Genomic DNA, 66,302 nt, shown 5'->3' with positions numbered 1-66,302 from the left:
AGCCAAGGTGGAAAATACAAAGAAGCAGACAAAATGGGAAGACAAAGAAACAGACTGCAAATGAAAGAACAAGAGAATTCTCCAGAAGAACTAGATGAAATAGAGGCAAGCAATTTATTAGATAGAGAGTTTAAAGTAATGATTATAAGGCTACACAACAGCATGAAAAAAAGATATACAACCATAAAAAAGTACTAGTTAAAAATAAAGAATGCAATATCTAAAATAAATAATACACTGGAAGGAGTAAAAAGTAGGTTAGATGAAGCAGAGAATCAAATCAGCAACTTGGAAGACAAGGTAGAAATTAAGCACCCAGACAGAGCAGCAAAAAGAAAGAATTTTAAAAACTGAGGAAAGCTCAAGAAACATTTTGAACAACAAGAAGCATAAAAACATCCGCATCATTGGAATACCAGAAGGAGAAGAGAGTGAGCAAGGGATAGAGAACTTATTTGATGAAATAATGACCAAAAACTTCCCTAATCTGGTGAAGGAAACAGACACACAAGTCCAGGAAACTCAGAGAATCCCAAACAAGTTGGACCCAAAGAGGCCTACATCAAGACACATCATAATTAAAATGACAAGGCTTAAAGACAAGGAGAAAATCCTAAAAGCCACAAGAGAAAAGTAGATGGTTACCAACAAGGAAGCACCAATTAGACTGTCATTAGATTACTCAGCAGCATTTTAGGCCAGAAGGGAGTGGGATCAAATATTCAAGGTAATGAAAAGCAAGGACCTACAACCAAGGCTACTTTACCCAGCAAGTCTATCATTTAAAATTGAAGAAGAAATAAGGAGCTTCCCAGACAAGGAAAAGCTGAAGGAGTTTATTACCACCAAACCAGTACTGTAACAAATGTTAAAAGGCTTGCTTGAAGAAGAATAAGAAGAATGAGAATGAGGAGGAGGAGGAAGAGGCAGAGGAGGAAAAAGAGGAGGAGGACAAGAAGAAGAAAGGGAATGAAAGAAAAAAACAGAGGAAAACAGTCTAATAATAAAATGTCACTACATACATATCTATCAATAATCACCTTAAATGTAAACAGCTTAAATATTTCAACCAAAATATGTAGGGTAGCTGAATGGATTAAAAAAACAAGACCCATATATATGATGCTTCCAAGAGATCCATCTCAGATTGAAAGATACACATAGACTAAAAGTAAAGGGATGGAAAAAGATATTTCATGCAAATGGAAAAGAAAAAAAAGTTGGGGTAGCAGTACTTATATCTGACAAAATAGACTTTAAAACAAAGGCTAGAGTAAGAGACAAAGGACACTACATAATGATAAAGAGAACAATCCAACAATAGGCTATAATCCCAGTAAACATCTATGCACCCAGCATAGGAGCACCTAAATATGTGAAGCAAATCTTGATGGACATAAAAGGATAGATCCACAGAAATACAGGCATAGTAGGGGATTTTAACATCCCGTTGACTTTAATGGATACAGCTTTCAGACAGAAAATCACCGAGGAGACAGCAGACTTAAACAACACACTATATCAAATTGATTTAATAGATATATTCAGAGCATTTTTACCCAAAGCAGCAATATATACACACTTTTCAAGTGCACATGGAATGTTTTCTAGGATAGGCCATGTGTTAGGACACAAAACAAGTCTCAATAAATTTAAGAAGATATGAAATCATATCAAACATCAATGACCTCTGACCTCAATGCTATGAAACTAGAAATCAATCAAAAGAAGGACACAGAAAAACATGCAAGATGGAAATTAAATAACATGTTATTAAACAATGAATGGGTCAACAAGAGCAAGGAAGAGGTCAAAAGATACCTTGAAAAAAATGAAAATGAGAACCAAACAATCCAAAATCTGTGGGACACTGGAAAAGAAATCCTAAGAGGGATATTCATAGCTTTACAAGCCTATCAAAAAAAAATCACTCAAATAAATAATCTAACTTCACACTTAAAGGAACTTGAACAAGAACAACAAACAAAGGCCAAAGTGAGTAAAAGGAAGCAAATAATAAAGATTGGAGCAGAAATAAATGAAATAGAGTCTAAAAAAGATACAAAAGATCAGTGACTCTAAGAGCTGGTTCTTCGAAAAGATAAACAAGATCAACAAACCTTTAATCAGACTCATCAAGAAAAAAAGAGAAGGGACCCAAATAAATAAAACCAGAAATTAAAAAGGATAAATAACAACTGACACCAAAGAATTACAAAGGATTGTAAGAAAATATTATGAACAACTATTTGCTAACAAACTGGACAAAATAGATAAATTCCTAGAAACATACATCTTCCAAAACTAAATCAGGAAGTTTCAGAGAATCTGAATACACAGATTACTGCTAGTGAAATTGAAGCAGTGATCAAAAAGTCCCAAAAAACAAAAGTCCTGAACTGGATTTACCAAACATTCCAAGAAAAACTAACACCTCCCCTTCTCAAACTATTTCATAAAATTCAAGAAGAGGGAAGGCTCCCAAACTCATTTTACAAGGCCAGCATTATCCAAATTCCAAAACCAGATAAAGACACTACAAAGAAAGAAAATTATAGGCCAATATCCCTGATGATCACATAGTTAAAATCCTCAACAAAATATTAACAAATCAAATATAGCAATGCATCAGAAAGATCCTACACCATGATCAAGTGGGATTTATTCCAGGAATGAAAGATTGGTACAACATTCACAAATCAATAAATGTAATTCACCACATAAACAAAATGAAGGATAAAAACCACATGATTGTATCAATAGATGCAGAAAAACCATATGATAAAATGAAGCATTAATTTATGATAAATCCTCTCAGCAAAGTGGGATTGGAGGGAACATATCTAAACATAATAAAGGCCATATATGACAAACCTACCACAAGCATCATACTGAACGGGCAAAAACTACAAGTGTTCCCCTTAAGATCAGGAATAAGGCAGGGATGTCCACTTTCACTTCTCTTGTGCAACGTAGTACTGGAAGTCCTAGCCACAGAAATCAGACAAGAAGAAATAAAAGGCCTCCAAATTGGAAAGGAAGAAGTGAAACTGTCATTATTTGCAGGTGATATGTTACTGTACATAGAAAACCCCAAAGATTCCACCAAGAAACTACTAGAACTGATAACTGAATTCAGCAAAGTAGCAGGATACAAAATTAATGTCCAGATATCAGTAGCATTTTATTTGCTAATAACTAACAGAAATGGAAATTAAGAAAATCTCATTCACAATTGCTACAAAAAGAATAAAATGCTTAGGAATAAACCTAACCAAGGATGTAAAAGACTTGCGCTTGAAAAATTATGACACTGAAGGAAGAAATAGAAGATACAAATAAGTGGAAGCACATACCATGTTCATGGATAGGAAGACTTAACATCATTAAAATGTCCATATTACCTAAGTAGATTCAACACAATTGCTGTCAAGACTCCAATGACATATTTCACATAACTAAACTAGACTAATATTTCAAAACTTATATGGAACCACAAAAGGCCCTGCATAGAAACAGCAGTCCTGAAAAAGAAGAACAAAGTTGGAGGAATCATGCTACCTAATATGAAACTATACTATAAGGCCATAGTAATCAAAACATCATGGCTCGCATAAAAACAGACACATAGGTCAATGGAACAGAATAGAGAGCCCAGAAATAAATCCACACCTTTATAGTTAATTAACATTTGACAGAGGAAGCAAGCACGTATAATAGGCTAGAGATAGTTTATTCAATAAATGGTGTTGGGAAAATTGGACAGATTCATGCAGAAAAATGAAATTAGACCACCTTCTCACACCACACACAAGAATAAATTCAAAATGAAGCAAAGACTTAAATATTAGACTTGAAACCATAAAGACTGTAGAAGAAAACATAGGCAGCAAAATGTCAGACATTGCTCATAGCAATATTTTATTGAATATATCTACCCAGGCAAGAGAAACAAAAGAAAAGATAAACAAATGGGACTATATCAAACTAAAAAGTTTTTACACAGCAAACGAAATCATCAATAAAATAGGAAGACTACCCCCAGAATGGGAGAACATATTTGCTGATACACCTGATAAGGGGTTAATATCCAAAATTTATAAAGAACTTACAGAACTCAACACCAAAAAAAAAAAAAAAAAAAAATAGCCAAATAACCCAGTTCTAAAATAGGCAAAGGACCTGAATAGACACTTCTCCAAAGAGGACATACAGATGGCCAATAGACATATAAAAAGATGCTCAACATCACTAATCAGAGGTCCAAATTAAAACCACAATGAGATACCATCTCACACCTGTCAGAATGGCTCTCAATAAATCAACAAACAATAAGTGCTGGCAAGGATGTGGAGAAAGGGGAACCCTTTTGCACTGTTGGTGGGAATACAGATTGGTGTAGCCACTGTGGAAAGCAGTATGGAGATATCTCAAAAAAATTAAAAATGGAATTACCTTTTGACCCAGCAATCCCACTTCTACAATTGTCCGAAGGAACCCAAAACACTAATTTGAAAGAACATGAGCACCCCTATGTTCATTGCAGCATTATTTACAATCGCCAAGAAATGGAAGCAGCCCAAGTGTTCATCAGTAAATGAGTAGATAAAACAACTAATGGGACATTTACACAATGGAATACTACTCAATTGTAAAAAAGAAGAAAATTTTACCTTTTGTGACAGTATGGATGGACCTGGAGAACATTATGCTAAGTGAAATCAGCCAGTCAGAGAAAGACAAATACCGTATGACTTCACTAATATGTGGAATCTAATGAACAAACTGAACTAATAAGGAAAATTGGAACAGACTTGTAGATAGGGGATAGGATGACAGTTCTTTGGGGGTGGGGAGGAGAGGATGTGAAGGGACTGAACAAAAAGGAAAAAGGACTCACAGACAGGGACAACGGCATGGTGATTGCTGAGGGGAGGGAGTATAAGGGGACTAAATGGTAAGGGAAAAATACAATAAAGATTAAATATGTTAAAATAAAGTCTATTTTGTCTAATATAATTATTGCTATCCTAACTTCTTTTCATATCCATTTGCATGAAATATCTTTTTCTTCTTTTTATTTTAAAGATTTTATTTATTTATTTTTAGAGAAAGGGGAAAGGAGGGAGAAAGAGAGGGAGAGAAACATCAACATGAGAGAGAAACATCGATCTCTTGCAGGCCCCTTACCGGGGGCACAGCCCACAACTCAGGCATGTACCCTGACCATGAACCGAACCAGCAACCTTCTTGTCCACAGGCTGGTACTTGATCCACTGAGGAACACCAGCCAGGGTGAAATATCGTTTTCTATCCCTTTACTTTCAGCCTGTAAGTGTCTTTTGATCTGAAGTGGGTCTCTTTGTAGGCAGCATATATACAGGTCTTGTTTTTCGATCCAACAGGCCATCCTATGTCTTTTGATTGGAGCATTTAGTCCATTTACATTTAAAGTAATTATTGAGCCCTGGCTGGTGTGGCTCAATGGATTGAATGCTGGCCTGTGAACCAAAGGGTCACTGGTTTGATTCCCAGTTGGGGCACATGCCTGGTTTGCAGGCCAGGACCCTAGTAGGGGGCGTGCAAGAGGCAACCACACATTGATGTTTCTCTCCCTCTCTTCCTCTCTCCATTCCCCCTCTCTAAAAAAATTAATGAACAAAAAAAACTTTTAAAAAAATAATTAAAAAAATAATTATTGATAGGTATGAAGTTATTGTCATTTTATTCACTGTTTTCTGATTGTTTTTGTAATTTTTCTCTGTTTCTTTCTTATTCTTTTGCTCTCTTATATGTTGATTTTCTATAGTATTGTTTGGACTCTTTTCTCTTATTTCTTGTGTATCTCCTGTAGATTTTTGTTTTGTGGTTACCATGTGCTTTATGTATAACAAGCTATATTCATAGCAGTCTGTTTTAAGTTGATGGTTGCTTAAGTTTAAACACAATTTAATATCACTACAGCTTTTACTTACCCCCTCCATACTTATGGGGTTTTTCATTATTTTTTTTCTCTTTGGTGTGTGTATCCTTTATTTTATTGTTGTAATTACACATGATCAACCTACTTTTGCCTTTTAAGCTTTGTATTAGCTTTATAGTTGGTCGATCCACTGCTTTTACTATTTGTCTTTGTGAGAACTTTTCCTTCCTGTGTCTTCTTACTCATATTTTTATCTTTTCTACTTAAAGAAACTCCTTTCACATGTCTTGTAATGCTGGTTTAGTGGTGATGAACTCCAGCTTTATCTTGTCCAGGAAACTCTTTATCTCTCCTTTGATTCTAAATGATGGTCTTGTTGGGTAAAGTAATCTTGATTATAGTTCTTTATTTTTAATCACTTTGAATATTTCATTCCACTCCCTCCTGGCCAGCAATGTTTCTGTTGAAAAATCAGCTGATAGTGTTATGGGAGCTCCCTTTTACATAACTAACTGCTTTTCTCTTGCTGGTTTTGAGAGTTTTTCTTTGTCTTGAAACTTTGGTGTTTTAATTTATGATGTGCCTTGGGATGGGCCTCTTCAGGTTCATCTTGTTTGGGACTTTCTGTGCTTCCTGAACTTTTATGTCTATTCTCTTTGCCAGGTTAGGGAAGCTTTCAGTCATAATTTCTTCAAACATATTTTCAATCTCTTGTTCTCTTTCTTCTTCTGGTACCCCTATAATGAGATTGCTGGTCCACTTGGTGTTGTTCCAGAGGTCCCTTAAACTATCCTCATTATTTTTACATTCTTTTTTCCTTTTTGCTCTTCCAAATGGGTGTTTTCTGCTACCTTGTCTTACAGATTGCTGATCAAATCCTCTGCTTCATCTAGTCTGCTGTTGAGTCCCTCTGATGTATTCTCTATTTGCTATTATATTCTTCATTTCTATTTTATGATTTCTATCTCTTTGATGAATTTCTCACTGACTTAGTCCATTCCTCTCCTAAGTTCCTTGAGCGTTATTATAACCAGTATTTTGAACTCTGTATGTGGTAGATTGCTTGTCTCCATTGTGTGTAGTTCTTTTTCTGGAGTTTTGTCCTGCTCTTTCATTTGGGACATGTTTCTTTGTCTCATTTTATCTGACTCCCTGTGTTTGTTTCTGTGTATTAGGTAGGACTGCTATGTCTCCCAGTCTTGGCAGAGTGGCCTTATGTAGTAGAGAGGCCCATTGGTGCAGCCTCCCTGGTCACCTGAGCTGGATACTCCAGGGGTGTCCATTGTGTGGGTTGTGTATGCTCTCCTATTGTAGTTGAACCTTGATTGCTATTGGCACATTAGTTGGTGGGACTGGCTGTCAGGCTGACTGTGAGAACTGGCTGTGACTACAGTGGACAAGTTGTTGAGCATGGGCTGACACCATGGATTAGGAGTTACTTTAGCTGGGCTCTAGTGCCAGACAAATCTGCCCTTCAAGTATGTCATTTGTGGAGCTGGTTGGGTGGTGCTCTGATGTGTTCTGAATCTGGCTACCAGATGTATTGGTTCTGGATCCTCTTGGGAGGTACTCTGGTAGAGACCAAGGCCAGTTGCCATTTGTGTCTGGCTTGAGGTGCCCTGATAGAGCTACAAAGTGATATGTGATTGGTTGCCACTTGTGCTGGGCTTGGAGGTGCTTAGGCGAGACTATGTGGTGAACTGAGCATAGCCTCCCCTACTAGTGCTTGGCTTGGAACTCTTTGGAGGCCACAATGATGTGAGCTGAGGCCAGATGCCATTGGTGCCAGGCTTGTGGTCACTTAGCTGTAGCTCTGTTCCAAGCCATCCCTGGCTGCAGTTTATGCCAGGCTTGGGGCCACCTGATGAAAATTACAATGCAAGTTGAGACCAGTTGCCATTTGTGCTGAGCTTGGGACTGCTTAGCAAGAGGCAGAGGGCACACAAATGCAGATACTACCTGTTTAGGGTTTGTTGACCTTTGAGAAATTTGGGGAAAGTCTGCAGCTCTGCAGCTTGAGCTGAGGAAGACCGCTTGTCTAAAAACCACTGAAAGAAGCTCAGGCCGGGCACATGAGTTGGGTGGAGCGAGGTCTCAGAGAATCACCAGGGTAGGTCAAATGTTATTAGCCAGGTTAATGGAGAATTCATATTTGATGTCTGCTGCGGCTATAAGCTGGGTGGGCAGAGGGCTCAACAAAGAAACAAAGGCACCTGCTAGGGCTTCCGTCTGCTGAGAGAACTGACCCCTGTCCTCCAGCCCTTGCCCTCAAGCTAATCAGTTTAGTTCTTCACTGTTTATCCCTGGCACTTTCAAGCTGCTGCCCCATCCCTGGATCTTGGAGACAGTAAGTTTGTGATTGAGTGAGTCTCTGTGTGGGCCTCTCAGAAGGAATGCCTGGGACTCCAACAGCCCTCCATATCACTCAGATGCAACTCCTGCTGCTTTTCCCAGGCAAATACTATGGGGACTCCTCTTCCCGGCACGAGTGCCCTAGGCTGCGGAGTCAGGTGGGAAGCTAGGATCCCTCGCTCCTGGGGTGTGGGGCAGACCTCTGCAGCTGAGATATCCCTCCTGATTCTTATTCACACCTGCATGTGGGGCCTGACTAATCCATGTCTCTGCCCCTTCTGTCAGTCTCATCATGGCTTCTTCTTTATATCCCTGGTTATGGGACTTCTGTTCAGCTACTTCTTGGGTGGTTCTCAGTGATTGTTGCTCCATCATTTAGTTATAACCTTGAGGTGGTCATGGAAGAAGGCGAACACAGCATTTACCTACTTTGCCATCCTGCCTGGTAGCTCTGCAGTATGTATCTTTTTTTTACCCCCTCAGCCAAGGACCTTTTTCCATTGATTTTAGAGAGAGAGGAAGGAGGGAGGGGGGAGAGAGAGAGAGAAACATGGATTGGTTGTTTTCTCGTACACACCCCAACTAGGGATTGAACCCGCAACCTCTGCAATGTCTTTTGTAGGTATCAACAAGCTGACACTAAAATCCATATCAACTGGCAAAGGAACTAGAATAGTCAAAATTGTTTTGAGTCCTGGCTGGTGTGGCTCAGTGGATTGAGCGCCGGCCTGCAAACCAAAGGGTCGCCGGTTCAATTCCCAGTCAGGGCACATGCCTGGGTTGCAGGCCCGGGTCCCCAGCAGGGAGCACGTAAGAGTCAACCACACTTTAATATTTCTCTCCTTCTCTTTCTCCCTCCCTTTCCCTCTGTCTAAAAATAAATACATAAAATCTTTAAAAAATGATTTTGTAAAAGGAACAAAACTGGAGGACTCCTACTACCTTGTTTCAAGGGTTACTAAAGATACTAATCAAGACAATATAGTATTGCTGAAGCATAGGCAGACAAGCTGGCCCATGTGTCAAATCCACTACCTAATTTTCTATAGCCTGTAAACTAAGAATGGTTTTAACAGCTTTTAATGGTTGAAAGAACTGCCTCTAACCACTATAACTGAATATTGAATAGCTTTTGAAGTTAGCTTTTACAGTGCTGATATATGAAACATACTATGATAGTCATTTTGATGACAACCAATGTTGTTTGAATCACAAGCAATGGCAAGCTGCTTTAAGAACTTCCCATGCTGTCAAAAGATAAAACAAGGAATGAAATTTTCATTCCCACACAAATTTGCAGCAGGTGTATCTTCCAAGCTCAAACTATAGTTCCAGCAGCATTTTTTCAGACCTTGATTTAAGTGTAAAGAAAAGTTTCATATTACAAAATCCATTTATCTGTGCAGTTGAGGAGCTTCCACATAACCTTTAATTGGATGTAATTAATTTGTAATGCAATGACTTGTTAAAAAGGCAGAAATCAAGAAAAGAACCAAATAAAATTCTGTCAATGATTTTCAGACCATAAATGCACTCAATCAATATCATATCTTCATTGTGAAATACACAAAATCTCACTACAGATCACCATTAACACTTGAACAATTACAATAAATTTTGATGATAGGGAGCACCTTGAATACCAGCTAAGCAATATGCTACCTCATAAAAAAGAACTCCATTTTTCTCATTAGGAAATATATATTACAAAAAAAAATGTATTCAATTATTATACTGCATTTCACTAACAAAAATTCTGTGGAAAAGTGTTTTGTCTCTTATATAACAAGTGTCTGTATGATATCCTTGATTTTTCCTGTTGGCATGCAAAGCCCAAATATTTTGCCACCTGGCCCTTTACAGATAAAGTTTGCCAAACCTTAGGCTAAAATATCAAAGATACACAAATCAATGGAGCAGAAAAGAGAATCCAGAAATAGACCTACACAAATATAGTCAGTTTTTGACAAAGGTGCAGTTGAATGGAAAAGGGATATTATTTTTAACAAATGGTGGTGCAACACTTGGAATACATGTATGGTACAAAAGACCCACTTTGATCTATACCTCAGTCCATTATATGAAATTAATTCAAAACAGAGCATAGACTTAAATACAAAATCTAAAACTATAAAACTTCTAGGAAAAAAACCACTGAAGAACATCCCTGTAACCTTGGATTAAGCAAAGATTTCTTAGCTATGCCATTAAAAGCATAAAAGAAAAATTTATAAATTAAACTTCATCAAAATTAAAAACTTTTTCTCTGCTAAAAAGCATTAATAGAATTAAAAAACAAACCACAGACTGGGAGAAATTGTTTGCAAATCGCTATCTGACAAAGAGGCTGTATCCAGAGATACAAAACTCTCAAAACTCAAGTAAGAACACAACCCAGCCCTGGCTGGTATGGCTCAGTGGACTGAGTGCTGGCATGCAAACCAAAAGGTTACCAGTTCGATTCCTGGTCAGGGCAAATGCCTGGGTTATGGACCTTGTCTCCAGTCAGGGGTGTGTGATATTTCACACATTTAAGTTTCTCTCCCTCTCTTTCTCCCACCCTTCCCATCTTTCTAAAAATAAATAAATTAATTAAATCTTTCTTTAAAAAAGAAACCCAATTTTTGTTAATGGACCAAAAAATCTGAAGATGCTTCACCAAAAAGGATATATGATTGGCAAATATGACTATGAAAAGATGCTCAACATTATTTGTCATTAGGGAAATACAAATTTAAACCACAATACAATACTACTACTACATAGCTAATGGAATGGCTAATTTTTTAAAAAGTACTGACAAAGATACACAGCAACTGGAAGTGTTATATATTGCCATTGACAATGCAAAATGGTACAACCATTTGGGAAAATATTTTGGCAGTTTCTTTTACATACACTTCCATACCATCCAACAATCCCATTGCTAAGTTTTTACCCAAGAAAAATGAAAACTTTTATTTTCAAATGTAAAAATTTTATTTTCACTCAAGAATCTACACACAAGTGATTATAGAAGGCTTTACTCATAATCTCCCCAAAACTGGAAACTGGGCCCTTGCTAAGTGCCAAGCACTTTTCTAAGTAATTTGTTTTGATGCATCAAATTCTCACAACAATCCTATGAACTGGGTATTATATGATCTTCATTTTACACAAGGAAACCAAGGCACAGAATGATTAGGTAAAACATTAAGATTCGAGATTCAATTTGAGGCTGTGATAAGATTAAATATCGGGCTTTAACCACTATAAAATAATTCCTCTCAATCACTGAATGAAGGGGTAAATGTACAGTCATTGGTCTAGACTCTATCCCCCAATTATAACATTGCTCCTATGGAAACAGTCAGAGAAGTACGATTCTAAAATTCTGCATTGATTACCAGCAACTTGGACACTGCTATTCAAAAAAATATATATGTATATTGGGATAGATAGATAGTGTTTGTGCCCCTGCAAGAGAAATAGGAGCTCATGATGGTTTCATTTTTACAAGGCATATAGTGTGGATATGTATATATCTATACATGCCAGCTAACTATTGTATGACTAGGTTTACTACCTTTTGTAAAGCCCTAAGATTTGAGTGTCACCATCCACTATAACTTTTGCCATCAATCTTAAGAAATGTCTTAGCCATGGTAACCCTGAGGAGCATGCCATGTAATTTCTCAGCATATGAATGCATAAATTCACAGTATATGAATGTAAGTAATTTACATACCAGAGTGTTAAAGAGCCCAGGAACCTGAACATCTGGATTCCAGTCTCAGCTGTAATATATGACTTTCAACAAATTATTAACCTTATCTGGGCCTCCCTGTAGAGGGAATAGACTAGATGGAGCATCTAGATTTGGCTTCTTTTTTCAATAGTGGCCCTGGGCAGGAATTTGATTAATTTTTCAGTAATTGTTGAGGAACATCAAAAGTGTCTAGCCCAGTGTAGTCAGTTGTTTTTGAACAGGAGTCCAGAACCTGAACTCTTTGAACATAATTTTCCTTTGCCAGCGACCTTCATGCCCTCCTGATCATGATTACAATAATTAATAATAATTACAATAGCAGGCACCCTGACATGATTAAGAACAAAGACTTGCAATTACTACTCTTTGCAATTGTGTCTTGATTGTGTGGTCATTCTTCTTCCCATACCCAAACCTTCACCTTCCTTCTAGGGGAAATTCTGAGTCAGCCAGCTCTGGATTTGGTTATGCAGAACCAGGATCAGATTTGGAAAGGGCTGGAAAATAACTGCAAGGTGTAACCAATCTAAGTTGGAAATGGCAAGGATTGGTTCTTGAAAGAAAAAATATTGAGTAAGGAAGAGGCAGAGATGAAGAGAAGGACCAGTCAGCCAGGTTCATAGAGTTTTATGTTAGACACTTTGGTTGGGAGGGGGTGCAGTCTGTGAGGATTGATATGGAAAAAGTTTTTAAGATGTTTGCAACACATTAATAACCCACCCCCTTAACCATTCTGTAATTGTATTCAACTTTTTTTTTTCTTTCCTATATTCTCATCATAAAGACGAGGCTATGTAAGTCTCTGGTTGCACTCACATTATCCTACCACTTACATGGCATTTATGTGACAGGCATTGTAATAAGCACTTAATGCATTTCCTCATTTAACCCTAAAAAATACCTTTGAGTTTGCTGTTGTTATTATTTTAATTTTAGGGATAGGAAATTGAAGTTCAGAAAAGTAAAATGACATACTACCTGTTAAGGGGTCAGGTTAAGATTTAAAACCAGGTTTTTGTGACTTTTTCATCCAACATATATTTAGCAAGTGCCTCCTCTGTGCTAGGCATTCTAGCACCCTGGGATGCAGCCCTAAACTAAACAAAATGCCTTTCCTCACTAAGACCACTTTCTGGTGAGGGAGACAGAGGTTAGAAAAGCAAACAAATACATGATTACCACTTCCGATAATAAAAGGTGCTATGAAGAAAATCAAATGGGGCATTGAGACGCCCAAGCACTAATCCATAAGGAGTCTTCAGGTGGCAGGAGAATAAACCTCCTGACTTGGGTCGTTGCTTTTACTCCAATCAGTTGCACGCTAATCCAGGAGGAGTGCTGGAAGCCGAGCCAGGAGCCAGGCTCATCAGCAGGCGGCGCCACAGGTGCTGGCCGGCCTGCCGAGGCCCTGAAAGGGCAGAGGAACCACCAGAGACTGGCCGAGTGGCCCTCCTGAGGGTGTGCCTCCGGCCGCTGGAGGATCTTCAGTGTCCTCGAGTTGCTTGAGACTGAGACTCTAGTGGGCCAGGCCGCGGAGACTGTTGGCCCCGCGCCGTCTACACTCCAGCCCAGACTACTCTTACCCGACCCCACCCATGCCACAAGACCCTCCAGCCCCAGATGAGCTCAACCAGGCCTTGGAACCCTCTCAGCCGCAGGGGACCTTGCCCCTGTCCAGCGACCCCTTCCCGCACAGGTAATCCCTGCCCCTGTCCCTGCCTCTGGACCCTATCATTCCCAAGGAACTCTGAGCCGACGTTGCCACCCTTTGGCCCCGCCAGACCCTTGATCCTTCTGCCCAAGGTGACCCCAATCCAGCTTCGGGACCCTCCTCAAACCTGGCCTTGGAACCCTCCGGTCCGAGGTGGCCCCGACCATAACCTGTGACTCTCCTGCCTGAAGTGACTCCGACCTGATCTCAGGACCACCGGGGTATTCCTCTCTTTTGAACTGCGCCTGGTTACTGTGGTCACATCCTGATATGCCCAGCCTTCCTGCCCACCCCTACGGCCATTTTCCAGATAGTTCCTCGTCCTCCCAGGGCCGACACAAGAGACAGGCTGACCACCAGGGGTGAGTGAGGCCCGCATCCTCTCTGTGAGGAGACGAGGTACCGCACCTAGCATGAGACAGTGCTGGAGAGGAAATGGAAGGAGGCCAGCGAAGGTCGAGATTCCGCGGAGAACTGCGTCAGTAGCTTCCCAGCCTCACTGGCAATATAATTCTGCTGTGTCCCAACCCTCTCTGCCCCGGGTGCCGAGCGCCTCCTACAGCCTAGGCCCCGCGCGCTGGGCACTGCGCAGGCGCGAGCGGGGTTGGGAGCGTCCTGGGGTAGGGGGGGTACACCCGCAGGGACCGCCCACAACGCATGCGCGAGTCGGGCTGCGCGCCCCCTGCAGGACTCTCAGCGGCCAGGTGTGTTCGCCTGTCACCAGACGCAGGCACCCCCTCCCCGCCGTGGCGGCGGCCTAGCATCCATCAGCACAGGCGGCCTCCGTGAGGCGGGAACGGAGCCCGGAGCTGTAGGAGTGGACCCCGCAAGAGGGCAGCGCGCCGGCCACCCCCACCCCGGTGCCGAGAGTCGGTGAGTGCAGTCGGGACCCACCGCATGCCCGCGCACGGCTGCTGGGCCCTTTACCGCCCCGGCCGCCCCCAGCCCCAGCCGCCCTACCCCGTAGCCCAGCCAACCAGCACCGTACCCGCTCCGCCCGCGCCCAGCTGTGCGGGCCCAGCAGGTGCATCGGGAGAGGCCTCCCTGACTAAGGCTTCTCTGTCATTCGGTCATTCGAGCCTCTGGGCGTGTCCCCATGCCCTGAGGTCCCTGAACCCAGCCGCCCTCAAGAAACTTAAAACCTTCCAGGAGGTGGAATTACTGTGGAATCCTTTGTGCCGAGCCGAGATAAGACCCGCAGGCATTTGTCTATCCAGCAGGCACTCTGAGCACCTTCTGCGTCCCAGGCTGGGGAGCCACAGCAGGGCCTCCAAGGATGCTGCTGGCTCACTCTCGGTTCAGAATTCCAGGGTGGATGGGGATCCTTCCCCATGCTGGAGTTTACCTTGCTCCCAACCTCTCAGTCCCAGAATGGGGGTCCAATAGAGGCCCAGGGGTGGGAGACAGCAGGAAGGGAACTCCTGGTCTAGGCAGAAGGGCCTGCAACAACCCTAAATACAATCTCTGGTGTCCATGGTCAGTCTGGATTTGGTATGAATTTGTGTTTACACGGGTGTCTGTTCTCACAGAGTACACTATACCCTTATTGAGGGCAGGTCCCGTCTCCTGCAGGAGAGCTTAGGGCAGGTATAATTTGGTGCTTTTTTGGTGCATGAATGCATGCCCTCTCCTCACTTTCTTGGACCTGGTTTAATTAAAGGTATTGCCTTATAGGATCATTTCTGTTGGTTTGCCCCCTTTGCCTCCTAAACTGTGAGCTCCCTGAAGGCACAAATTGGATCTTGTCAGGCCTTGCACTCCCAGCACATAGACAGTGCCTGGCCCATGGCAGGCACTTAGAAACAGCTGTTGAATGAGTGGCTGAGACCCAGTAACAGAGTGGAGAGCCAGGCAAGGTGCAAGTGAAAGAATTATGCTCTTTTCTCCTGAGCAACTATATCATTTGATTCGGTACATTTTGATGCTGCCTTTTGTAAACTGAAAAAGATGAAAGCTGTTTTTCTTAGGAAGTTTGCATCATGGGAAATATAAGAGGAAGGGAAAATAGGTAAAAATAGATGTCCTGAGGATCTCTCCCCACCTTTCTTTAACTTCTTAGAAAAAAATCTTTTTAATTGATCAGTTATTAAATCTGGAAATCAGGATGGCATCATTCCCTTTCTAAGGTGATCTACCACCCTTCTGAAGAGACAACCTTTTAGAATGAGAGAGTATCTCAAGTTTATTTGTTATTTTGTTTTTTGGGGTTTTTTATAAAGATGCTAGCCTTCCATGGTGTATGTGCCAGGGAGTCTCAGAGGAACCTGCTTTGACTTAGTATCACCTGGGAAGACCCAGGCAATACTCCCTAGTTAACAGTTTCTTCTCCAGACCTGCTTTCTAAGACAGCAGTAGACTCTCTGCTTTTGAGTCTGTTGAGGGGGAAAGCATTCTAGAACCCTAGGGAGAATGATGGGCAAGGCTCTGTGAATAATTGATAGACTCACTGGACATGGTTCCTGCTCTTGGGGACTTTAGGGTGGAGTTAAAGAGGTGATTTATTCACAAATAACTGTGACATAAGATAGACTAAGAAAAGATGCTGAAGGTGTCCAGAGGTGGAGGAGGAATGGCTTTCATCAAGAAAAGAAGGTCTCAACTATGGCAGCACATTAGACTCACTTGAGAAAGAGTCTCATGCCCAGAGCCAAGCCCAGAATCTCCAGGGGTGGGCCTCAGAGGTCAGTTTCTGTCTTAAAGCACCCTCGGAAGATTCTGCTGTGCAGCCAAAATGAAGGACCCCTAAACCAGTGTTATCAGTGGCTGTTTCACAGAGATGCTAGGACTGGGCTGAGAAAGTACAGGATTCCAGAAAGTGGAGACAGATATGGTGGGCGATATCCTAAAACAGGCAAATCCACAGAAGGCCCAGACAAGGAAAAGTATAAAGTGTGTCAATCCCGTCCTGGGGAACTTGGGGGCAGTGTATGAATGGCACAGAGTTATTTGCATATTTGGAGAGATTTGGAGTCAACAGGCAGGTAGGAACCTTTGCAGGAGCTGCGTAATGAGTTTGCTGCCTTGTTTCTTACCGGAGACCTATGGTTACCTCTCCCTGGAGCTTCTCAGTTGCGCCGTTACCTCATTTTCTATACCTCGAGAGGCAGATGGGCTAGCAGGACTGGGAATAGGACTGCAGCCACAGCAGAGTTTAGAAAAGCAGACAGAGAAACAGATTTTGTAGAACTCTCTTCCAATAACCTTCTTCAGGCTGCATCTTTGGCAAAAACATACCCTATCAACTGCCACCAGGAGCTTTAGTGTAAACTCAGAGCCATGTAATTCTGAGGAGATGGACGTCGCCAACCCTGAACAGAGCTGCTGGTGGTGTTGAGTGTGAGACTAGCACACTAGGTCTCTATCTAAGCCTCTTAATGCAAACGACTACAGCCTCAAACCCAGCCTGGGGCGGCACGGAGGGGTTGCTCTAGGACAACGACTGGACCTTATGGATTTCTTCCCACCGCATCCAGGCCAGGACCACTTGTGTAAATAAGTCGTCTAAAAACTTTTTCTTGTGTACCTTCCTATGTAAAAGAATTTGAGCATGCATCCCATATATTATATTTACTTATAAACTATGGCCATATACTAATGTCCTGAATATTATGGACATAGAAATGCAGAGTGGGGCAAAAGTAGGTTTCTGGTTGTTCATATGGAAAATAAAATGTAATAATTAATAAATAATAATACAAGAATAAACTCTGTGTTTCACATACTCACAACTATAAACCACTCTTTTACCCCATCCTGTATACACAAACAGAGAGCTTTTATAGGAATGACAGGAAAAGTGAACACGATTAAATTTTGTCAATGTAGTAATGGTACAAAATCTATCATACCAACATATGCTGTTTTTAGAAGAAAGCATGTGATTGAATCTACATCTCATTTATAAAATGATGAAATATTATATATGTCCCAGCATTTGAAGAACTATTCCTGTGTCCTGTTTATTTCAGCTCCTGGTTCTTGTGGTATGTGGCATTTACAGGTAAATGCCTCATGAAGTCACAGAGACTGTGCTATGAGTCTGGTACTTGTTTTTTAATCCCACTCATCAATCATGCAAGGGCTCTTGAATTTGGGCTGATGAATGTCCATGGGCTATCAGGGAAGCTGGAAATCTGGTTCCCAAAGCTTTTTGTATGCAGGTGTAGGTGTTTGTGTAGATGCTTCTCTTGTAGCATCCTTTGCAACACAATCACACAATTGTATAAACATCATCAAACATCCATTTTCATAAATGCTCTGTTCTTGGCACAGATTTTTAAATGCACCTAACTCTCACAAATTGTCACGTTTTCCTTGAAGAGACCTATCTGAGTATGTTGGCTTAAAAGAAATAAGCTAGCTGACACACTACTGCAGTCATCTGCCCTTGAAAAAAGAAAAAGATCTCCAGATTTGAAACTTTTCCTGAAAGAAAATGTGAATTTCCTCCTTAAGTTCTTTTTTTTGTTTTTAATTATATTTTATTAGTTATGCTATTACAGTTGTCCTGACTTTTCCCCTTTACCCCCATCCACCCAGCAACCCCCACTCCCTCAGGCAATCCCCTCACCGTTGTTCATGTCCATGGGTCATGCTTATAACTTCATTGGCTACTCCCTTTCCTCTACTATACTTTACATCCTCATGGCTATTCTGTAACTACCTATCTGTACTTCTTAATTCCCTCACCTCTTCATTCATTCTCCCACACCTCCCTTCCATCTAGCAACCACCTGGTAACTAACTTCTTGTCTCTTGCTGCTTTTAAGATTCTCTCTTTATCTTTAACCTTTGACATTTTAATTATCATGTGTCTTGGAATGGACCTCCTTGCATCCATCTTGTTTGGGACTCCGTGTGCTTCCTGTACTTGCATGTTTATTTCCTTCACTAACTTAGGGTAGTTTTCTTTCACTGTTTTTTTCAGATAGATTTCCAATTTCTTGCTCTTTCTCGTCTCCTACTGGCACCCCTCTGATGCAAATGTTGGACCTCTTGAAGTTGTCTCAGAGGCTGCTTATACTATCCTCATTTTTTTTTCTTTTTGGATTCTTTTTTCTACTTGTTGTTCTGATTGGTTGTTTTTTCTTCCTTGTGTTCCAAATCATTGATTTAATTTTCTGCTTCATCCACTCTACTGTTGGTTCCCTGTAAATTGTTCTTTATTTCAATTAGTGTAACCTCTGTTTCCGACTGGATCTTTTTTATGTTGTTGAGGTCCTCACTAAGTTCCTTGGGCATCCTTATAACCAATGTTTTGAACTCTGCATCTGATAGATTGCTTATCTCCATTTCATTTAGCTTTCTTCTGGAGTTTTGATCTGTTCTTTCATTTTGGGCCATGTTTCTTTGTCTCCTCGTTTTGACAGCCTCCTTGTGTTTGTTTGTATGTATTATGTAGAGCTGCTTTGACTCTGTCTCTTGGCAGTATGGCCTAATGTAGTGGATGTCCTATAGAGTCGGCTGGCACAGCCTCCCCTATCACGCAAATGGGGTACTTGAGGTGTGCTCTTTTTGCGGGCAGAGTACACCCTCCTCTTGTAGTTGAGCCTTGGTTGCTGTTGGCAGGTCAATGGAAGGGATTTACCCAGACCAGTCAGCTGCAAGGATTGGCTGTGACTACTGACTATCAACCTCCACCTTCCAAGGAGGATCAGCTGTGCAGGGGCAGGGTGGTAGTGCTCTAAAGTGTCTGTAGCTAACCACTGGGTAAGTTGGCCTTGGGGATTTCCCTGGGTGGTGCAGGCCAATGTCAGCCCTCACCCGTGTTTTGCCCAGGGCACCCTGCCTGAACTATAAAGCAACTTGAGACAGCTGCCACTTGCACTGGGTTTGGAGATTCCCAGGAGAAGCCAAACCGTGACTCTAATCTGGCTGCTGCTAGTGCTGGGATTGGGGCTCAAGGAAGCCAGCTGTTGCTTGTTTGATAGGATTTAGGAAGTTATGACGTATAAGCCAAGACCAGCCATTCATATGAAAAAGTAGCTTGGGTGGGACCTTAAGTTGGGTGGGGCAGAGTCTCTGGGGATCTCCAAGGTGGATCAAACAGTGTTAGCCAGGTTGATGGAGTCTCAGATATGGCACCAGCCTACCTGTTCTGTTGGGGAGGGGTTTAGTAGAGGGACAATGGCCTCTGCTCACCCTGATGCCAGACACTTCAGTTTCTCCCTGTATACCCCTGGTGCCTTTCAAGCTGCTCCCCTGGTGCTGGAATTCAGAGGGAGTGAGTCTGAGTAGATGAGTCCATGTGTGGGTTCTTTAAGAGGAACTGCTTGGGGCTCCAGCAGTTTCTTCCACTGACTCAATCCCCACTGGTTTTTGAAGCCAGAAGTTGTGGGGACTTATCTTCCTGGCACTGGAATCCTAGGCTGGGGGGCCTGATATGGGTCTGGGACTCCTCACTCCCAAGATGTCCCTCCCAAATTTTTATTCTCCAAACATGGGTTTGGGACCAGACCATTCCACGTCTGTGCCCCTCCTGCTAGTCTGGGTGGATATGGTTTCTTTAATTCTGTAGTTGTCAGACTTCCATTCAACTTGATTTCTGATGGTTCTGAATGATGGTTGTTATATATTTTAGTTGTAATTTTGATGTGGTTGTATGACGAGGCAAGCCATGTCTGCCTATGCCGCCATCTTGATCAGAAGTCTTCCTTAAGTTTTTTTTTTTTTAAATAAAGATATTACTTATTTTTAGAGAGGGGGAAGGGAGGGAGAAAGAGAGGGAGAGAAACATCAGTGCAGAGTTGCCTCTTGCGCACCCCCCACCTGGGACCTGGCCCACAACACAGGCATGTGCCCTGACCAGGAATCCAACCAGCAACCCTTTGTTTTATAGGCCAGCACTCAACCCACTGAGCCACATCAGCCAAGGCCCTCCTTAAGTTCTTAATCACAAGATAACCAGTGAACCTTTGTGTCACAAAAGATCTTCACAGTTATTCCTGAGTCACTACAAAATATTGTGTTACTGTAGCTGTTTGAGTGTCTTGATTTTGCTTTTGTTTTTAATTGACTACAACCATAATATCTTGAAACAGGTAAACTCCAACATGTCTGAGAGGCTTAAAGTAAACTAGTGGGCAAGGGTCTGCCATCACCCCAATGTCACGAAACCTGTCCTCCTCTGTCAGGATGCCATGACTGCTGACACACAGGCCAACAAGGGTGCCAGGGTCCACCCATTTAATTGCCTTTAAATATTAGTAAAGTCAATTTTTTCTCATTTTTAAAGAAAAATACATATAAGTAAAATATCTCATTGTTCCATTACTCTAGCAGATCATCTTGCTAACCCTACTTGGAGATCAACAATGGGATTCGTTGGCGGGGACCATGCTCTCTAAATGTGCCTGCTAGTTTTTTACAGTGTTTATTGGTATTTGGACATTTCATCTACAGAATCCATTGAATTAAACATTTTCACATATTTACTGTACACTCTACCTCCAGAGAAAGGTCCCTGTAGTGGGTAAAAGATTAAGCAAAACAAAACACCCTTGAGCGGCATTACTGCACATTTGGGCTCCCTCTCCCTCCATGCCCTACCCCGGCTAACTTCTTGGCACAGCATCCAAGCCCTTGTTGGCTTCCCTTTCTGCTTCATTCCCTGGTGCTCCCTCCCCACCACTCCAAACTACTTGCTGTTCCCCACACACCCTCTTTCACTTCCCTGCAATCTTATAATACACTCCCACCCCAACTAACAAGAAACTTGAGACCAGTCTCTCATGTAACCTCCTCTGAGGAGTCTTCCCAGAGTTCTCTTACATATTACCCACCACCCCAAATTTGGTCTTCTCCAGAATCTCATGATGCTTTTATTTGGCTTCAATTTTAGCAATTATAGTGCATGCAAGCATTCACAGACTGTGAACTCCTCGAATTAAGAACACTGGGATTTTTATTTCCAAATCCTTAGTACCCAGTATAATTGCCCATCACACAGTGAGCACTTGCCAAATGTTTGTTGAATAGATACATGCTTTTTCGTTTTGTGTATCCTGAAAGGCCACAGATTCTACCAGCAAAAATTAAGTACCTGTCATGCCTTCTTCATTGTGTACCCACGTAGACCTTTAATACTGCTCACTGTTGCGGACTCCCCATGTTGACAAGGAAGTGCTTTCCTAGCTGAGATAGGTCCTCACCTCAGCACCTCGGTCCTCTGGAAAGGTGCCGAGTCCTGGCCAGCACCATAGACAACCACCGTGGTTGTCTGTTCTCTGCCTGATATCAGCAGGTACGTCTGCGGCTTTATTGAGACCCGTTCCTTCTCACCCATGCCTCCTTCCAGGCCTGTGCAGACCTCGGATTCCATGAAAGGAGATGTACTGAGTCTGGGATATGACAGGAATATGTGACATAATGAGCTGTGTGTCTTGTCCACTTCTGCTCACTGGTCTTGAGGTCCGCTCAGCAGTGAGCTCTCTAGAAGCATTAACACCATTCTGTTCTATATATGCAGAAATAAAACTCTTTCGGCGGGGGTGGGGGGGAGGCATATAGAAATTGGAGGACACGTTTAAGCCTATAATTTAAAAACCCACATGTTTAAAAAGTGGAGGTGTCTGAACACCTCAACATGCACTAAAGAGTGCTTGCTGCTGAGCAGCGGGCCCCTGAACAACTGTGGGTGCTCGTGAACTGTCATGGCCCATAGCTCTTAAACTAATGGAAACTATAGGAATAACCGTTTTTACTTTTTAAATTTTATCTTTATTGTGTATTTTTTCCATTACCATTTAGTCCCCTTACACTCCCCTGCCCCCAGCAATCCCCACACTGGTGTCCGTGTCCAGGGGTCCTCTCTCCTTTTTGCTGTCCCTCTGCCCCCGGACCACCCCCCACCACTAGCTGTCATCTGTTCTCTATCTATGAGTCTGTCTCTGGGAAAAAGCATTTTTAGAGGAATTCTATGTGCCATCAAGAGACTTCTCAGAAATTAACAGCCCTTAGTATGCACTCACTCTGGACCAATTCAGTTGCTTACCTAAAAAGCAAATATTGAAATATACTCAACAATTTGTGTAATATTTAATATTTTAACAGTAAGTAAACAAGCCTTTTAGTAGGGGGGTAAAAAAAGCTTTCCCTTCCCTTCTCGGCTCTGTCCCTAGAAGAGTGAAGTGAGCCTCTGCAGAGGGAAGTTCTCAGACATGCTCTTGTGGGGCGGAGGTGGAGGCTTTGCAAGTGGCCAAGTGTTTGCCTTAGAGTAGAAGCTGCTTGGGTAGTTCTGGATCAAGGCCATACCCACTTCTGGGGACTCTCGGTGCTACCAGGGTCAAGTGTTTTAAGGAACTTTAGCTTCCTTTTCTCGTGTACATTTGCTTTTGTAACCAGAAAGCCTTCCCGATTTTGTAATTTCAGGAATCTCCTCCTTTAAATTCTTTTTGACTCAAACAGAACAGACACAAGTGCAGGTGAGACTTGGGATGAAGACCTCCATGTACAAAGCAACAAACTGGGTGCTATGGGAAGACAGAAGTAAATAACATACTAAGGTGGTCTGGTCGAGAGATTTTTTTTTTTTTTTATTTCTAATGTTATGTTCTGGGAGCAATATATACAAATTTTATAAAGATATTTACTGCTTTTAGGATACACAAGGATGTAGCAGTGTAGTGGTTAAAAACACAGCCTGGGAGGTTTAGATCCTGGCTCTTTGGCTTTTTTGCTCTGTGATCCTGGGCCAAATTTTCCTTCCTGGTTTCTTTGTCTATAAAAGGGTGATGATATCAGAAGCCAGAGCTGGATTAGGAGGCTGTATAAGTATAAAAGTATACATAATATAAAAGCTTTTTATCTTTTAATGTAGCAGGAGAGAACAAAGAGCCACCCCTGTGGTCTGGTCTCTTTTCCTAAATCCATTTCTTTGTTATGGGATGTTTTGTTGTAAGTAACATACTTGCAATCCATTTTGCTCTTTGGTCTTCTAACTTGGTGAGGGCCATTTCATGATTATTTTCCAAATTATGCTTTAGCGCCCTCCATTTGCCTAAAGGTGCCAGAGAGTCATGCCAGCGAGCCCTGGGCCCCTCCTGATGTCCCAAGAGGCATTAGTGCTCCTGATCTCCAAGGTCACCGTGCCAGCCCCACCCCAGAGCCCTCTGCGCAGGGCTGCCTCCTTTCGGTCAGTCCTCCAGTAGCCCGGGCGGAAGACTGCAGCCAGGAGCCTCTCCCAGGACTCAGGTCAGTTCCCAGATACCGCTGGTCTTTCTGCTCCTCCACCACCCTCCTTCTCCCGAGGCCTGAAGAGGGGATTAAGCATGGTGATGTGTCCTTCCTAGCACAGATTTTTCCATAAAAGGAAGTCATAAACTTCTCTGACCAGAAGACCTCTGTGAACTGTGACCTCTTTTTACATTCCTGTCATGAGAAAGAGGAAGAAAGTTCATCTTGGCCAGGCCAGATGACAGGGAAATGATTGGCCCCTGCTGGAGGCCCTGTCTTCCCCTCTTAGCCCAACTCCCTTATAGAAACCTTGCATAAACCACGGGCCTCCGCGGGTATCATTTAAGTCACTGCTTTCGTATTACCTATCTACAGCTGATTTTTAAGACAGTTCCACCTTGCTAATTTTAAAAGATTTGGGATAATTTATTACATTGCCACTTAATAGCACTTTATACCATATTTTAGCTTTAATTTCTTCACATTTTAACCATGTGGTTAACTGAAAGCCATATTTTAAATTAATTAATAAGTAACTTCTTGTAGTTGTGTTATCTACGAATATTTATTGACTACCGTTTACAGCATAAGTTTTGAGTAACTATTATTCACAGATATGAACACAATTTTTTTTTAAGATTTTTAAAAAACTTTTAATTTATTTTTGGAGAGAGGGAAAGGAAGGGAAAAAGAGAGGGAGAGAAACATAGATTGGTTGTCTCTTGCACATCCTCAAATCGGGCCCTGGCCTGCAACCCCCTAGGCCTGTGCCCTGACTGGGAATCGAACCAGCAACATTTCAGTTTACAGGCCAGTGCTCAATCCATTGAGCTACGCCAGCCAGGGCTGAACACAACTTCTGTTTAAAAAAAAAAAAGAAAGAAAAAAAAAAGGCAGCTTAATTTTAAAAAGGTGCTTTAATGGAAATTATTTTCAACTGGCTGACGCCAAAAGTGAAACTAGCCATTTTAAAAAAGAAATAAGCTCTCAGTCTGCGTGAACTGGATCTCAAGGCAGGTCCTTTGGGCAGTAGTGTTAGCTTGTATTCACAAATAGATGGTTGACTAGCTGTTTGTCTGAGTCTTCTGTGTGATTTTTAACCCACTTAATAGATAGCATTATGTTGGTATCAGCCTAAACGTGAAGCCAATTCGTTGAACTTAGAACTCTTCTCCTGAGAGTCACAGAGGTTTCTCCCCACTTAAAGGACTGTGAGCTGTGAAGGATCCCTGTCACTCCACCTGCATCCTCGGCGCGTGGACGGTGACCAGGAGCTCCCTGGGCACCCCCGCCCTTCCACCCTTGCTGCCCATCTTGGGTCTGAGCAGCCTGGTCCACACATCAGCCTCCATGCCTGCAGCTTCCGGAACGTGGTGCCTCCATGTTCCGGACATTTTGGGGTCTTCCTGAGCTAATTCAGACCACCTCCTTCTCTAGCAGGTAAGCATCTAATGAACTCTGGGCTGTCTCTTCCTCTCACACCTGAAATCTAGTGAAATGGGTTTCCCTAAATTAAGAGAGGCCTTCCTAAGCCTCCACTCTTGTTTCTGCTGTCTCTTGCATTTGATAATCTCTCAGCAGACTTTCCCAGTTTATGTGCCAGATTTAAATATGACATTCATAGTGACGCAGGATAGATTTTCTTTGGAGGAAAATGACCACTCATGGGGAGGCTCACATACCAATGCTCAGAGTTAAAGCAGAGAAAAGCAGTCCTTAGTGTTCAAGGCTGGAAAGCACGCTCCACCATCCCACCCATGGGTCCTGCTCCTGGGTCAACAAGGCCAGTGAGGACCTCCATCCCAGGCCTCTCCTCTGCCTTCCCCCAGAAGCCTCTCCAAGCTTAGAAACCAACCCTCCCACCCCCAAAGCAGCGCACTAAGCTGAGTTTCTTTTTACTGGTTCTGTGCTGGTTGAGAGTAAAGCCAGCAAGGGAGAGGAATTCCATCAACCTGAATATTTTGCTAAGAAGTAGGACGTTCATATGAACTAAGTGAACATGTGAATAGCATTATCAAATGATAAATACCACTCTAGCAGTCATGTTTCCTATAAAAGCTTGTTGTTGATCATAAGTTTCAGGAAGAAACAAGGTCAGTTTCCTAAAAGAATGTACTTTTTTTAACAGAAGGAATAGAACTGTTACCTCCCTTTCACGTGTGCTGTTCTGAGTTAAGGTAGCACAAAAGAAAGTGAGAAGAAACAAGCAGAGGAGGGCATGTGTCCCACAACAGAATCTTCCCCACTTTCCCCTGTGCTCTCCTAATCACAGAGCACGTTTTCGGGCACATCCTAACTTTTTGGTTTTGGTCTGTAACTAGTGTCGAGGGTCCCTCCCAGTGAGAAGATGGCAGTGCTCAGGCAGCTGGGACTCCTGCTCTGGAAGAACTACACTTTGCAGGTGTGTCGCACTCTCGGGGGCATGGCAGGAAGAAGTGTGTGCCCGCTGTGTGGGCGCCTTGGGGGGCTGGGGCTCAGGGCGTGAATGAAGCTTGAAGGAGAGGGTATCCCCAGGGGAGAGGGCTCTGTGAGCCCACTCCAGTGCCTCTCGATCCATCAGCATGTGGTTTCATTCCTCTTCCAGAAGCGGAAGGTCCTGGTGACGGTCTTGGAACTCCTCCTGCCCTTGCTGTTTTCTGGGATCCTGATTTGGCTTCGTTTGAAGATCCAGTCGGAGAATGTACCCAAGGCCACCGTATACCCCAGCCAGTCAATCCGGGAGCTGCCTCTGTTCTTCACCTTCCCTCCTCCAGGAGGTGCCTGGGAGCTTGCTTACATCCCGTCCCGGAGCGATGCCGTGAAGACCATCACAGAGACGGCCAAGAGGGCGCTGGCGATCAACTTGAGAGGTGAGGCGTCCTGTGAGATTCTTCCCTCTGTGGGGCTCCAGGCCATTCTCCAGACCTAGCATCTCCTCTCGTTGGCTGTGTCACCAGGGCAAAGACCCCAATCTGTGTCATGTCTTATTTTAAAGTGGGGACCAGAGTTGTGAGGGCCAAATGAAGTGACATGTGACAGCTTGAGCAGTACCCAGTTACCCACAGTGGGAATAGGTGGCCACATACTTCAAGAAAGCTCTTTAATTACAAGGGCAAGATGCAGCTTGAGAGCACAGTGCCAAGAGCCTTTTCTGGGATGTGGATTTGGGAGGACAGGTCTGAAAAAGGGTCATTAGAAAGTCTGTTGAGGGACTCCCTGGTAAACATCCTCTTCTAGCTCCTTGCTGTCAGGATAAAAAGTATTATTTCTTTTTTTTTCTCTTGATTTTGGCATATACATCCTATGGCTTACTTTAATTCAGTGTAGCAAACATGGGAAGATACTTGGTCCCTCACTGAGTGATCACAGTAAAACCCTTTATATGAAATGGGGTCTGGGTGACAGAGAATCATTTAACAAGCTATATGTTGGTGTCTACTAAAATTTTTAAGGCACACCACTATGGCTGTAAAAGAAGCTAACCCTGGCAGTAGAACCCAGTGCAGGGTGGCCGCCCACATGGAGGAGGGTTATGGCCTTGGCGTTGCTGCCAGCCCTCCTTCCAGTCTCACCGGAAACCAGGGGCCGGCTGTGATTATGAGGTTCTGCTCATCTTCACAGCAGTCTGCCTCTCTGACAAAAATAAAAACCTCCTCGAGTCTTAGAAAAGGTTTTCACAACCCTAGAGAAACTTGTAAGTTTTCAGTCTTGTATATGCAAATAAATGAACTGTCCAGATTTTTCACGTGGGACAGCTAACTAGGCAACTCAACTCCAATGCTCTTCATAGTTCGCAGCTTTCCCTCGGAGAAGGACTTTGAGGACTACATCAAGTATGACAACCGCTCCTCCAATGTGCTGGCTGCGGTGGTGTTCGAGCACACCTTCAACCACAGCAAGGACCCCCTGCCCCTGGCGGTAAGGGCTGAGCCCCACAAAACCAGGTCCTTCCTCCACCTTTTCCCTCCTCCTAATTAATTCAGCCTACAAGAGCACTCTGCTGACGTGGGAGTAAATATCTCACTTTCCCTTTGCGTCCGGTATTGCCGTCTTGGTCCCCACTGAGGGAGTCCTGGGTATGTTTTAGCGCTTTGGGCCAGAGCAATTTAGAAACCTTACCTGCCTGAAGAAAGCAGCTTAGGAACTGTCACTGTAGGCCCCTTAATGTCCTCTCATTTCATAAAAGGTGTTGCTGGTTTCCAGGACTCTTTGGATAGAGTCAAATAGGATAGATAAGAAAGTAGCAGATACTTGAGACTGAAATATGATGTGGCATTAGCATTTCAGTTATATATTTAAAACAAACCCCCCCCCCCACCAAAAAAAGTTTTTTGCTTGCTTGATGGCATTAAGACTGGGAAACCATCAAATCCCTCTAGCATTATTTTGAGGGCCCTCCACTCACAGGTAGAGTTCCTGTGGGTAGATGGCAAGAGAGGAGTGGCCAGGAACACCCAGCGTGCTCCTGTGGGGCTCCCTGCTCCCCCCCGGCCCTGCCCCTTAGGCAGGGCCACTCACTCTGGCATTCAGAGACCACGTGGACAGTGACGGGGGTGGGGTGGGCTGCAAGAGCGGTGAGTTCACAGAATAACAGAGTTCCCTTACCTCTCTCATTTGATACCGCTGTTTGTTCTGGTCTGGATCCCTTGGAACAATTGGTTTTCTCTTCGTTTCCACAGGTGAAATACCACTTACGGTTCAGTTACACGCGAAGAAATTACATGTGGACCCAGGCAGGCTCCTTTTTCTTGAAAGAGACGGAGGGATGGCACACCACTTCCCTTTTTCCACTTTTTCCAAGTCCAGGACCGAGGGAACCCACATCCCCTGATGGCGGGGAACCCGGTGAGATGCACCTTTCAGGTTTCATTACGCGCCCAAGGTGCTGCCTGGTGATAATCACCTGGGGAAAACCACCTTGCATTTCTCTGCAGAAATACTTCTTTAGTAATATTTTATCTTCTTTGTAGCAGAAGAAAAAACAGCCAGTAAAACTGTCTTCTGTAAAGCTAAAATAATCTTTGAAAACCACAGAGCTCTCTTCCTATTTCTCAGAAGACACGTACTCTTGAATGAAACATACATATTTCAGTTTTTAGGAAACTTCAGTGTGCATTGAATATTTTTGGCTTGGTTTTACATTTTCCTTCTCTTCCTTGCTGCCTCTATAGACAGTTTTATGTGTGTTTAAAACTCTGTGGTTGTGTAATTGATCTGTGTTTTAATTGAATCAGTGGAACGTTTGTAGAAGTTGAATCTCGGGTTGTTATCCCCCATCAGTGTGTGTATTGGTCTGTTCCATGTGACTTTAGCAGGCAGTTTGCATGTTTGACTCCTCTAAAACATGGCCACATCTTGGAACAAGCTAGATAGCCAAGAGGTAACAAGACTAGACGTCACCTTCAGGCTGAGACCCAAGTGCAGGTTCCATAACATCCAGAGTGTTGCAGAGAACAGAGGATTCCCCAGGTCTGCGGGAGGCAAAGCTTGTTAGAGGTTTTGATGAAAAGACCCAGGAATGTCCTTAAATGGAGAACCAGGCAGGCAGGATGTAGGAAGAAGGCAGTATGTGTGCAGCCAGTATTTATGGACGGGTTAGTGTCAGGGCCTGTCACCAAGCTGATGTTCCAGGGCAAGAGTTTAAATCCAGGAAAGGAATTAAGATGAGTAAGGCAAGGTGAGGTGCAAGAGGCCCCAGAATGAGGTTCTGGACAGGCCACCGACCCTGCAGATAAGGAGAAAGCACATCCACAGCAGGAGGGAATGGTTGCCGAGACCCAGGAGCTGGGCGAGATCCCCTGCTTGTTGCACAGTCTCCCTAAGCTTAGAAACAGCAGCACAAAAGTTCTCAGAGAAAAAGACTGACAGGTTTCAAGGACATAATATTGGTATTAAAAGCAAACAGAAGACTGGAGAAAACATTTTCAGCAAATGACAAAGGGTAAATATCTTTTGTTATATAAAGGACTCATACAAAACAGTTAGAAAAACATGGAGGCCCCAAGCACTGTGGAGAGGATGGGAACCTGGCACCCAGCAGGCGCTTGGTAAATGTAGCCCTGTGTTCTCCCCTAGCCCAGCCCCAAAGGTCCATACATTAGACCCACCAATTCCCTGATGAGGATTTAACCCTGGAATAGTAAAGGAAGGAGAAAACCACATGCACAAATATTTTCACTATAGCTTTACTTATGATCACAAAGATTTCAGCAATGGGAAATGACTGGTTACAGAGTGATGGCTTCATTCCTCAGAGTGTTGAGCAGCCAGCCACACAGGTCATGATGATGAAGAACGCGTGGTAACACAGCAAAGCCTTTCAGGAGAACAGTGTATGAGCAAGATATTTCATGGGGTAGGTGGTGTGATGTGAAAAGATACTGGCTTTGAAGCCAAAGAGGCCACGGTCCCACTTCAGCTTTGCCCTGCCACCAGCTGTGTGGCTCAACTGCCTGGGCCTCGGTGGTTCCATCTGTTCAGTGGGGATATTGTTAGCTCCTCTGCAGCTTTGTTGTAAAGATGAGAACCAAACCCCTACCCAGCACAACAATGGGTGGCCTTAACTGAGCACCTACTACTGTCACAATCATAAAAAGACTTAAACCTAAGGGAAACAGTAGAAACATACAGGTATGATAACCCTATGTAGCGGCATGGTTGGCATATTGCTTTTCTCTTTTCTAGAGGCTGGAACCCAGGCAGTTCTGTGTTACAGAGCATCAGATCTTCTAAATGTCACTGTATTTTATAAGTGAGGGTGTCTACACCATCCAGACTTGCACCCATGTCCCCTCTCTGTTTCCCAGGCTCAGACTTCAGCAGATCAGGCTGCCTTGTTCTCTCCCGAAGCCATACCGACTCCTTCCTTAGGCTCCGTCTCTCCCAAGTTTAGCTCTGGACTAGAATACCGTATCCCCAGTCTGCCACTCCTCCCAGGCCCTTTACATTTTCAGAATTTTAGTTCGAACCACTTTGAGGGGGTCAAAAAGGACCAGCATGGAGAAACCACAAGGTATAAAAAGGTCTTACGGCCATGGTGTCTGCCTCCTTTTAAGATGGTAACTCGACGGCAGAGCTCTCAGTGCTTGGCAGAGTCAGGGCACTCCAAAGATGTCCACGTCCTAATTCCCAGAACCTGTGAATATGTCAGGACACATGGCACAAAGGGGAATCAGGGTGGCAGATGGAATTAAAGTTGCTAACCAGCCAGCCTTAAGATAGCCAGACTATTGTCGATTATCCCAGTGGACCCACTTGTAATTACTAGGTCCTTAAAAATGGACAAGGAAGGCAGAAGAGAGGGTCAGAGAAAGATGGGATGGCAGCACCAGGGTCAAAGAGATGCTGCCTGGCTAGCTTGGAAGTAGGAGGGAGGGGTCACGAGCCAGGGAATTCTGGAGGTGCCTACAAACTAGAAGAGTGAAGGAGGCCTTAGGGCATCAGGTGACGTCACTCTGCGGCTACATTCAACAGGGAGACCCTAGTACAGCTCAGTGCACATGGCTCTCTGAGATGGGAGCACGCCATGCAGCAGCTTTTCCAACACACGTTGACCTCATGTGCTAGAACATCCTGTGCCTTTATACTCAGGGTACATCCGAGAAGGCTTCCTGGCTGTGCAGCATGCTGTGGACAGAGCCATTATGCAGTACCACACAAATGCCTCCACACGTCAGCTATTTGAGAAGCTCACCGTGATCGCAAAGAGGTTCCCGTACCCACCTTTCATTTCGGACCCTTTTCTGGTCGCCATCCAGTACCAGCTCCCCCTGCTGCTCATGCTGAGTTTCACTTATACCTCACTCACCATCATCAGGGCTGTCGTGCAGGAAAAGGAGAAGAAACTGAAGGTAACGGTAATTGCATTTGGCTTTAAAACATTTTGGCAAGTTGATTCTAGGCAGTGCTGGGGCGGCTGTGTCCCGGGCCCTGTCATCAGGCCTGGGCGGCTCCTGGGTGCTGGAGCCACAGAGCGGTTTGGATTGAGGCAGCTGCCCGTGGCGGCTCTGGCCTACTTCAGGGCTTCTTTGAAACCAGCCCTGGTATATCCAAATTTTTAAAACCGTAAGAAAGTACCGTATTTTGTATGCAGTATACGAAGAACTGAAGGTGGCTCTGGAGCTGCCTTGTCCAGCAGGGGACCCACGAGCCCTTGGGTTTCCAGCATTTGCAGTGTGTCTGGGCTAAGCTAAGTCATGCTGAGAGTGTAAAACACACACCAGATTGTTTAAACCTTAGTGTGATAAAAAAAAAAAAAAAAAGAATGTAAACTATCTCATTAGTACTTTCTATGTTGATTATACATTGAAAAGACAATATTTTGGACATATTGCTTTAAATCAAATACATTACTGAACTTAATTTTACTTGTTTCTTTTAACTTTTTCTTTGTGGCTCCTATAAAGTCTACAAATTACGTATGGAGCTTGCAGTTTCTGTTGAACAGAACTGCTCTAGAGATTAGATGAAGAGTGAGCCAAAATGTTTAAATATATGGCTGAGCAGAAGGCAAATTCATTCTGCAAATAGATCAAGGACAACTGTAGCTCTCGACTGTCAAGTACAATATGATGGGAAATTCAGAGGTGTATGAAGTGTCACTCTAAAAGAATATTATGGACTTAACTGAGTGTACCTGAATGAATAATGTCACCTGTAAATCCATACCAATGACATTACCAGAAGTATCCAAGATTTATTTAAAGTTCCTTTTTTGGCAATATCTGCAGTGCCAATGAAATGACATTTAGAGTATTCTCAGAGGCACCAAATCTGTTAGTACTGGGGCAGGAAGAACCAGTGAGGTGGGTACTGTCTGCTTGGGCACCTTAAATAACATTGATAAAATATAATCTGTAGTTTAAATAGTTAGCAGGGGACAATGAAATGGTTCAGAAAATAATGTTTGTACACATGCACACCTACAGATACATAGATAAAACCAACGTGGCAGGATGTTAAGTGATTATTGGATCTAACTGGTGGGTATGTGAGTGACCACTGTACCAATCTTCTCATTTTTCTGATGTCATGAACTTGTGCATAAGAAGAAGCTAGAAAATCAAGAGCCTGGCATGGTGCCTGGCTTATAAGAGACAGTCTATGCTGGTCCCTTCCTCCAGACTAGCGCTATCCAGTGGGACATACCACGACAATGGACGGACATGTTCTGTGTCTGTTGTCCACTGTTGTCACCACTGGGCACTTGTGCCTAGCACAGCTAAGGAGCTGAATTTTCAATTTTATGAATTTCAATTGAAATAGCCTCGTGTGGCCACTGGCCGCAGTATTGAACAGCATAGTCTTATGTATTCTGGGACAGTGGAATAGCAGGGTTTCCTCACCACACCTCCTAATGCCTGACTAGGACCCTTGAGGAAGGCCTATCCCCAGCATCCATGTGCTTCTGTCCTTCTTATAGGGGCCTCTGCCCCTCACAATAGTTTGGAACCCTCATTTCAGAATAGCAGGAGGGGAGACAGTGCCTCTTGCTTCCGAAGCATTCCCACAGCCGCTGTTGATCCTGGGACCGCCCTGGGGCCACTCTTGCAGCAAGGATATCAGTGTGGTTGGCACTAGACAATGGGGGGGCCAGGCTCTGCTCTTCGGACTCAGGACGCCAACACCAGCTGCCCCACCACACAGCTTCTTGGAGGGGCACTCAGGGACACCCGGAGAAGACTGGGAGGCACAAGCTGGGAGTTTGGGGCTGCTACAAGGAATGAAGGGCTGCCAAAGGAGTTCATTAGCTTAGGCAACACAATGCATGCCCACCTCAGGCCCTGACTGAAGCATGGGGTGAAGGGGGTGGGGCGTGTAATGGCTGAGGAGAGAGCAAGGGAGCTCATATGGGTGAGGAAGATGTCTAGTCCTGTCTGGGAAGCAGAGAAGGCGTCCCAGGTGGGTAGCACTTAAGGCAAAATTCCTCATGCCCCAAGGTCAAGGGCTGACATGACAGTGGGACCCATGTCTTCTGCCTCTGGCCAGTGTGTATTTCACTCTTTCTGCCCCTGGCCTCTGGCCCAGGTGTCCCATGTCCTCTTTTGGCTCGAGTATGACACCACATATCTGCCTCACACTCATACACACACAGGCTCTAGGGAAAGTCAGTGTGAGGAAGGCTCCAGGGCCTGGTATGGCAGGCAGTGGGAACAGGGGTGTCAGCAGGGGGTGTGTCAGGGCGAGTGTCGGAGTGCGTGCCGCTCTTCCCCCAGGAGTACATGCGCATGATGGGACTCAGCAGCTGGCTGCACTGGACCGCGTGGTTCCTGCTCTTCTTCCTCTTCCTCCTCGTCACTGTCTCTTTCATGACTCTGCTCTTCTGTGTCAAGGTAAATATGGCTGCGAGAGGGGGTCTGATGTCCTGAGCATGGCATTCAAGTTGATGGGAGAGCCAGAGGTCACCATTAGTACCACCACAGAGACCCCAAGATTCCACGTTTGCAGGTTTCAAGGGAGTCTGTCTGCCTGGGCTCAGTAGAGAGGAGCAGTGGTTTCTCAGTCATGCACTCAGCATAGCCCCTTTGCCAATCCCCACCCATCTCATTTATGGCCGGAACATTTACTGTCTCCACCGTCCCTGCTGTAACCTGTGTGCTGACATCTGGGCGGCACACCATGCAGGTGAAGAAGGACGTGGCAGTACTCGCACACAGCGACCCCTCACTGGTGCTGGTCTTCCTGGCCTGCTTCGCCATCTCCTCCATCTCCTTCAGCTTCATGGTCAGCACCTTCTTCAGCAAAGGTGAGTCTTCCTGCCCCCTGGGAACAGAGAACTGTGGGTGGTGAAACCTCAGAAAATGGGCGATTTCATTTAGGATAAATAGAAATAACCCAGAAACTGAAGGATTTTTTTGTACTCGGTACCTTCCTTTGGGCTCAATTTTCTGGGTGTTGAAGCACATCCCTGAATAATTCTTTTTTTTAATTTATTTTTTATTATAATTGACATACAGTAGGTATATTAGTTCCAGGTATACAACATAACAATTCAACACTTATGTACCTTACAAAGTGATCACCATAGTAAGTCTAGTAATTATCTGTCACCATATATAGTTATAATGATGTTATTGACTCTTTTTCTCATGAGCCATGAGCATTACATCCTCATGGCTTATTTTATAATGGGAAGTTTGTACTTCTTAATCCCCTTCCCCTTTTCCACCTCTCCCCGTACCCCCCGCCCCTCTGGCAACCATCAGTTTGTTCTCTGTATCTCTGTGTTTGTTTCTGTTTGTTTGTTTTGTTTTTTAGATTCCATGTGTAAGTGAGATCATATGGTATTTGTCTTTCTGTCCAACTTATTTCATGCAACACAATACTCTCTAGGTTCATCCATGTTGTCTCAAAAAGCAAGATTTCATTCCTTTTATGGCTGAGTAATATTCCTTTGTACCACATATAGGTGTATATGTGCTCTGTATATGTATATGTGTGGTATATATATGTACCACATCTTTATCCATTCGTCTATTGATGGACCCTTAGGGTGCTTCCATATCTTTGCTATTATAAATAATACTGCAGTGAACATAGGGGTGCATATATCTTTTCAAATAATTGTTTTGTGGTCTTCAGATAAATGCTTGGGAGTGGAATTGCTGGGTCATGTGATGGTTTTATTTTTAATTTTTTGAGGATTGTCAATACTGTTTTTCACGGTGACTGCACTAATTTACGCTCTTCCGAGCTATGTGCAGGGTTCCCTTTTCTCTACATTCTCACCAACACATTCTTGTTGTCTTTTTGATGATAGCCATTTGTACAGGTAGGAGGTTTTGATTTGCATTTTCCTGATATCAGTGATGTTGAGCATCTTTTCACATGTCTGTTGACCATCTCTATGTCGTTTTTGAAGAAATGTCTACTTAGGTCCTCTGCTGTATAATAAAATGTATAAACATTTAGATCTGCATAACTCAGTAAGCAATATTTTCAAAATTATCAATGCATCGTGTTACAAAATTATGCAAGAAGATTAATCCACTCAAAGTGCAAGTTAGACCAATGGATTTAGTGTAACAGTATGAAAAGTTCATTGGTTAGTTTCATTCCACATGGCACCTAACCTTTAAGAAACTACTACTTGCTGAATGGTATAGTGTCAAAAAAGAATATCCACAAATATCTGAAAGGCTATTAAATATCCCTCCCTTTTCTGACTGCTTACCTGTGTGAAGCTGATTTCTTTATTCACTTCACCCAAAACAATGCAACACAACAGAGTGAATGCAGAAGCAAATATGACAATCCAGTTGTAATCTAAGACATGCAGAGGTTTGCCAAAATGTAACAATGCACTTTAAATTATGGGAAAAAGAGCTGTTTTTCATAAAAACATTTATGTTAACTTATAATGGGTTTATTATTTTTATGCTTAAATATCTAATATCTTTAAATTTCATTAATATTAATTTCTAATTTAGTAAACATTGTTATATATACATGTAATCCACATAAACAAAAGTTCTTTGACATCCTTAATAATTCTTAGGGAGTAAAAGAGTCCTAAGACCAAAGCATTTGAGAGCTGCCAGTGTGGACTAAAGCCACACTCTTTTCCTCACACCTCTACAACCCAGTCCTCGCCTCTCTCAGGTCTTTCCCATGTGTCACCTTCTCATCAAAGCTTTCCTTGGCCACCTGGTCAGTCGGAGCCCCTGATCCAAAGAATGTCTTATCCCCATTCTTTGTCTTGTTGCTTAATCGTTGCCTCTCTGTGTCCCCACAGGAATATAAACTTGGATGTGGTAGGGCTTTGTCTGTCTTGGCCACACAGGTCTCCCTGGGGCCTGAAACAGGGCCTGGCACAGAGTAGGCACTCAGCGAGTATCTGTGGGATGAACAGGTGAATGAGGAGAGGAATATTGGGCCCTAGCCAGGTAGCTAAGTTAGTCAGAGCACTGTCCTGATACGTCAAGGTTATGGGTTTGATCCCCAGTCAGGGCACATGCAAGAATCAACCAGTGAGTGTGTAAATAAGTAGAACAACAAATTGATCTCTTGATCTCTCTCTCTCCCTCTCTCTCTTTCTCTCCCCTCCTCTGCCCTTGCCCCACTCCTCTCTCTGTAAAATCAATAAATTTTAAAAGAAGCGGGGGAAGACCATGCAAGAAGCAAGGCTGGGGCGGCGGGTTCAATATTAGTCATGTCAAGTGTGCAGTGTCAAGGCAACTGGAGGTGAAGTCTGGAGGAGAGGAGAGGGCTGGGAAAGTCAGTGTGTGGTCCTGGGAGGAGGAGGGCGCCTGCCGCCCCGGGTGGGGTCACATTCCTTAGGGCACAGGCACCCTGTCAAGAGAAAAGACTGCAGGCCAAGCCTGGAGTTTCCCAGCACCAGGGCCTGTGAGCCACCAGACTCCCTCCCTGGGACATAGGGCATGTCCACTGTTTCAGGGCATTTTCTGGCATGATTTCGTCACATGTACTTTCCTCTCCATCTGTAGCCAATATGGCAGCAGCCGTCGGGGGCTGCCTATACTTCTTTACATACATCCCCTACTTCTTCGTTGCTCCTCGATACAACTGGATGACTCTTAGCCAGAAGCTTTTCTCTTGTATCCTGTCCAATGTCGCCATGGCAATGGGGGCCCAGCTCATTGGAAAATTTGAAGCAAAAGGTGAGTATTTTCATTTTCACAAACTGCCCTTGCTGATTCAATTTCACCCAGAGAGAGTCTAAGCAGAGGCACCTCCAGCTCCAGTAATAGAAACATCAGGACATCTAGGCAAGTGATGCATTTGGGAGACAGGTCCTCAGTATCCACCACTTGGCTGGCATAGTTCAGGCTTTGAGTTCCCTTGAAGTCCTGCCTGGAACCAGCTGTTCCTGCAGGAAAGCACTGGACGTGCGCATCTGCACCTGCCAACATGGGACTCCACTCAATTAGATCCCACTCCCTGAGTCTCTTCCTGCATCAAGAGGCATTCAGAATGATTACACACAAGGTCTCAAAGCCCATTATTTTTTTAAATAATGTTTTATTTTTCAATTTCAGTTGATGTACAATATTATATTATGATGTACGACCCAGTGATTAGACATTTATGTAACTTATGAAGTGATCACTATAATCAATCTAGTACCCATCTGACACCATCCATAGTTATTGTAATATTATTGGCTATGCTGTATTTTATATTCCCGTGACTGTTGTGTAACTACCAATGTGTATTTCTTAATTGCTTCACCTTTTTTACCCATACCCCAAATCCCCTTCCCATTTGTCAACCATCAAAATGTTGTCTGTGTCTATGAGTCTGTTTCTGTTCTGCTTGTTCCTCTATCTTGTTTTTTAAGATTCCACATTTAAGTGAAATCATATGGCATTTGTCTTCCTCTGTCTGTCAAAGTCTGTGGGTTTTGATCTACCCCCAGTTCTCCGTAAAGTAGTACAATTAACATCTCCCCCCTCCCTGGTCCCCTAAAACCTACAATGATTGACAATGAGGATGAGGAGGCCCAAGGGAAAAAAACAAGACACAGACCAGTACATTGTTTACTTGATTTTTGTGAAATTTCCTGATTTTTAAAATATCGTGAAGATCAAATAATACCCTTTTTCTGGCTAACTTTGCAAACCTGCAGTAGCCACTCAGATTTAAATTGATGGAGTCAAGCCTACTCCTCTAAAGTGATGAGAAAGCATCTACTGTAACCCTTTACCCCTCACATACTGGGAAGTCTCCCGAGATGGAGAGCTCACCTCTTAGGAGAAAGCCCACTCATTTCCGGATCACTCAAACCCCTCGCACAGAAGGGCCTTGGAGAGGTGGATGGGCTCAGACTGGCCCTCCTGTCTTGCTTGCTCTGCTTCCAAGAGAAGGATCAAGGGGTGCAGGTAAGTTTCTGCAAGGCTCGTGTCGTGCTAGTATCGTGCCCCTGTTGTTCTGGCTCTACTAGCAGGAGGTAAAATGCAATCTCTCGTCTACACGACTGACCTGTGTGCATTTTAAGACCATCTGGGCCCTGCCCTGTCCAAATGTTCTCTTTTTTCAGGCCGAATGCTCTCGTTTCTTCCAACCATATAATTACTAATTGTTTTAGCTTCTGTTTGGGGTGGAGGGCAGGTCTATGTAAAGAGGCAGGTGGGCAGCCACAGAAACCTTCAATGTAGCTTTAAAAAAAAAAAAAATCCGTGCTCGCTTCGGCAGCACATATACTAAAATTGGAACGATACAGAGAAGATTAGCATGGCCCCTGCGCAAGGATGACACGCAAATTCGTGAAGCGTTCCATATTTTTACTTCCCTGAATTTAAAAGTTACATCTTTGCATTTCTGCTAGGTTCCCAGTAATAGATATGACTTATATGTGAAATTTTTTATAAAGAAGTCATTTTCACTAACGCAGTGATTATCTCTGATATATGTATAGTGAAATCCACAAAACTGTAGAAGTGCTAAATGCTGTAAGGAATTCAGGTTGTATGAATACTACAACCCTATAATAAATTTTACCACATTCAACCATTAAAAAAAAAAAAAAAAATCCTCACCTGAGGATATTTATTGATTTTAAAGAGAGAGGACGGGAGAGAGAGAAACATCGATGTGAGAGATAAACATTGATCAGTTGCCTCCCACGTGCTTCCCAGGCAAGGACTGAACCCACAACCTAAGTATGTGCCCTGATCACGGATCAAACTCACACCCTTTCTGGTGTACGGGATGATGCTCCAACCAGTTGCGCCACCCGGCCAAGGCCAGTGTAGCTTTATCTTTTTTTTTTCAATGGGACTTTATCTTTACTTAGAACTTTTTTTCTTCAGTTGGCAATGTCTTCTAACACTTTAGCTTTAAATATGTGTTTCCATGTTTAGTTGTGTGCAGTACAGTGTAGATTTTTTTAATGCAGTTATTTCCAGTGTTCGAATACTTTTTTAAAGGTCACTAACAAAGAAGAATCTAACTATATAATGCCTCTTATTTTTCAAAGTTTTGTACTGAGTTATCTTAAAACATATGAATTTCTAGTTATTTCAAGGTGAACATTGATCAAGACCTGAGAGCAGCCATTTTTATCAGGGATCCTCGAGCCAACAGAAGGTCTTCTGGCTACACAGAATCCCCGAGCATGATTTGGACTGTGCTATTGCAAAACAAAGAGAAGACAAAACACTATGAGCACTACTAAATAGATCTTCCTATGTGTCTAAAATACTTTACCGCTTTTAAAAAGACTTACATGAAATGCACACTGTTCCAGTGTTGGGCTTACCCCAAATCACATATATGTATATGTATGTGTATGTGTGTACATACATGTATATGTATATGTATATTGTGTATATGGATATGTGTTTATGTATATATGTCACAGATCAAATGTGAGTCCCTCTAGTCAGTTAATAAGTTTCTGCTGACTCTGCAATATCGATTTTGTAACTTAGTCTTCAAGGCCTGAAGAGAATCATCAGATTCTCTATAAAAGCAGGAAGGGAGAGGTCATGCTGACTTTGCAGTGATGCATCATGTGTGCTGTTGTAGGAGGGAAGGGAGCTGCAGGTCTGTTTCAGGCCCATTTCCTGGTGTGTCTTCCAGGCACAGGCATCCAATGGCGAGACCTCCTGAGTCCCGTAAATGTGGACGATGACTTCTCCTTTGGGCAAGTGCTGGGCATGCTGCTTTTTGACTCCGTCCTCTATGGCCTGGTGACCTGGTATGTGGAAGCCATCTTCCCGGGGCAGTTCGGTGTGCCCCAGCCCTGGTACTTCTTCATCATGGTGAGTCCTGATGGCCCTGCACTTCACACAGGCCATCCCTGGGTCAGGGGTGGGTAGGGGTGCCAGTAATGGGCAGGGTGGGTGCATGTTTCCCCAGCACTCACTCTGGGTCTTCTTCAGTCCCTGACATTCGATGCCTAGTCAGGCCAGGATATAGGACCTTACCCTGTGCTCAACTGGTGAGCAGTATGTCCATAAGGACCCTGAGGCCATCCCCACAACCTGACCCCCTGAGATGGCCCCTGCGCTCCAGAGTCTGAGAGGAGCTCACGGTGGCCCACCATCCACAGTACCGACACACCCTCACCCTTGGCCTCTCTCTCGTGTCATTTGTTCAGTTTTCTGCATACAAAGTAATATTTCTTGTAAAAATAATTGCATTGCTGGAATATACAGCACAGTCCTGCTCCCCGGAGATGAACACTGCTGACATTTTGATGTGTAGTTCTTTTGATTTTTTTTCTTTTTTCTTTTTTTAATTTTAAAGATTGTATTTATTTTTAGAGAGGGGAAGGGAGAAAGAGAGGGAGAGAAACATCAATGTGTGGTTGCATCTCACGCACCCCCTGCTGGGGACCTAGCCTGCAACCCAGACATGTGCCTTACACTGGGAATCGAACCAGCAACCCTATGGTTCCCAGGCTGGTGCTCAATCCACTGAGCCACACCAGCTACTCTAGCAGGCTGATTTTTTTCTATACATAGACTACCTTCTAGCATATGTGAATGGGTATATAACATATATACATTTGCTTTTAAATAAAAAGACTCATTGTAAAAATACTTTTAGACTTTTATTTATATATTTATAAATTGTTTTATTTATAAATACATCTATATTTAAATTTTTAATTTTTATAATTGATATGAGAGAGAGGAAAAAAAATCAATTTGTTTGTCTACTTATTTACGCATTCATTGGTTTATTCTTGTATGTACCCTGACCGGGAATCAAACCCACAAACTTGTTATATTGGGATGACACTCTAACCAACTGAGTACCCAGCCAGGGCTCAATATATCTATATTTAAATATATGCATATTTATGAACCAGTTTCATTTTTTTTTAATAACTGCACAGTATTTCATGGAAGTCCTACCATGTGTTTAATTCCCTATTGATGGTTAGTTATGTTGCTACTTCAACATTCTTTATTTGATTAAACAGGTATTTATCAAGTATCCAGTACATATTTGATCAAATCTAAATTACCACTAATTCTTCAAGGCACTATTACTTTATCATTAAGAAAGAAAAATACAGTTAAACTGTGGCATTCCATGATTTCTAAGACACAGTCTGATTCATAGTCATTCAAAATGTACGAAATGTGTGGCTTAAAGCCATACGGTTAATGGTGTGCCAGAACTATTCCAGATACCAGAAATGCACTGGGAACATAGTTATGGGTTAAATGAATTGTCCCCCTCAAAGGCTTACTTCTGGGAAAAACTCCTCCAGGACCCTGCTCTCACCTTTCCGGTAGCCCTGCCCACATCCCTGTGTTATCTATGCCTATAGGCCACCCTTGAGGGTAGAAAGTGAATACAGTTTGTGTTTATAGTCTTTCCTCTGGCACAGCCTGTCTGTGTGATAGCTAGACAGAGGGTAGAGGGTCATCTTCCTCTAGATAGGCCAGGGGGTTAGACAGTCATCCTCTAGATGGGGGCGGGGGCGGGGGGTGGCGGGCGGCGAGGCTTCCTCATAGCTGGGGGAGGCCTGATCCTTTGGCTCCTCCTACATTGTTCACAAGCTTCCGTGAATGTGAGTAAGGGTCAGTTGGGATGTGGAGACGCAGCCTCCTTCATTTTCTGCCCTGACATCACTCTAGACTGGAACATTCAATAACTTGTCTGTATTAAACATCATTGTTTGCTTTTCCCTTGTGTCACATCTGAGTTGATGTGATACGACAATAAGTTATCATGCCATGTGGCAGATTGGGAAGCTGGGACTGAGTGCTTCCCTAGGAGTAGAGAGTGAGGGGCTATGCTGGATGTGGGCGCCGCCCTGGGGCTCTAAGCGGTGTCTCCTCTGCAGCAGCATTGTAGGAGGGTAGACTGAGGCCTGGAAGCTGTGTATGTTTAGCATATCAGTTAGTTTTTGCTCTATTTGCCACAAACACAATAACCTGGCATGAATTAGCCATCTGAGACCTATCTGATTTCCATTCTAGCCCTCTTATTGGTGCGTACGCCCAAGGACAGTTTTAGGGAAAGAAGAAGACGATGACCCTGAGAAAGCCCTCAGGACAGAGTACTTTGAAGCTGAGCCGGAGGACCTGGTGGCCGGGATCAAGATCAAACACATATCCAAGGTGTCACACCTATGGGGACAGGCAGGGAAGGGGGACTCCAGAGTCACAGGTGATAAGACCTGCTGCCTTGCCCATGGCCCACTCCAAGCTGGTGGACTGTTCTTCGGGCCCTGTTGCCTCCTGAATCCTCGAGGCTGTTCTCTGACCAGCTCTCCCAGGCACTGGCCACCACTCACACTCTGGGTTCCCAGGGCTCAGTGCAGAGACTCAGGGCTGAGTCAGTAACATGTGCCACTGCTGAGGCTTAACCTCTCAGCTGCTTTGCAGTGAATGCTTGCTGTGCTGGCTGCACAGTGGTGCCTCAGCCTCATAGGCCTTTGATGCCGGACACCAGGGACAGTGGAGACCTGGTGGACTGGAGGAGGCATAGAACAGCGGGAGCCAGCATGGCCTCCACAGCACTCTCTCTGAAACTTCCCACCTCTCTACCTGCTGACTAGTGATGCTGCGCATGGTCCCCTCTGAAACCCTCGGTGGTTATTCTAGAAGAGAGTGGGAGGGACCCATAGAGTAAGTTCCTAAAGGCCCCTGAAGTCCAGGGTGGCCTCTGCCTTTCCTACAGGTATTCAGAGTGGGGAACAAGGACAGGGCAGCCGTCAGAGACCTGAACCTGAACCTGTATGAGGGACAGATTACTGTCCTACTCGGCCACAATGGTGCAGGAAAGACCACTACCCTCTCCATGCTCACAGGTGAGGGGCCACATGGCCACCATGGCAGGAGCAGGGTGAGTGGCAAACGCACTCACAGGCGGGTCCTCGGGTAAATCGAAGTGATGTGGCTGCGGCCCCTCACGAAGTAATGAGGCGTGGATATGGCAAGGCCATCACACCTCTTGCTGACCGGCAGGATATTCAGCTGAACCTAAGCCTTTGGTCTTCTCCTTGGCCCTAGGTCTTTTTCCCCCGACGAGTGGGCGGGCGTATATCAATGGGTACGAAATTTCACAAGATATGGTTCAGATCCGTAGGAGCCTGGGCCTGTGCCCGCAGCACGACGTCCTGTTTGACAACCTAACAGTTAAGGAGCACCTGTATTTCTATGCTCAGGTGAGCTGGCAGTGGGTGGGATTCAGAGGTTGTCCTCATCATGTTTGTTTCTTAGCCTGAATGCTTGGGTCCCCGAGGCAGTTGAGCCATTAGCCTCCTGGCAAACCAAAACTTGCCCCATATATTTGGAGGGGAAGTGGGAGGGAAGTCAGCACATGGAAAGATGAGACAACGCCAAGGCTAAGAGGCTCATTGGATGGCCCCACGGGAAGCCTCCTGCTAGATCTCTGCACCCTGCTATTTCAGCTGAAAGGTTTGTCCCGCCAGAAGTGCCCTGAAGAAGTCAAACAGATGCTACACATCCTCAGTCTGGAGGACAAGCGGGACTCCCGGTGCAAGTTCCTAAGCGGGGGGATGAAGCGCAAGCTGTCCATCGGCATCGCCCTCATAGCGGGCTCTAAGGTACAGGGCAGTGGGCCCAGCCTCTGAAGGACACAGGTCAGGGCCCCCATATGCAGTGGACAAACACTTGGGGCAACAGGATCCTGAGGTATTACCTTTTATCTCCCACGTGGCCTGGGATGGCTGCTGACTGTGCAGACATAGCCCAGGAAGTTGGCCCTGGGCACTCTGAATGGGCAGTCTGGTGAGGACAGTACTACTGCATCTTTGTGGAACTCAAGCCACACAGGGCCAGTGGTACAGCCAGCCTGGGTCTGGAACGTGACTCTGCCATTTCCACAAGGCTGTTTCTCTGCCCTCCAGGTGCTGATGCTGGATGAACCCACCTCGGGCATGGACGCCATCTCCAGGAGGGCCATCTGGGACCTTCTTCAGCAGCAGAAAAGTGACCGTACCATCCTGCTGACCACCCACTTCATGGATGAGGCTGACCTACTCGGGGACCGCATTGCCATCATGGCCAAGGGAGAGCTGCAGTGCTGTGGCTCTTCGCTGTTCCTCAAACAGAAATATGGTGAGTGGCCATGGGTAGGAACCGGGGTGAGAGCCCAGCCTCCATTCCATATGGGGTCATCGTTACCAACCCAGTGTGCTGAGGAAGGTGCCCACTGTTACCTTTCACTAAGTGTCCCTGAGATCAGGCAGGGAGAGGCCTTCCCTAGACTTCCTGTCTGCTACCTCTGGATGGAGATCCAAGGCCCCAGGCAGAGGGGACTGTGAGAATGGAGAGGGTGGGAAGTGGAGTAGATAGTCTCGATTTGACTAGAATGACAATCAGTCATGGCAAAAGGAATAGCAGTCGAGAACCAGGGCTGCCAAGAGCAGCATTGCCCTTGGAGAGGCCAAGCACGTTTGCCAATGTTACAGCTCTCAGACCAGCAAGTGGCCTGTAACAGGGCCCAGGGATGATGGGTCACATGTGGAGCCAGGACCTCTTTGTTACGTGGGCATGGCTTCCTTTCCCAAGGGCAGCTCATGGTCCAGTATGCCAGGTCCCATCCACGTTCTGTCCGTGGGAAGGACAAGATAGCCTAGGAGTTGCATACCTTCCTTCTGTGGCTTCCCCTGGCCAGCATACAGCCCTGTGAAGTACATGGTGGCCTAAGGTAGTCACCATCAGGCTGGTGGAGGCGAGACAGGACAGACTTTATCATGGGGTCCCATTACTGAGAAAGCAAGGAGAACAGGCCTTGGGACAGTACTCTCACAGCCTGTGAGCTTGAATTCCGAAGTCTGGCGTGGGTTTTACCTCCTTATCATGCTCAGCACCCCAGTTTTCCAGCATCTCTTCCCAGGTAGGGAGCAGGAAGCAAGACCCTCAGGACAGCTCTGAGGAGTACCAGGATGCATTCATTCTGGTTCAGCTGTCCCCTGCTCTCCAGCCCTTTTCCCATGAGTCTGCCATGATGTAGGCCAGGAGACACAGGAGACAACCTCATGTGGGGCTCTGCTGTGTTCCAGGTGCAGGCTACCACATGACACTTGTGAAGGAGCCTCACTGCAACCCTGAGAGCATCTCCCAGCTGGTCCACCACCACATCCCCAACGCCTCCCTGGAGAGCAGCGCTGGAGCAGAGCTGTCATTCATTCTTCCCAAGGAGAGCACGCACAGGTATGTGTCTCAGAGAAAACACACGGGTACAGATCCGAGAATGGGGATCAGTAGGGCTTCAGGGCTCTTTGCTTAGAACCACCTACCCTGTACCTGTCAAGCCAGGCCAGTGGGCATCTCTCAGATCCCAGACCTGTGACAGTCTGCATGGTGAATCTGCTTGCTAAGTCTAGGATGCCAGGCCTCCCTGTGCAATGGAGCCAGGAGAAACATCACTTGCACCTCAGCAGCAAAAGGTGTCTGACTTATCAAAGGGGAGCGTAGTGCATTGGTCCAGAGTTCTCTGTGGAATTGTGAATTTGTATGCCTTCTTGGTCTTAGAATTTGGGTCATGGACACATGCCTCATAAACAGAGTAGACTACCAATGTGGGGAGGTGAAGAAACAAACTTGATTCACATTCTGAAATTTTGGACATAAATCTTAAAAACAGATTTAATCTTACAAGCCCAATTGAGTACCATATTTTGCCATGTATAGTGCTCACTTTTTTTGCCCAAATGTTTGAGGAAAAATAAGGGTAGGCATTATACCTGGGTAGTACCTGAAATACCTAGTATCTGTTCTTGTGTTTTGTAATATGTTGTGTAAAATTTCTTGTACCATAATATGTTCAAAAATAAATGCTAAAATTTCTTTATAATACAAAAAACAAATATCTAAATATAAATAAATAAATAAATAATTGAATTTAAAAATTTAAACGAAAGATTTTTTTCCCCTGAAAGTTTGGGCCAAACACGTAGGTGCACTTTATACATGGCAAAATACAGTAATTTGTTTTTAATAACTGCATAGTTCTCCCTGACACGATTATATCATAATTTATATATAAAATCTGTATTTTCATATGCTTATGGTATTTTTCAGAAAAATTATGCTAATGAACATTCCCCTAGAAAACCCTTTGTCCAGATTTCCAGTGATCCCCTTAGGGGAGATTCCCAAAAGTGGGGTAAATAGAACCAAACTACCTTCTAGAAACACGGTGTGTTTAGCTTCCTCATCAGCGGGATACGAGAGTGTCCATTTTCTCCATGGTTGTCAGGTTTGAGTAAATTTTTTTAGTATTTGTGTATTTGATGGGTGAAAAACAATAGCACATACTTAATTTGCATTTCATAATTCTTCCATTCCTGCTTGCAGGACTTTGAACATATTCATCGCTTGCTGGTCTTTAAACCTTGCCTCTTCTGGATATTGTGTGTTCTTATCTCGTGCTCATTTATCAGTCAGAGTATTTTATATGTAGTTGACCCTTGAACAATGTGGGGGTTAAGGGCACTGACCCTCTCAGCATCCCCCCAACAAAGTAAAAAATCCATATTTAAATTCTGATTCCCCAAAAACTTAACTAATAGCTTACTGTTTACCAGAATCCTTACTAATAACAACTAATAACGGTTGTTAACTCATATTTTTGTTGTATGTATTATATGTGTACACTGTATTCATACAATACAATAAGCTAGAGAAAAGAAAATGTTAAGAAAATCATAAAGTAGGAAAAATACATTTATAGTATTATATGTTGCAACTTTTCCTAATTTGTTGTTGCCTAATCTTCTGGGATTTTTTTTTCCCTGAAGATACTTTACATTTAATGGGTCATATCTTTTTCCTCGTGACTTTTTAGAAATGTTTTCCCTGCCCTGCAATCAAATGAATATTCACCAATTGCTTTTGGCTGGTTTCGTGATCTCATATAGGGGTATACTATCAAAGAATGCCTTTGTACTCACAAGATGTTACACGGAGATTTAAAAAAAGAAAAAAAAGTGAACAAAACCTGACTTTTATTTTTTTTTGAAATGGTGTTTCAAGGAGCTCACTTCCTTTCCCCTCCCCCATACTCCACTGAAGTAATTATTTAGGAATGAATTATCTGGAAAGTCACTGAGAAGGGACTCAACACTCAGGGTCTTTTTTCAGGTTTGAAAGTCTTTTTGCTAAACTGGAGAAGCAGCAGAAGGAGCTGGGCATCGCCAGCTTTGGGGCCTCTGTCACCACCATGGAGGAAGTCTTCTTAAGGTCAGCAAATGTGTTTCCATTAGTCTAGGACTCAGCAATGTGGATGATTTTGTAAAAGTGTAATGATAAGGCGGTCCCCTCGATTATCATCTCTAACCCCCCTCTGATGGTGGACGTGTGCCTGGGGTAGAAGCATTGCAGCAGGCCCCAACTTCGAATCATGACTCTGGTATTAACACTTGCACAAACCCACTGAGGTTTCTGACATGCACAGCAATTTACAAAGCGGAGAGCAGCTGTGCTCTGATGGTACCGGGAGCATGTGCACTTCCCCTAGGGTCCCTCATGGCAGCAACAGGCTTGCCAAACTCCTCTCAGGCTTAGATGGCAGTCCAGAGCCTGCCTTTGTCCATAACGAAGATGTGGAATTTAGCATTCAGACCCTCAAAACTGCAGGGTGAGCTTGGTACAACTGACGCTTGTATTAGACATTTGTTGAATGCTTGTTTGGCAGATACAGTGCTAAGAACTAGAAATGCAAAAATAGAATGTGAGGTAGGTGTTTTTCCTTGAGGACCCACGGCCTAGGGCAGGCAACAGAATAAGTGAATGTAAACAACAGTGTAAATATCATGCCCCAAGCTCCTCCTGTCCCTCGGGAAAGCCCTCGTTATAAATGCTGATCTTGGTCATTCTCCACATGAGACTGGGATCCCCATGGGCGGGGTTCCTGTCTGCTGGCCTCTGTCTCCTGGACTTTCCTTGGCTGTAACAGTCGGTGTTCTGGAAATACTTATTGATGAATGAATGAATGGACAAACCAGCCAATGAAGCTGATGGCATTCTACTTGAGCATCTCTCACAGTCACCATTTTTCTCCCTCTGCTTCCCTCCTTTATGACCAGGCCTTGTGTGTTTTGGTGCAGGGTCGGTAAGCTGGTAGACACCAGCATGGACATCCAGGCCATCCAGCTGCCTGCCCTGCAGTACCAGCACGAGAGGAGGGCAAGTGACTGGGCAGTGGACAGCAACCTGTGTGGAACAATGGACCCAACTGACGGCATCGGTGCCCTGATCGAGGAGGAATGCACCGCCATCAAGCTCAACACAGGGGTGAGAGCTGGGGACTGGAGTGGGGCAGCGCAGGAGGGCTGAGAGCCCTCTAAGCACCATGAGGGCCGATGTGGACTTCAGGAGGATCAGTGTGCCAGGAAGAGGGCAGATTACAGTTCATGCTTCCATGCGTTGGCAGAGAGAACTCAGAGCACTTTTACTGAGCAGTTATAATTTCTTAATGTTCTAACTTGGCCACTCAGGAATAAGAGCAAATCTTTGCTTGTGATGTTAACAGTGCTCCCTTCACCAAGATCTCGGCGTGTGCTGGCATTTGATGAGGTAGAGGCAGCACTGGTCCGATTTTATAGACAGAAAACTGAGGCCTGGGCCAAGGTCAGTTGCATGGCCAGCATGTAGCAGACCTGGGGATTGGTCCCTGTTACACTCCCCGCACTTAAGAGGACAGGGAAGGGGTGAGGTTGGGGAATACGGGCGGCTGAGGGACATGTGTTTGTCTACAAGCACAGCTGGGGTCCTCATACCAGGAGCAGGGGTAGTCAGAAGCCTTGGCAGGGGAGCTGTGGGACCACAGCCAGTCTGCTAATGTCCTGTGACAAGGAAACAGTGCCTGCCCTGCCTCCATGGTTGTTGCAAGACCCCCTGAGGCCCACATCAGGACCTGCAGGGACGGGTCCTGCATATCATTCACCAGGGAGGGGCCCCAGGGCACAAATGTCAGGCTCACATGGGAACCACGCCTGCTGCTGGTCAGATGCTGGCTCCTGAATGGCAGCCATGTCACCTTGTCCCCTCTGCTGCAGTTCACCCTCCACTGCCAGCAGTTCTTGGCCATGTTCCTGAAGAAGGCCTCATATAGCTGGCGGGAGTGGAAGATGTTGGCAGCCCAGGTCCTGGTCCCTGTGATGTGCATTACCCTGGCCCTCCTGGCCATCAACTACTCCTCCGAGATCTTTGACGACCCCATCCTGAAGCTGACCTTGGGCGAGTACGGCAGAACCGTTGTGCCTTTCTCAGTTCCCGGGACCTCTCGTCTGGATCAGCAGCTGTCTGAGCATTTGAAGGACATGCTGCAGGCTGAGGGCCAGGAGCCTCGTGAAGTGCTGGGTAAGGGGCATACCCGGGGTCTCCGGACCCGAGCTGTGCTGTCGGAGCCCAGCTTTTCAACCGGGGCACTGTAGACATTTCGGGTGGTGAGTTCTTCTCTGCCCTGTGCACTCTAGGACCCCGGCTCTCCTACCCCCACCCTGTCATGACAACTGAAAAGGCCTCCAGACATGGCCAGGTCTTCCCTGAGGGAGAAGATTGTTGCACTGAGTCAGAAGAAGACACAAGATAGCATCTCTAGGGCTAAATTTTGTCCAGTGGTCATTTCCCATAGTTGTATATTTAGGACCAAACGAAATGTGAAACTTCTGCGATCTTTATGTAGCCTCTTCTTTGTTTACTAGGCTGGTCACAATATGCTTTAATGTGACACAGTGTTTTCCTCCATCGTCCTAAAACCAAAACTGTCTCACATTCCCAAGTGCTAGCAGCTGGACACTGCCCTGGGTTTAGAGCTGGCATCACTCTGCTCACGTGGACTGTGCTTGAGGGTTTTCTCCTCTTACTGCTTCCCTCCCACTTCTCTTCCTGGGCAGCTACTTTGAGATTCAGCGCACTGAATGGTCGCAAAATCTTGGCAGGAATCAGGTTCCTCTCTATCTGAACGTATAGGCAGCCTGGAATGGCCTGGCACTGCCCTGGGCGCTGCACTGGGCAGGAGCTCCTGCAGCCCAGGGTCCCCGCTTGGCTCTGCCAGTGACTGTGACCCTGACTAGCCCTATTGAAGTTCTGGTAGGTGCCCCTCTTTGTTGGCCCAAGTGCCCCCCAGCCTGTTTCCGTGCTGTCACCCAGACTGGTCCAAAGATTGTGGGGCTCTCACAGTGCACAGTGGTCTAGGAGATTCAGGACGCTGCCACAGACGCCCTGGACTGAGTCCATCTAAAAGGTTAAACTCCTGCTCCCTCATTGAGTGTGGGGCCTTTCGTTTCTGACCACCTCACTACGTGGTTTTATTATGCTGTACTTAAAGACACCTAACCTTATTGCTTAGGTAATGACAAAAGGCCTTAATGGAAGCCATTGTCAATATCAATACTAAGATTCACTGACGTGTCCCTATCCCCTCGCTGACCCTTGGGTCCTGCAGTGTAAGTGTCATCACAGTACCCATTTTACAGCTGAGTGAGAGGCAAGGCCAGAGCAGTGAGCCTGTGAGCAAGATGAAACAGCTGGTGACGGTATCTGTGTGTGTGGTGTGCTCCTCCCACGGTTCCTCAGGCCTTCAGAGCTCCCCAGAGTGTAGGCTGTGGAGGTCAGTCGTCCACTCTGCTGACTCTGCCATTGCTCTGCAGGTGACCTGGAGGAGTTCCTGATTTTCAGGGCCTCAGTGGAAGGGGGAGGTTTTAACGAGAGGTGCCTGGTGGCAGCGTCCTTCAGAGATGTCAGCGAACGGACAGTCGTCACCGCCTTGTTCAACAATCAGGCATACCACTCCCCGGCCACCGCACTAGCCATTGTGGACAACCTCCTATTCAAGCTACTGTGTGGCCCTCGGGCCTCCATCACAGTCTCCAACTACCCCCAGCCCCGGAGCGCATTGCAGGCCGCCAAGGACCAGTTCAACGAGTACGTGCACTGCCCTGCCATCCCTGTCCCCTGGCAGGACCCCATCCTCATCAGATCGGGCCCCTGCCCCCTCCTGTCAGGACCGTTCATCAGAACAGACCACCTTGGCACTGCCGGAGACCACCAAGGGCCATGAAGGTGGATAAAGCGTAATTTCTGCCCTCAGGAAGCTTCTGGTTCTTGGCTGGGGGACCCTCACCCCACATCTGTCTCAGCCGTCATATCACCCTTTTCTTAGATAGCAGATAAACTGGTGAGACTCTATCCCACATACACTGAGGTCCCTGTAGGGAGCCCCTGAAGATTTAGAGTGTGGCTGTGTCCTCTTCCCAAATCTGCACCGAGCCCCAGCCAGCTACTGTCCCCAGGGAAGCCCAGCACACACTCATTCTCAGGGCAGTGCCTGGCTGTGTGCGTGAGTGAGGACAGCAAAACACAGCAAGATCAAGTGTTCCAGCCCTTGACATCCTCAAGTCAGGGAGCCCAGGAGGTCTCTCTCCTTAGCACTTGTGGTGCCTTCATGTGTGTAGGGCTCTCCCTCATCCCTGTCACGGAGCCCCCAAAACTCTGGGACCATCCAGAGGAAGCTAAGAAAGTCAGTTAATTTCAGAGCAATCACTCCACTTCAGGGCAACTAACTAATGTGGGAGTGGGTTCATCTCCATCCATTCCCCATTCTAGGCTGTGCCCTGGACATTGCTATGTCTTCTTCCTCGGCACCCTCCCACTTCTACCCCAAAAGAAGAGACACAGTGGCAGTCATTTGGTTCTCCTTGGTGGTACACCAGAAACAGATAAGCACAAAGATAAATACCTGTAATGGAGCAGATGGCAGGACTTCGAAATGATACGCAAAGTGCTGGGGAGGAGCTTCCCCTTGATTGAGACATGAGGCATCAGGGAGAGGCAGGGAGGGGGCCTTCAAATCTGGGCAGGGTTGTCAGCGGCTATAGGCACGGGCTGTGCTAGGGACATCAAGAGGTAGCAGCTGCCTCCTAGTGGGCTCCAAACTAGGAGACCGAGGTCCGGCTGAGCAGGTTCCAAGAGTGGACGAGGCAGCAGGAGTTTTTTGTTTTGTTTTAACAGCTTAGCAGATATAATTCACCTACCATACAATATCTCTGTTTGTAGTATACAATTATATGATTGTTAGTATATTCACAGAATCATGGAGCCATCATCACAATATAATTTTTAAGGTAATTGACATATAACATTAAATTAGTTTCAAGTGTACAACATCATGATTTGATAATGTATTGAGAAATGAACACCACAATAAGTCTAACAATTATAATAACTTTTTTAACAGATTTTATTTATTTATTTTTAGAGGGGAAAGGAGGGTGAAAGAGAGGGAGAAAAACATCAATGTGTGGTTGCCTCTCGTGAGCACTCAACTGGGGACCTGGCCTGCAACCCAGGCATGTGCCCTGACTGGGAATCGAACCAGCGACCCTTTGGTTTGCAGGCCAGCACTCAATCCACTGAGCCCCACCAGCCAGGGCATGATAAGAACTTTTAATATTTACTCTCTTAGCATCTTTACATAATACACCCTGGCCACGTGGCTCAGTTGGTTGGAGTGTTGTCCCATGCACCGAAGGGTTGTGGGTTCAATCTCTGGTCAGTGCATGTGCAGAAGACAACTGATAGATGTTTCTCCCTCCTTTTCCCTTTTTCTCTCTCTAAAATCAATAAAAACATATCTTCAGCTGAGGATTTAAAAATATATATAATACAGTTTTATTAACTATGATCACTATGCTGTACATTACATTTTCATAACAAATATTTTATAACCAGAAGTTTATACCTTTTGACCCCCTTCACCCATTTTGCCCATACCTCACCTCTGGCAACCACCAATCTATGAGTTCCGTTAATTTTTTAAAAGATTTTATTTAATTTTTTAGAGAGAGAGGAGAGAGAAAGAGAGGAAAGAAACATCAATTGGTTGCCTCTCACACTCCCCCAGCCAGGGACCTGGCCCACAACCCACGCATGTGCCCTGACTGGGAATCAAACCAGTGACCTCTGGATTTGTAAGATGATGCCCAATCCACTGACCCACACCAGTCAGGGCTAGTTTGTTGTTTGTTTTTTTTTATGAGAGTCCTCATATAAGTGAGATCATACAGTAATTGTCTTTCTCTGTCTAACTTACTTCACTTAGCATAATCCCTTGGGATCTATTCATGTTGTCACAAATGGCAAATTTTATCTTTGTTATGGCTGAATAATATTCTGATATGTATATTACATTTTCTTTATCCATTCATCCATTGTTGGACACTTAGTTGTTTCCATGTCTTGGCTATTATAAATAATGCTGCTATGAACTTGGGGGTCCAGATATCTTTTTGAGTTAGTGTTTTTGTTTCCTTCATATAAATACTCAAGAGAAATTGCTGGATCATACAGTAGTTCTTTTTTTTTTTCTTTTTAATCCTCACCTGAGGATATGTTTATTGATTTGGGGGGAGAGAGAGAGAGAGAGAGAAGCATCAATGTGAGAGAGAAACATTGATTAGTTGCCTCCTGTACGCTCCCCCACCAGGGACCCAATCCCACAGCCTAGGTATATGCCCTGACATGGGATCGAACCTGCACTTTTTGGTGTATGGGACAGTGCTCCAGCAATTGAGCCCCCTGGCCAGGGTGGTAGTTCTATTTTTAATTTTTTAATGACACTTCACACTGTTTTGCATAATGGCTGCACCAATTTACATTTCCACCAACAGTGCACCAATGTTCCCTCTAATCCACGTTCTCACCAACAGTTATTTCTTATCTTTTTGATAATAGGCATTCTAACAGAAGTGAGGGGATATCTCATGTGGCTTTGATTTGCATCTCCCTGGTGATCAGGGATGTTGAGCATCTTTTCATGTGTCTGTTACGCCACAATATAATTTTATTGAATGTTTTATCATCCCAAAAATATACCCTGTGACTGCTGTGTCACTCTCCATTCCTGTCTCCATCTCCTAGCAGCCACTAATCTACTTTCTGTCTTCATGGATTTGCTCATTTTGGACATCTCATATAAATGGAATCATATCTGTGGCCTTTCATGACTATCTTCGGTCACTTTCAAGATTCATCCATGTGGCAGTGGGTGTCAGTAGTGCCTTCCCTTTTTGGGTCAGTTAATATCCAGTGGTCCCAGTGCTGCTTGTTGAAATGATCAGGAGGTTTTTAAGCAACAGAGTAATGCCATCAAAGCCAGTTTGGAGAAGGTATTGCTGGCAACCGAATGTAGAATGCACTTGATGGGGGAGGGAAATCTGAGCTGCTGCAGTGATACAGGCACCCAAAGATGGCGGTCTGACGAAGACAGAACAGAGACAGTAGGCAGAGGGTTCTCAGATGTGGGAAAGACAGAGTGATACCTAAGTGTCTGTGGGGAGTGGGTGGAACAGGAGACAGATTGAAGGCAACTGGGAGAGTGGCACTGCCATCACTGGGGACAGGAAATCCAGAGGAGGAGCTATTCTTGAGAGGGGCAGATTTTCCTGGTGCTGAGAGGGCGCCCTCCAGCTCTGGCATTCTCTCATAACTCCCTTTAGTGGCTGGGCCACTGCCTCACATACTTTGAATAGTAGTGACCAAGGACCCAATCCCCCAGCTGCCCAGAAGCACGGTGCTCTATTCCTGACCGCCCTGTCTCCCCAACCTCCCACAGGGGCCGGAAGGGATTTGACATCGCCCTCAACTTGCTCTTCGCCATGGCATTCTTGGCCAGCACATTTTCCATCCTGGCTGTCAGTGAGAGGGCTGTCCAGGCCAAGCATGTCCAGTTTGTGAGCGGAGTCCACGTGGCCACTTTCTGGCTCTCAGCTCTGCTGTGGGACCTCATCTCCTTTCTCATCCCCACTCTGCTGCTGCTGGTGAGGGCCGCGGCTAGTGCTGGGACCCTTCCCTGCATGTCCTGGGGCCCCTGTGCAGACTAAACCCAGCCTGGGGGTCCCTGTCGGTAGCTCAGGCCTGATTCCAGGAGGACAGTTGGGAATGCCAGGCAGCCCTCCTCATTGGTTTTCATGCCCCAGCTTCCAGCCCCCTGTTAGTAGGCAGGGGCCTGGAGCCAGGTACCCTGGTGAGAACTCTGTCAGTAAAGGGGAGAAGGGGGAACCTCATGAGGGAAGATCCCAGGGCTGAAAGCCACCATGCGAGATAACTCAGCCTGCGGGGCTGATGGGCCCGGGCCCCTTTGTGGCTCTGCATACCAACCACCCTCTCTGTGCTGCTGCAGGTGGTGTTCAAAGCCTTTGATGTACATGCCTTCACACGGGATGGCCACGTGGCTGACACCCTGCTGCTGCTCATGCTCTACGGCTGGGCCATCATACCCCTCATGTATCTGATGACCTTCTTTTTCTCGGGGGCGGCCACTGCCTACACGAGGCTCACCATATTCAACATCCTATCAGGCATCGCCACCTTCCTCATGGTTACCATCATGCGCATCCCAGGTGGGAGCCTGGAGACTGGCCCTTACTCCCCACGGCCTGGGCACCCATGGAGCTCTCTGCTCCAGTGTGAGGGTGCGGGGGGTCGGGGGGCGACCAGGGCAGGCACTGGGCCAGGCCATGCTCCGACAGTACCTCCCTCTTGAAATTTCATCAGAGCCAGCTGGATACCCTGACCTGCACACACCGTATAGGGAATATCAGGAACCTTCTTTCCCTGATTTGATCTGTCCTTGGGGGCAGGTGTGGTGTGTCCTCCTGCGCTCACAGGTCTGTGCCTTCTCCCCACAGCGGTAAAATTGGAAGAACTTTCTAGAACCCTGGACCGCATATTTCTAGTGCTGCCCAACCACTGCCTGGGGATGGCGGTCAGCAGCTTCTATGAGAACTACGAGACCAGGAGGTACTGCACCTCCTCTGAGGTGGCCACCCACTACTGCAAAAAATACAGTGAGTGTCAGGCTCCCACAGGCAGCCTATTTTATTGACTCTCTTCCCAAGACCAGCCAGGGCATCCCCAGGAGCCTTGTTCATGCGAAGGGGCTCCTCTGAGGGGGGGCTCAGGGCCATGGTGTGTCAAGGCAGGTCCCTGGTCCCAGAACTGGGACACCCCAGGTGTAAGTATGAAGAGGGTCTGCAGAAGTTATATGCTCACTATCCTGCCCCCGGAATGATGTGTGCTTCCTCCTCCCTGCCTGACTGACCCCTAAATCTCTGTAAGATCAGCCTAAGTGTCCCCTCTCTTGAGGGGGCTCTCCCACGCCTAGCCCCACCATCACCTGGGCTGGGCACCCCTCACCGCTTCTGCAGCACCCACACATACAGGGCAGTCCCCTGCTTCCCTGACCAGCTCCCACCTGATCCCTCCTATTCCCACCACCCTCCTAGCTTTCACTGGCTCCTGGACGTGCCTTGGTTCGTGGGACAGCGTCACTCCAGTCTCCATCTCTCTCTTTACATGGTCTTCTCCATGTGTCTTTGTATCTCAAGCCTGCCTCTCTTTTCTCTTGCAAAAACATTTGTCATTGGATTTAGGGCCCACCCTAAATCCAGGATCTTACTTTAAGACCCTTAGCTAATTACATCTGCAAAAACCCTATTTCTAAGTAAGATCATTCACGGGTATGGGGAGTTAAGATATGGATGTCTTTCTGGGAGCCACAGTTCATCCCACCACACACCCTTTCTGTGCTTGGAACAGTCTTTAGCAGGCAGCTTAGCTGTCATGACTGCAGAGCCCTGTGCATCCCTCTGGCAGGCTCAGTCTTTGTTTCTACCACATACTTCATAGGACTGACTGGTGGGCAGAGACCCAGTGCAGTCCCCAAGTGAGGAAGTAAGTGTATGTGTGAGTGAGGGCATGACTCGGTAACTTGCCATAGTTGTTTCTTGCAAGGTGAAACTGCCCCCAAATGCAGGAGGTGTTTAGGACCCTTGTGTGGCAGAGACAAACATGGGATGCACCCTTAGAAGATGAATTAAACCGGTACCTTCACAACCTCCAAACAGAAGGCTGGCGTGCAGGAGCCTAGTGGGCCTAGAGAGAGGGACTCGGCCTGGCTCCCCAGCCGGGGAGGAAGGGCAAAAGGGGACACGGATGCAGTAGCCTCTCCCTTACCCACACAGACATCCAGTACCAGGAGAACTTCTATGCGTGGAGCGCCCCAGGGGTCGGCAGGTTCGTGACCTCCATGGCTGCCTCAGGGTTTGCCTACCTCACCCTGCTCTTCCTCATTGAGACAGACCTGCTGTGGAGGCTGAAGACCTGCATCTGTGCCTTCCGGAGGAGGCGGGAGCTGGTGAGTAGCTCCTGCAGTTCTGTACCGGGCAGGTCTCCTACTAAGGCCAGGCTTCCTCGGGCCAGCACCCAGGGAGGGCTCAGCACCCAGCAATGGCCAGAGTGTACGTGCAGCACAGGGCTTGCAGCCTGGAAGAGAGTCGTAGTCCCCCTGGGGCCCTGCGGCCCTTGGTCTCAGCAGAGCCGGTGCCGCCTGGCATAGTCATGTTTGTCACACACATCCCATTCCACAAACAAAACCTGCTGAGACCACACTAGACTCCCAGATTAAGCCAGGGCAAATTGGCTTCTCTAAAATACCAGGACTTCTCTAAGAAGAGGAGTTTCTACCCATGTATTAAAATCTCACATCCCCTTAAGAAGTACAAATTGGCAATTACAGAATAGTCATGGGGATGTAAAGTACAGCATAGGGAATAGAGTAGCCAAAGAGCATCTATGCAGGACCCGACATGCATATATGGACATGGACATGGACAACAGTGCAGGGATTGCCTGAGGGAGTGGGGGGGGTGCCTGCGTGGGGGGGGAGGCAAAGAGAAAAAATTGGGACAACATAAATAATAAATTATCATTAAAATCTCACATCCCTCAGTGGAGTTTCCCGATTTTCTCCATGAATCTTGCACTGTCCTTGTTCCTCAGAGAGTTTGTATCTGCTTGGTGTTAATTTCAACCCTATGGCCCCGATCCGCCCAGCTCTCCCTGTGAAAGGCCTGAGCCTGCACACATGGTCTAGACTGGATGAGGTGTCTCAGAGACCTCAGCCCCTTCTCTCATAGAAAAGGACCCCTAGGACTGGAGCTCACCCCTTGCGGTCTTTTTCCGGAACAATTAGATGGCAATGTACACCCGGCCATCAGTACTTCCTGAGGACCAGGACGTGGTAGACGAGAGGAACCGAATCCTGGCCCCAAGCCTGGACTCCCCACTGGACACCCCTCTGATCATCAAGGAGCTCTGCAAGGTAAGGCTACACTCCACAGGCCCCAGGTCTGCCCCCAATGCCTGGCTGCTCAGAAGCTGGCTCCCAGTCTCTCCATTGTGATTCTTCCCTGGAACCTTGCAGGTATATGAGCAGCGGGCACCCCTCTTTGCCGTGGACAAGATCTCCCTTGCAGTCCATAAAGGGGAGTGCTTCGGGCTGTTGGGTTTCAATGGAGCTGGGAAAACCACCACTTTCAAAATGCTGACCGGTGAGGAGAGTATCACTTCTGGGGACGCCTTTGTTGGAGGCTACAGCATCAGCTCAGACATCGGGAAGGTGGGTGCTGCTAGGAAGGCGATAAGAGGGGACACCCTGAAGGCAGGGATGCAATTCATCTCTGACTCAGGAAATAGACAGCAGGATGAGGCACTAACCTAGGGCAGAGCAAAGCCAGTGATAGGGAGGGGAAAAAAGACAAGGAGATAAGGACCCCCTTGGCTGGAAGGGCCCAGGCCTGGCTGGAGGGCTGAGACTGGGCCCCTCCCAGGGAAGCCATTTCTCTGGACCTGGTGTGGCACGGCGTTCACAGTACGCTGCCCTGCTCAAAAGAACAGGCTCTCTCTAGTCTGTGCACATAGATTTACAATAATGATCCCCTGGGCTCTTCAGACCAGCCATCCCACCAAGCACGAGAAGCAGATAAAACACCAATGACAAACGATGTCAGTAAAACATGGAAGAGCACACAGCATAGTGAGGAACTCAGGCTGAAATCCAGGAGCCCTGAGAGACACAGAGGGCCACTATGTTCTAGGTAATGGGTGTGGGTTTAGGGGCCTTGCTGAGTGAAGAGGGCAGAAACAAGGGCCCAGCACCTCTATGGTAGGGGTATAATAGGAGACTTTCCCCACATGGGGCTGGACCCCAAAGTCCGCCTCTCAAGGTAAGAATGACCCAGGCCAATCTCCTGCTCCCCTACCTCTGGAGATTGCCTGCAAGGTTCTCTGTGTGCTGAGCAGAGCAGGCAAACAAATGAAGAGCCTGTACCTGGGAGTGACCTCATCTCCTGGACTGGCAGCAGGGACTAGACCACAGAACACAACCTCTCTGGAGGGAAGGCCTTCATCCTAGGCTTTGAAGAACACCCCAATTAGTGTTTCAAGGCCCATGAGCAGTGTACAAGCCAAAAACAAACAAGGCAGTCCCTGTGACTAGAACCTACAGCCTGGCAGGCCCTGCAGGGGAAACAAGCCCACCACTTTAGATTTGCGATTGCCAGACCCAGATTATAAAACAGTTGTGTTTACTGTGTTTAAAGAAAATGAGACTGAAAATATATGTAAGCAAAAGAAAATTATGTATGTGATCTAGAAAATGGAGGAAAGGATGAGAAGTCCTAAATACATTTAATCTGGGCTCCAGGAGGAAAGGACAAAAATGAGGGAAAGAAAATCACTGACAAGGTAATAGCTAAGAATTTTCCCAGATCAATTAGACACAAATGCTGGAAGCACAAGAACCACAAGGAGAGTAAAGAAAAGAAACCCCATCTTTGGAATCCACAGACTTTAGGCTCATCTGCCCCCAGCCAGGTGCTGAGAGTAGGGGGGAGATGGCAGTGGCCACGTGGCCCCCTGGCTCTGATGGGTGTGGCCATCTGACCAGGGGATGCCCCATCCCAAAAGTGTTGCCACCAAACCTCTCTTTCATTAAAGGAAGGAGAGAGAAAAGTCCTAGCACACATTAGATGTTTGTTAAACATCTGATGAATGAATAAGCGGATGATACACCAGCAGGTATTTGCATGTAGTGATCACTTTGTATAAATCGATGCTTTCTTTTACCAACCTGCTCCCACACTGCCCATAGTGGACAAGGCTCTGGCCCATCTCTGACCTCTCCTCTCATTATGGGGCAGTGTGGCTACTTGTAGCCTCCCTGAACCAGCCTACCTACCTCCCGTGTCCCCACTGAAGTGCTACTTGGCAAGATTTGGCTGTGGCCAGTCCCAGGGCCTGTGCACTGGCAGATAGACCACCATGGACAAATTGGCTGAGAAAAACCCAGAGGAGCCTCCCTCTCACCTGTTACTTCCCTGGCTGTGTTCCAACCCAAGGTACGACAGCGGATTGGCTACTGCCCCCAGTTTGATGCCCTGCTGGACCACATGACGGGCCGGGAGACGTTGGTCATGTATGCCCGGCTTCGTGGCATCCCCGAGCGCCATATCAGTGCCTGTGTGGAGAACACACTCCGGGGCCTGCTTCTGGAGCCGCATGCCAACAAGCTGGTCAGGACTTACAGGTGCACCTGTGCCTCAGCCCCTCCCCTCCCCCCTGACTTGACCCATGGGTCTTCCCAAGATGGAATCAGGGTCTCCCTTACCCTAGACAACCACACAGCTTGGGAGCCGGAGCTCCCAGATGAGAGAGGTTGACCTGTTGGTTCCCACTTCCTAGAGGTAAGGCCAACCTCAAGTGATGTCAGGACCCCCCTTATGTACAGACAGATGGTGTTACTGCCCCATGTTGGGGCAGGGACTGACCCCCTGGGCACAGCTTGCTCTGGGGCCTCCAGCTCTCTGAGGTGGAGGGTTTCCAGGCACACTCCCTCATTCTTTTTCCCCTGGGGTGCTCTACAGTCACTGGGCCCTGTCATATGTTGGGACCTGTGTATGTCATGTTAATAATCAGCTTTGCCCCCCCTCCTGCACCTCTTCTGCCCCCAGCGGTGGCAACAAACGGAAGCTAAGCACTGGCATTGCCCTGCTTGGAGAGCCTACGGTCATCTTCCTGGATGAGCCATCCACTGGCATGGACCCCGTGGCCCGGCGCCTGCTCTGGGACACTGTGGCGAGGGCACGTGAATCTGGCAAGGCCATTGTCATCACCTCCCATAGGTAGATCTGGGGTCTCTGTGGGTCGATGGATGAGCCAGGATGGGGACAGTGCGAGGGACGGGGTGGGAGGGGCTCGGTGGAGAAAGACCTGACATCAGCTGGTACAGAACCTGTGAGGAGAATCCCCAGGCTGTAGCACATGGGCCACACTCTGATCATGGGAATCGGGAACAGTCTGATCTGGGTGTCGGCACCTTCGCACCTGCACATGGAGGGTGGGTGTCAGCATACCCCAGCCCTGTGTCAGGCCTCTACCTCCTCTCCCCAGCATGGAGGAATGTGAGGCCTTGTGCACCCGGCTGGCCATCATGGTGCAGGGTCAGTTCAAGTGCCTGGGCAGCCCGCAGCACCTCAAGAGCAAGTTTGGCAGCGGCTACTCCCTGCGGGCCAAGGTCAGGAGCGACGGGCAGCAGGGGGCGCTGCAGGAATTCAAGGCATTTGTGGACCTGACCTTCCCAGGTACATGACACTGCACAGAAGGCATCTGACCCTTGCCCCTACCAAGTCCCACATTCCTGACCCCTAGGATGAGGGCTGCAATTCTGTGGGCCCAGGCCACCTTCCCCTGGCCCTCCAGCCCAGCTTTCATGAGGACATGGTCTCTCTCTTGTTCAGGCAGCGTCCTGGAAGATGAGCACCAAGGGATGGTCCATTACCACCTACCTGGTGATGACCTCAGCTGGGCGAAGGTGAGCACGGGGCTGGGGAAGTTCCCTCCAGCGATCATTCCTTCTGTGGTGTTTCCAGGCTCTTTCCAAGGAGGAATCATTTGTAGTTTATGTTCAACACTCACCCTAATATCTACTAGGTTTGGGGGGTTTATACCTGAAATATTTGAGTTGGAAAAGAAATTGATACAAAAGAGGAAACTGGCTCAGAGAGGGAACAGGGCTTGCCTAAGGTCATACTCTGAGTTAAGAGTCAGGAGGAAGCCCAGTCCCCTGCCTGCTCACCAGGCACAACCTCCCTCCTCCCCCTGGAACCTTGGCTTACCCTATAAGGCCAACTCCCTGTGTGTACTCTAGGGGCTGGGCTGGACTGGGCAGGGGTAGGATCATTGGGGCTATACCACTCCTAATGTCCAGAGGACTCCAAGCCAGCCAAGGAGCTGGACCCCGATCTTATTAACAGCAGCTTGTCTGCTTCCCGAAGGTCTTTGGTATCCTGGAAAAGGCCAAGGAGAAGTATGGCGTGGATGACTACTCTGTGAGCCAGATCTCGCTGGAGCAAGTCTTCCTGAGCTTTGCCCACCTGCAGCCACCTGCCGAGGATGAGGGGCCGTGACGAGCCTGGCAGAGGTGGGATGAGTGGGAGCACAGGTGGACATCCTCTCCCTCCAAGTTCATCTTATCCTGCACATTTATTTCTAATCACTGTTTTCTATGATGGATATGAAAATCAAGGCACAATATGGACTGCGTGTATTGGTGCCTTCACGCCAGGAATCAGCATGCGAACATCCACATCTAAGGTGGTTGCTGAACCCCATTCCCAGAACTCAAGATCCCAACCAAGAGCGGGTCCAGCAGTTTGTTTAGGCAAGCTGCAGGGTCTTTGAGGAGAGCTGTCCAGGAAGCAACTGCTGACCCAAGGAGTGACTTTCCCTACAACATTACGAGGAGAGTACTCAGTGACATCTCTGTGATGACACGTGGCATGGAGCTTGTGTGGGTGTGAAACAGGAAATCGGCAGGACAGTTGGCAGCAGAGCTCACCAGCCTGCACAGAATGGACAGAAAGGTCACCTGTTGTCATCCATGAGGGAGATGTCAGCTGTGATTAGGTGCTGAGGTCTTGGCTTCCAGTAGTCGGGGGCATCCTGAGAGTCCATGCTCCTCAGAGTGTGGACACTATGCCAGGCAGAGCTGACCCTTCACTTGGTGCCATCCCACCAGCATCTTCCAGAGTCTGCCAGTGCAGGAAGGGAAAGCAATCCTCTATTCCAGACCCTGGCCTCTGACAATCCACCAACCAGGAGGCCACTTGGGGACTGAGCAGCCATCTATGGAGGATGCACTGAACACATGGTGACTCAGTGTCCAGAAAATAAAGGCTGGAAGGGAATATGACCACAGTCTGTAAGTCACATACAAGATGGGGGTCACGAGCCCAGTAACTCACCCCCGGTCCTAACACAAGCCTTCTGTGTCAAGTTTCAGACAAACAAAAGCCAAGAGCTCATTTTCCCTAGTATGCAGTAAACTTACAGAACTCACTGTCATGAGGTGAAAGAATAAGCCAAAAGCGCAAATGCAAAATCAGGTTATATAGACAGCTGACAGATACTTGTCTACAGTGAGGAGAGAGGTGTCGGGTTGGTGTAGGAGGGTGCAAACCTGAGTGGGAGGGAGGCCTCTCTGGCTCCAGGGTCACTCATGGGCTTTAAGCCATTTTCCAGAAGATTCTTCTTCAGCCTCAGCTCCCTTTTTATTTATGTACTATTTATTTCTTAGTTTTCTAAATTTCCATGATTTGAATCTCTGTGCCTTTTACATTCCCTTAGAATTTATAGTTTTAGAAGACTTGTTTTCATCACTTTGACTCATTTGGGTCAGTTTCAAATTTGCATTTTTATCAGTTTCTCAAAGTTTATAAACACTGCAAATAGTTGCCAGTAGCTCTTTTATTCCCTTTAAAATTCTTCAAACTATCATCATTTAGTTCCATATTATAAAAAATAAACTTAGGGATGGTTGGGTAAATGTTGCCCAACAGAAAACATCTTCTTATAGGTGGGCCTGAGGTTAACTGGCAGGAGCTGTGGTTGCTGCACCCGTGTTGGGTTTGTTGGGTCGTGAGAGGAGGGCAGAGGCCAGCACCACCTGGCCACCTGGCATGCTTGACCGCCGTACTGCAGGGCTTCCTGGGCTGTTTTTAAGCCCACATGTTAGAAATTTGTCATTTTTCTCTCTTGATGCCACAAAAGAAGAATGTGAGGAAAGGTGTTTTAGGACCGAAGGAACGGCGTACGTCAAGTACACACATGACCTCAGACTGCATCAGTTCAGGGAGAGATGGGTTCATTAGTGGAAGGTGAGGTGGAGAGATTAGTGTGAATGAGACTGGCAGGATGAAAGCGGGGCCTGTCATGATCACAGAATCCTTCTCAGGAAGATGACCTGGCAGCTGTGGAAAGGATGAGGCAGGCACAGCTGAGGCTGCAGCAGTGGGAACCAGAGGGGCAAGCACACAGCGCAGTCAAGCAGAGCCCAGAAGACTGTCAGTGAGAGGAGCCCACAGTTGCACCCAAGCATGGAACCTGGGCAACTACAGGAGAGGCATTTAGAAGGGACCCCAGGAGCAACAGGAGGGAGCACTGCTGTTAGAGTCCAGTGTGTCCCTGAGTCATCTGCAAGGCTGCTGGAAACCCAGCACGAAGCCGAGTTTACGAGAGGAGCAGGAGTGGGGCCTAAGAAAACACATGTACATCATGCTGCCATAGCTGGTTTGAGCTGTGGCAGCTCGAAGCCCAGTGGAGGGGTGTGGAAAGGAGCTGTGGACCTCCGCCACCACCCCCCAGCAAAAAGAGTCAGCCTGTGTCATACATCCTCCATTCCTATCTCATTCTCTTCTAGACCTTTAGGCCCAGATGGTCCCTAGAGATGCTGGTCCCAAACAACTCATATCTGGCAGGCAGAGCCCTCCATGGGGATTCCACTTTTGCCCTGCCCCGAGCAGCAGTTAGGAGACCCAGGAGACAAGGTCATGCCTTCTCTGCCCTGTATGGCCTGGCCAAGGGCTCCCCAGGGGCAGACACCCAGGTCAGGGCTAAGAGCCAAGGCCTAGAAAAGTCCCGTCCCGTCCAGTGGTGTAGCTCAATTGAAATAGTGGACATAGGAATTGTCCTTTAGCCTGACAGATGCACCCAGGACTTAGAGAGGGCTCCGACAAGGGTGAAGGGCAGCCATGTGGGGAGGGTGTGGAGACCCTACTTGGGGGCAGCCAAGCCTCTCCACTGCCTTCACTGTGGGGAAGGGCTGCCGGGTAGTAGGTCACAGGTCAAGGGGATCCCACCCCCCAGGCCACAAGAACAGCTCCTGCAGAGTGAAGACTGCAACAGGTTTGCTGAGCACATCAGAAAATTCCAGATTACAGTGGTTTAGAAAAAACAAGAGTTTACTGCTCTGACAGTAGGAAGTCCAGAGAAGGCAGTCCAGACATTGTCACCACCAAGGTCTCAGGGAGTCCATGCCCCATCTGCCTGCTCCATCCAGGTGCAGGCCTCCCTTCTCAAGGTCACCTCTCAGAGTTCAAGGGCTGCTGAGGCTTCCAGATGGCATCATCTGAAAGCAGAAGAGGAGCAAGGCAGCACAGCTCTTGGCAGCTGTCGGTCCACTTCTGCCCAGATCGCAGGCACACGGCTACAGGAGATACAAGGAGCTGGGACACAGACAAAACCGAGACACCAGGACAGAACTGCAGTCTCTGCCACAACTGTAGCAGGCAGGCTGGCATTCTCAAGGTGATCCCTTTATGTATGCCTTTGTCGTCCACT

General features: G+C 46.1%; 1 protein-coding gene and 1 non-coding gene across 7 annotated transcripts; both read left to right on the top strand.

The window, feature by feature from the left end:
* The first annotated feature begins 14,417 nt into the window (after nt 1-14,417).
* On the top strand, nt 14,418-64,288 carry ABCA3 (ATP binding cassette subfamily A member 3). 6 transcript variants are annotated; one of them, XM_054589435.1, is made up of 34 exons: nt 14,418-14,607; nt 23,104-23,156; nt 23,718-23,925; nt 25,115-25,347; nt 26,229-26,308; nt 26,492-26,756; nt 27,677-27,804; nt 28,566-28,731; nt 31,477-31,736; nt 34,101-34,217; nt 34,510-34,630; nt 37,332-37,505; nt 40,429-40,610; nt 42,789-42,929; nt 43,492-43,621; nt 43,824-43,978; nt 44,225-44,380; nt 44,684-44,894; nt 45,842-45,992; nt 47,925-48,023; nt 48,890-49,076; nt 49,841-50,144; nt 51,437-51,710; nt 55,399-55,603; nt 55,966-56,185; nt 56,474-56,632; nt 57,809-57,981; nt 58,819-58,947; nt 59,050-59,244; nt 61,025-61,212; nt 61,637-61,807; nt 62,076-62,266; nt 62,423-62,496; nt 62,960-64,288. In XM_054589435.1, the coding sequence occupies exons 5-34, from the start codon at nt 26,255-26,257 to the stop codon at nt 63,089-63,091; spliced, it is 5,112 nt and encodes a 1,703-aa protein (XP_054445410.1). In that variant the 5' UTR covers nt 14,418-14,607; nt 23,104-23,156; nt 23,718-23,925; nt 25,115-25,347; nt 26,229-26,254; the 3' UTR covers nt 63,092-64,288. The 6 variants fall into 6 exon arrangements, with proteins under 6 accessions (XP_054445410.1, XP_054445409.1, XP_054445408.1 ...); XM_054589434.1 differs by lacking the exon at nt 23,104-23,156 and having other exon boundaries at nt 23,738-23,925; XM_054589433.1 differs by lacking the exon at nt 23,104-23,156.
* On the top strand, nt 39,024-39,130 carry LOC129083972 (U6 spliceosomal RNA). Its single transcript, XR_008530537.1, has one exon. It is a non-coding gene; the product is annotated as a U6 spliceosomal RNA (small nuclear RNA).
* Nucleotides 64,289-66,302: the final 2,014 nt, after the last annotated feature.

Source organism: Pteronotus mesoamericanus, unplaced genomic scaffold (assembly GCF_021234165.1).
Source record: "Pteronotus mesoamericanus isolate MK-2021 breed Mesoamerican mustached bat unplaced genomic scaffold, CSHL_Meso_final scaffold_167, whole genome shotgun sequence".
NCBI classification, from domain to species: Eukaryota; Metazoa; Chordata; class Mammalia; order Chiroptera; family Mormoopidae; genus Pteronotus; species Pteronotus mesoamericanus.
Note: the sequence above shows the minus strand (reverse complement) of the source record. Positions and strands in the feature narration are given on the sequence as shown.

Excerpts from the sequence above, each read along its gene's own strand:
- ABCA3 (XM_054589434.1), top strand. The coding sequence starts at position 26,255 with ATGGCAGTGCTCAGGCAGCTGGGACTCCTGCTCTGGAAGAACTACACT. Across the intron at positions 26,309-26,491 it reads GGAAGAACTACACTTTGCAG|AAGCGGAAGGTCCTGGTGAC; the intron begins GTGTGTCGCACT and ends TTCCTCTTCCAG. Across the intron at positions 57,982-58,818 it reads TCCGGAGGAGGCGGGAGCTG|ATGGCAATGTACACCCGGCC; the intron begins GTGAGTAGCTCC and ends CGGAACAATTAG.